At 43.5% G+C, this 72,089-nt stretch overlaps 2 protein-coding genes and 1 pseudogene across 2 annotated transcripts in view; 2 read left to right on the plus strand and 1 right to left on the minus strand.

Annotated features, from left to right (window-relative positions):
- Positions 1–15,426: 15,426 nt before the first annotated feature.
- LOC139445431 (IgGFc-binding protein-like) lies at positions 15,427–23,375 on the minus strand (annotated as a pseudogene).
- A 16,387-nt stretch (positions 23,376–39,762) lies between these two features.
- On the plus strand, positions 39,763–42,871 carry LOC139445435 (tolloid-like protein 2). Its single transcript, XM_071226581.1, has 3 exons — positions 39,763–39,876; positions 40,395–40,620; positions 42,429–42,871. The coding sequence occupies exons 1-3, from the start codon at positions 39,763–39,765 to the stop codon at positions 42,869–42,871; spliced, it is 783 nt and encodes a 260-aa protein (XP_071082682.1).
- A 21,848-nt stretch (positions 42,872–64,719) lies between these two features.
- Positions 64,720–72,089, plus strand: part of LOC139445440 (G-protein coupled receptor GRL101-like) — a 15,216-nt gene continuing 7,846 nt past the window's right edge. Inside the window, exons 1-7 of the mRNA XM_071226587.1 lie at positions 64,720–64,741; positions 65,414–65,566; positions 67,070–67,180; positions 67,451–67,567; positions 68,596–68,802; positions 70,764–71,097; positions 71,867–72,045. Of these exons, the coding sequence (XP_071082688.1) occupies positions 64,720–64,741; positions 65,414–65,566; positions 67,070–67,180; positions 67,451–67,567; positions 68,596–68,802; positions 70,764–71,097; positions 71,867–72,045 (1,123 nt within the window). The remainder of the gene's footprint in view (positions 64,742–65,413; positions 65,567–67,069; positions 67,181–67,450; positions 67,568–68,595; positions 68,803–70,763; positions 71,098–71,866; positions 72,046–72,089) is intronic.

The raw sequence follows: 72,089 nt of genomic DNA on the forward strand, positions 1-72,089 counted from the left end.
TGACTGCATGATCGTTTACGAATATCCTCGCTACGACCCATCCTAGTGAACAAAACGAAGAAATGCACATCCAAACAATGATAGTATCGACTCGCTCCATGTCTAGGCTAACAGTGATAGTCTACAGCAATCTATGATTTTACCTTAGTGTATATTTGACACATCTTTAATCACCTTTCAATGATCGGCCAATAAATCAATGATGACCAAAACATTCACAGGTTCATTCACAACTTTCGAAATGTCTCCCGTCACGTTTATCGTGTCGGCCATTTTGACGTCTTGTACTTGGTGTAAATATACAGAACTGCAAAAGAAACATCACCCCAAGTAACATTGCATTAAAAGTTGTCATGTAAATATCTGGGTAATTTTTGTCAAAGTTTCTAAACATTTAACATCACCTTATCCGGAAAAATGAAATTTGATGATAAAAAAACAAAGCAGATGATAATAAAAACGATCGCCAAAATGCATCTCGGCAACGTCCATGGTAACCCGATGCACGTGAGTTCCGTGCAAATTGAATTGCACATGCGTTCCCCCATTTTTTGCCCATAAAAATCCACCCAGATCGGATAACATTCATTCGTTATTGAATTGCTACCACATGCCAAGATTGACAAGAAATCAGCTACACCAAGCCCTTGGACGATTGCAAGCTGGACAAATCACACGTAGTGGAAGACCATGCGTCACCACCCGACGTCAGGATCGTCAGATTGTGCGACAGCATCTTCAAGATCGCTTTGTTACTGCTGCGGAAACTGCTCGACAAACCATGGGGACACACCAGCGACACATCAGTGCGGACACCGTGCGTCGACGATTGACGAGCAGACACCTCCTCTGTCACAGGCCACACCGAGGACCCATTCTGACACTACGTCATCGCCGGGACCGTCTTCAGTGGGCAACACAGCACCAGCAGTGGCGCCACCAGCAGTGGAGAAGAGTCCTCTTCTCAGACGAGAGCCGTTACTGTATCTCAACAGCAGATGGAAGAGAGAGAGAGACTGGCGACGCCGTGTGGAACGTTATTTTAATGCTTTTGTTGTTGAGAGAGACCATCATGGTGTGGGGTGGAATTGGTCTTGCACAGAGGGTCGGCCCTGTGGTCTTCCAGGGAGGCAATGGTGTAACAGCAGATCGGTACATTGATCAAGTCTTGAGACCACACGCCATACCTCATTTGGCGCCCACACTGCGAGAGCAACAAGAGACTTCCTCCAGTAGAATGGCAGCAGAACCATGCAGTGGCCTGCCTTTAGTCCCTATTTAAATCCCATTGAGCACCTGTGGGACGAGATTCAAAGACGGCTGAATGACGTCTGACCAAGGCCAACAACTGCAGCTGAACTGCGTCAGGCGTTCCTCAGAGTGTGGGCTAAAGTGCCTATGGCCTTCATCCATTCCCTGTATCGACGTTGCACGGCAGTCATCAATGCACAAGGCGGACACACGAGATACTGACTTGTGATGCCATTTTCTAAGAGACTAGTGTTGTGTTTCACTTTAAGACCATTTGACAAAGCAATATGTGTATGAATTCCCCTCCTATATAAATTCCTCGCAAATCGCTGGTATCCTTTATTTCTAGTTTAGGTTGGTAAATCAGGGAATTGGGTATTTGACCATTATTGGACAAATCAGAGCATCAGTATACCTGAGTGAGTGAACATGGTTTTACGCCGCTTTTAGCAATATTCCAGGAATATCGCGGCGGAGGACACCAGAAAATGGGCTCCACACATTGTACCCATGTCGGGAATTGAACCCGGGTTTTCGGCGTGACGAGCGAACGCTGTAACCACTATCTCTACCCGACCGCCCCTTCTACGGGTATATATGTGGCAGGCTCAATTATGTACATAACTTTTAATTAAGATTTATTAGTTAGTAGTAAGGTTATATGGCCTTGTTACCATTTTAACTGATTAGTTTATTACAATATTTACATGATAAGAAGATATTATTAGTTATAATATTAGTTATGTTTTAAACCTTAGTATTTTATACCTTAAACATTCATTCCATAGCTCTGTAACATTAAGTAAGCTTACTCTCAGTCTAACTTCCACTAATTGTCACCCTGCATGCTTTTGACTTACAGCACTCTTTGCCCCAGCGCGTCCCGGCCCAGTCTATTGTCTTGTTGATAGGCCAAGCTGGCCACAGCTACAACAATGTTTGTTGTTGAATTTTAGAAGTTCAGTTGCTATTTGTCACCTCAAGGAAAGACTCAGCAAGATTTATTGCTGCTTTGATTTCTATGTGAGGATTTGGATTTGTAGAAGGATTTATTCATATTTAAGGTTAGTTGGTTATTTATTTTATGATGTTGTATATATGGATGATTTCTAATTATTGTGATTAGAAATAATATATATTGTAGAATGCATTCTTAATTTGATTTATTAGAAACATAATGCATCTTGTATATATTTATAGTGCTTGATGAACTTACAGTTCAGTGAGTAATTATTATCTGTATAAAACAGTATTAAACACAAAACCTAAATATATATATAAACTAAGTAATATAAACCCCTCTGGACAGTAATGGAAAGTAAATGTATGTCTGTATGCTTGATGTATGTTTGAAATGAGTGGCTGTTGTACTATATATTTTATACACTATTTTACCATAGGATATCACTTGTATATAGTATTCTGCATTTGTATTTCTTCATTATGCAGATTTCTCAGTAGCAACGTTCACCGTGCCATTTATCGTCACGGTATTACCAGTTCAGGTATCACCTATCTGGTATGTAATATTCGTTATCACTCTATATCATATTAATATATTTAGTATCTGTGTATTGATGTATTGTACGGATACGTCTGATGTATTGTGTAATGTAAAGTAAATGCTATTCATTTTAATGGAAGTGATATATATATATATATATTTTTTAGGAATTTAAAGAGTAACTATAACGGATTGTATATATTTATTTCTATGTTACATTTGCTTATGTTGTACTTTTATTGTTTCAGACTGAAATTACGTGCGTACGTTCGCACCTATAATATAATAAACGTCATCAGCCTCACCCCCCAGAGCTGTTTGTGATTATTTGGCCAGTAGGACACCTACTCCACTATCGGCCAACACAAGCACGGTTACATTGGAGCCCCCAGTGAGGATCAAGATAGACGTTGCTACCACCGCCAAGTGCCATTTCGTGGACACCCAGGATCACTCCCCGGATTGTGCCAACATATGATGTGCCTGTGCATTGGTAGATACATGTATGTGTGACTATTGACTATGATATGTGACTATTGCTGTTTATACAGCTGATTACTTGTACTGTGTACAGACTCTATGAAGATTGTGCTGCAGCCTCACGTGACATATGAAATCAACAACTGTGTTTTCATCCCCTCAACATCTGTGATGTTACTCTGATTACTTGTATCTACTGCTTGTGTGCTGTCTAATAAATTTAACATGTAAACTTTAGTTTCAATAGGAGCGCTCCGACTAAGTACTTTCTTAGTTAGTTACTTAGTTAGTTACTTAGTTAGTTAGTTAGTTAGTTACTTACTTACTTACTTAGTTACTTACTTAGTTAGTTAGCTCCCATATTTATTATCACACTTAAGCTCTTTGTATTCTTCATAGTGTCGTTATATAAGTGAAATAATCTTGAACGCGACGCTGTACCCTATCACACCTGAATTCTTATTTTATTTAGATTTAGTATTAGTTATTTCATATTTCTCACATAACAGCCAGTATCTGTCTGTGTGTATGAATGAATGATGTGCTAAGACAACCTATAAGTAGTTTGTAAAACTAAACTATTTAACTACCTAAACTATCTATCTAAACTTTTTATAACTAAATAAACTGTTAGGTATGTTGTGTTAGATTACGTGTGGTTTACTTGTTTTAGTCCTGGTGCTTGCTGATAACAGGGTAATGTATGTTATAGTTCTGTAAATATTTGATATTGTAGGTTCTGTGTTCAGTGTTGTTTCTTTCTCTTAGGTTGTTGGTGCAATTGTCTTATTTTGTAGGGTAAGTTCATTGATCCTGTTAGCCCCATATCCGCCCCCAATTGCGCGCGTCAGCTTACAATTTGCACTGCCACTATTTGCACGAATAATATTTGTTACTAATCATTAGTTGCATCTTAGCATTATTCCTAAGGTTTATTTAGCATTATTTTAGAGTTATTCCATATCTAAGCGTTAGTCAGCTCAGGTAAATCTGTGTTTACTGTAAATAAGTACTGTAAAGGGTACATATTTTGCCGGTAAGCCACAAGGTATCCTGTTTGGTAAGTTGCTAACCTATTCCATAGCCTATTTTATTCATGGTTATCCATCATCTTTCACCGTAGCTTTAGTGGACACATGAATGTGTGCATTATACTTCTCTTGGGCTAGGTACGTCCAGCTCGTATATCATTTGTATACTGTATAGTATACTAATCAACAGTATAGTCTCATTTATTAAGCCTCCCATTCTACGGTTCTTCATGTGAGAATTTATTTTCCCTTGTTTTTATAACAAGGAACGATTTTGTCTTTGGCGCTTCAATTCCACATTACACCAGTGTATTCACTGGTAGCAATTATCTATTTACTCGGAAATTCTGCTTCTCATACTTCAGTATGGCAACACAAAATATGTCACCGGAGGAGATGGATCAGTTGGTTTCTTCTTTGAATAAGTTAGGTTTACAACCTAAAGCTGAAACACCTGAAGATTTACTGCAATGGATCACCGAGGTAGGTAGGCATAATCAAGAACAGGAGGAACCAACAGCAACTGCTACTATCTCTTCTCTACCCACTACCGTCACCTTAGCTAAGAGTCCACAGCTACCATACTTCTCAGGTGACAGGAAGGGAGATGCCAACTTTGATCAGTGGATGCACGAGTACACATGTATGTGTTCCCACTACTCCACGGACATTGTCCTGGAAGCAGTCAGGCGCTCACTTCGCGGCAAGGCGGCCAGAGTTGCTATGCACGTGGACAAGAATGCCCCACTGGATGCCCTCATCAACAAACTGGATAGTGTATTTGGCAATATACACACAGAGCATAACATCATGGCGCAGTTCTACACGGCCAAGCAAGGGGACAATGAAACTGTAGCTGAATGGTCCTGCCGTTTGGAGGATATTCTCAGCCAAGGAGTTATCCTTGGTAAGGTTCAACCCAGCGACACGGAACAGATTCTTCGGGATACCTTGTGGACTGGCCTCCGTGCCGATTTAAAGGATCTAACTAGCCATAAAGCAGACCAGGATGAGCCATATGAGAACTTCCTCAGGTACCTCCGCCAAGTTGAAGATGACCTGCTGCAGAGGAAATCAATCAAGAAGACCTGCACCATCAACAAGACCACTGTTACCCCAGACAACTCAGAACTCAAGGAGATCAAAGGCCTTTTGAAATCTATGTCTGCAGAGATAGCGACCCTCAAGGCACAAGTAGGTAGGACTGACAGGCCAGGATGCACCCCAAATCAGGAACTGCCATCTTCAGGTCAAGGTCAAGGTCACGGTCAACAATGGCAGATGCCCCCTAGGCAATGGACACAGCCTCCAAGGACAAGAGGTCGTCAACCCTTCGTACGTCACCCAACTGGCCGTGGGACACCAACCTGGTTCCAAGGACCACAGACCTTTGAAGACATCCCAAGATGTTACAGATGTGGACAGCCTGGACATATTCAGAGGGGATGCAGAGCAATCATAGACGGAGACCCTTTAAACTACCACAGGCCTATGGGAAGGGGCGGACCATGGGCCTAGGAAGCGTCACCAACCAGCAGATAACAGCCGATTTAGTAGGAGACCCAACAGAGAGTAATATAACCATCAATGGAGTCAAGTGTAAGGCGTTACTGGACACAGGAGCAACTATCTCATCTATATCAGAGACATTCTACAGGCAGAACTTCCCTGGTGTTCCACTTGAACCCTTGAAGCACATGCTACATGTAGAATGCGCCGATGGAGAACTCCTGCAGTACAGCGGACTAATTGTTGTAGACTTGGAGGGGACCGGAAGCGCATCGACTAAGATACACTCTATGCTGCTTGTTGTGCCTGATAGTGCTTACAACAAGAAAATACCAGTCACTCTAGGAACCAACATTCTTTCCATTTACCTGACTCAGTGCAAGGACCTTTATGGACCAAGGTTTCTACAGCAAGCCGACCTGCACACACCTTGGTACCTAGCTTTTCGCAGCATTTTGATAAAGGAGAGAGAACTTGCAAAGAACAATTACTCAGTTGGCAAAGTAAGAAGTGCTGAACAAGACCGCAAGATTATCCCAGCTAACAGTGAAATCCACATCGCCGGTTATGTTGACAGACCCCTACCCTATAAGCCAACTCATGCCATTGTCCAGCCAACCCAAGGATCATATATTCCTAACGACCTTGACATTGTACCAACCTTAGTCTCTTATGATGGAAGTGGACAGAAGATACTGGTTGATGTACGCGTCTCCAATCTTACAACCCGCTCAGTATCTATTCCAAGCCGTGCTCTTCTTTGTGAGTTGCAAGTTGTGAAGTTGGAAGGTATACCACAGACCTCTTCATCATCAAATACATCGAAAGATGCCACTGTCTTAGACCTCATGGACTTCAACGAATCAGCCGTGTCAGAAGAAGAACTTGCACAGGGGAAACAAGTCATCAAAGATTATTTGGATGTATTTTCCACTGGAGACACTGACTTGGGACACACGGACAGGGTACGTCATCGGATTGAACTTACAGATGACATGCCATTCAAACAGCGTTACAGAAGAGTACCACCAGCCATGTACGAGGAAGTCAAGGAACATCTGAACCAACTTCTACTTTGTGGAGTCATCAGACGCTCTCATTCTCCATGGTCTTCAAATGTCGTACTAGTCCGTAAGAAGTCAGGAAAACTTAGACTTTGCGTCGATTTTCGCCAGCTGAACCAACAGACCATTAAGGACAGCTATGCAATTCCCAGAATTGAAGAAATGTTTGAAGCCCTCGCAGGATCTAAGTTCTATAGCACCCTGGACATGAAGAGTGGCTACCACCAAGTAGAAATAGAGGAGACACACAAGGAACGAACTGCCTTCACCGTCGGACCCATGGGATTTTATGAATATAATCGTATGCCCTTCGGATTGTGCAACAGTCCAGCGACCTACCAAAGACTCATGAACGAGTGTTTTGACGGCTTGCATTTAAAGATATGTCTAATATACTTGGATGATATAATTATCTTCTCATCAACAATCGAAGAACATCTTGATAGATTGAGACAAGTTCTACAGCGCATCCGAGAGACAGGATTGAAGCTTTCACCAGAGAAATGCTCTTTCTTCAAGAAGAAAATCAAGTTTCTAGGCCATGTTGTTTCTGGAGAAGGCATATCAGCTGATCCTGAAAAGGTGGAAAAGATTCTGAATTGGCCGAGACCTACCAATGGATCAGAAGTTAGACAATTCCTTGGATTCGCAGGATACTATCGGAAATTCGTGAAGGATTTTGCCAAGATTGCCAAGCCATTATCCTCACTGATGCCACATGGGAAATCCAAGAAGTCCAAGAATTCACTTGATCAACCATGGCAATGGAAAGAAGAACAAGAACAAGCCTTCGAACAACTCAAGACATTACTGGCTTCACCACCTATCCTTGCATACCCGGATTACAGCCAGCCATTCGAGTTGCATACAGATGCTAGTGGACGAGGACTAGGCGCAGTGTTGTATCAAGAACAAGATGGAGCAAAGCGGGTTATCAGCTATGCTAGCAGAGGACTTACCAAGTCAGAAACCAACTACTCAGCCCATCGACTGGAGTTCCTCGCACTGAAGTGGGCGGTCAGCGAGAAGTTCCACGACTATCTCTTTGGAGCAAGGTTTACAGTGCTGACTGATAACAACCCCCTTACCTACATCCTCACTAGTGCCAAGTTGGATGCCACAGGTCACCGATGGTTAGCAACTCTCTCTGCTTATGACTTTGACATCCACTACAGACCTGGAATGAAGAACACTGATGCAGATACGTTATCTCGACTGCCAGACTTAGAACACAAAGAAGACATCTCCATGGATTCTGTAAAGGCCATCTGTGGTGTTGTTCACGCCCAACCCTTTGTAGAATCTCTATGTCTCTCCGCAAGTTCAGTGGATAAGGATCTTCACACGACAGCACATGACCTACGTGGAATGACTGACAGGGATTGGCGTATGGCACAAGCTACAGATACAACGTTACCTTCTTGGATACAGGCAGTACGTAACCAGAAGAAGCCAAGGAGACAAGACTTTCCTCATACCCTAGCCAATACCTCCTTGTATCGGAGCTTCCACTCGCTTGTACTTCAACGTGGGATATTGTATCGCCAGATCAAAGTGGACGGAATTACAAAAGATCAACTTGTGTTACCATCTAACTTCATCAATGATGTGTTACAAGGCCTCCACAATGATATTGGACACCCTGGACGTGATCGAACCCTTTCATTAGTTCGTGACAGATTTTACTGGCCAGGCATGCAAGCGGATACAATGGACTGGATTAAGAACTGCGACAGATGTCTCAGGAGGAAAACGCCGACTAATATCCGGGCACCTCTAGTTTCCATCACCACATCACAGCCATTGGAGTTAGTCTGCATGGATTTTCTCACCCTAGAAACTTCGAAGGGAGGATATCAACATGTGCTCGTGATCACAGATCATTTCACGAGGTATGCATTAGCAGTGCCAACCAAGAATACTACAGCCAGGACCACTGCAGAAGCATTCTACAAGAACTTTGTTCTCCACTATGGAATGCCCATGCGAATTCACAGCGACCAAGGAGCCAACTTTATGAGTCGAATGATAAAGGAACTGTGCAGCATCTTGGGCATATCCCAGTCAAGAACTACACCATACCATCCAATGTGTAATGGGATGACAGAACGCTTCAACAGGACTCTGCTCAACATGCTTGGAACACTAAAGCCGGACCAGAAGTACGACTGGAAAGGATTCGTCGGTCCACTTGTTCATGCATACAATGCAACAAGACACGAATCAACGGGCTACTCCCCATTTTACCTGATGTTTGGTAGAGAAGCACGACTACCCATCGACCTTGCCTTTGGGATTGAGATTAACAAGGACAAGCAGACACTGACGTCATATGTCAAAGCCCTGAAGACAAGGTTGGAACAGAGCTACAAGATCGCCACATCTGCATCAAGGGAAGCCCAGAAGAAACAGAAGACAGGGTATGATGTCAAAGCCAGAGGTGCAACAGTCCAGTCTGGAGATCGTGTCCTGGTGAAGATTCTAGCCTTTGAGGGAAAGCACAAGCTCTCTGACAAGTGGGAAGAGGATCCGTACGTAGTTCTTTCTCAGCCAAACCTGGGCATACCAGTGTTTGTTGTGAAGAAAGAAAACGGAGAAGGAAGGAACAGAACTTTACATCGTAACCTCCTCTTACCCATAGGATCTTTACCAGAGAGAATTGAAGAAGTGCCAACAGCTCCGACTCCAGGACCAGAGAACCCTAAAGAACCAGAAACAGAGACAGAAACATCAGTGTCGGATCAAGATGAGCATGGGTCCATCTCAAGCCTGCTTGTTGAACTTCCAACGGAGCCTGATGATACCACTGTCATCAACGCAGAATCCTTGGAACGAGATTCTACCTCACAGTTGGAGGGTGACGATCTGACAACTGGAGAGGTAGGCAGCCATTCTTCTGGTGGCGACGGCCACATGCCACGGGAGTCAGAGAACCCTGGTACAGGAGAAACGGATGCAAGAGAAGAAGAAGCAGCAGATGCTAATGTCAGTGAAGAACAGGACACAGACCCAAGGTGATGCCTACTTCTTGCCTGCTCCTGTCCCATCAGATGACCGACCAAGGCCAAGACCCAAGCCACCACCAAGGAAATCACTCCGGCAGAGACGGCCACCGGAGTGGCAGCGCTCAGGAGATTATGTGATGAGTCAGACAACATCAGAGGACAGGGATGATCGAACTCAACTAATCGAACAGCTTGCGGCTGCTGGCATTTTTGAGCAAATTGGTGGTGCGATGTCACAGCTCATTGTCACCTTACTTAATAACACCAGCAAATGACGAGGACGTCATTTGGGTGCAGGGAGAAGTATGTGGCAGGCTCAATTATGTACATAACTTTTAATTAAGATTTATTAGTTAGTAGTAAGGTTATATGGCCTTGTTACCATTTTAACTGATTAGTTTATTACAATATTTACATGATAAGAAGATATTATTAGTTATAATATTAGTTATGTTTTAAACCTTAGTATTTTATACCTTAAACATTCATTCCATAGCTCTGTAACATTAAGTAAGCTTACTCTCAGTCTAACTTCCACTAATTGTCACCCTGCATGCTTTTGACTTACAGCACTCTTTGCCCCAGCTTTGTCTATTGTCTTGTTGATAGGCCAAGCTGGCCACAGCTACAACAATGTTTGTTGTTGAATTTTAGAAGTTCAGTTGCTATTTGTCACCTCAAGGAAAGACTCAGCAAGATTTATTGCTGCTTTGATTTCTATGTGAGGATTTGGATTTGTAGAAGGATTTATTCATATTTAAGGTTAGTTGGTTATTTATTTTATGATGTTGTATATATGGATGATTTCTAATTATTGTGATTAGAAATAATATATATTGTAGAATGCATTCTTAATTTGATTTATTAGAAACATAATGCATCTTGTATATATTTATAGTGCTTGATGAACTTACAGTTCAGTGAGTAATTATTATCTGTATAAAACAGTATTAAACACAAAACCTAAATATATATATAAACTAAGTAATATAAACCCCTCTGGACAGTAATGGAAAGTAAATGTATGTCTGTATGCTTGATGTATGTTTGAAATGAGTGGCTGTTGTACTATATATTTTATACACTATTTTACCATAGGATATCACTTGTATATAGTATTCTGCATTTGTATTTCTTCATTATGCAGATTTCTCAGTAGCAACGTTCACCGTGCCATTTATCGTCACGGTATTACCAGTTCAGGTATCACCTATCTGGTATGTAATATTCGTTATCACTCTATATCATATTAATATATTTAGTATCTGTGTATTGATGTATTGTACGGATACGTCTGATGTATTGTGTAATGTAAAGTAAATGCTATTCATTTTAATGGAAGTGATATATATATATATATATTTTTTAGGAATTTAAAGAGTAACTATAACGGATTGTATATATTTATTTCTATGTTACATTTGCTTATGTTGTACTTTTATTGTTTCAGACTGAAATTACGTGCGTACGTTCGCACCTATAATATAATAAACGTCATCAGCCTCACCCCCCAGAGCTGTTTGTGATTATTTGGCCAGTAGGACACCTACTCCACTATCGGCCAACACAAGCACGGTTACATATACCTGAGCATAAGTTACACTTCTTCCCTTGTTTTGATTTTGCCAATCCGAGCAGACATTTGGATTCATATGCATAAAGGAACAGATCAGGAAGAAGGGGAGCGCAATTGATGCCCAAGGTGATGCCTACTTCTTGCCTTCTTGCAAATCTCCAAATTTCTCATAGATGTTATCAAAGAGGAAATACAAGAACATAGAATTCAATCTTTGTCTTTGTACTTTTTCAGTTATTTGCTTACATTTTGACTTCTTGCCTAAATGTCTTACCCCCAAATTTTACATATATGTTAACCACGAGGAAGACCAATATTTCACATACAGAGAATCTCAACCGAGTGTCTTTTAAAATATATCAACACCAGTCGATAAAAGTGGGAAAACTCCGAGGCTTGCCAAGGATTATTTCCACTTTTATCAACGAAAAGCCATTGAAATACAAACATTCAGGAAAATTCTTTGAGTTTTTGAGAATCCGCATGACATTCATTTCACTTGTCTTAAATAATTTCTTTGAATATAAAGAAAGTCCTTTCGTGATTGTATTAAGGATAATGGTTATGACAGGGATTTAGAGGTACATTTGCTGGACCCAGCAATATCTCTCTATGTTTGGATTTATTTAGAGCTTTGGAATCCCATACAAAAGAGAAATGCATATGTCTTTAGGTTTTAGGTTAAAGTCAAATGCCGATAGAACTGATGCGTGGTTTAATGTGTTTGTAAATGTTATACAGTAAAGGCGGAACAATGCATAGGTACGATGTTGCGGTTAAAGAGTACGTACCTTCTGTAATCAAGCCTAATGTCCTTTCTCTGTCTGTGTTACGTCATGTGACTTTGTGTACCTATTAATAATCAATGTCAATTGTTTCTTATCTCCAAGGTCATGTAATGATAGCCAGCAGTTCTCAGAAATCGTGCTTCTCAGATAAACTCTCGCTCGAAGGAGGAAGTGTGACATAAATATATACATTAAGTGTAATGTGTTTGTGTAATGAATTATCAATGTATTGAAAGAGTCCATTGATAAATAGAGGTTATCACGCGAGTGTGTTTGGGGATGGTAAATATCCTGTATTAGGAATAAACATCGTTCTTAGCGAGCCTTGGTGAGAAAACATATTGTTTATTCCTACCACAGGATATTTACCATCCCCAAACAAACATGCGTGATAACCTCTTCATCATATAATGTCATTCTTCAATTCTGTGCTTGAAAATCGCTTTCCTTCTCTCACAATCATTACCGAAACATTGCAAGTTTTCTTGGAATGTGCGCATTAATATACATTACGTCACAGGGTAAGTGATGTGTTAGTCGGTCAGTGACAGTAGCCAATATAGTTCCAACTGAAACATGTTTCTTATACAGTGGCGAAACAACATACACGCAAAACAGCAATTGCCTATACAAATTGTTTTACTTGCCCTTCGCGGCAATTCATCGGTCCGACCGCTAGAGTAACTGCCCTTTGTCACTTTGTAAACAGTGAAAGTAGTCCCTACTTGACCTTTCATATTTGTATCTCTATCCGCATATGACCCCAATGGATATCGTATTTATCCGTTGGCTTTATCCTGCCGAGAAACCTACCCATTATATGATAAAATTACATACACGCTGAATCAACATTGTAGTTGGCAGATGTTCGTGTGACAAAATAGTGAAGATTAAACTTTACGCATATGTGGGATTTCCATGTTTTCATGTTTCAGAAAGGTCGAACCCAAATACCGTACTTTTGTGCCAGAGAACAATATTTTCCACATTCTCCAATACAGGCATAACATTATTTGAAGCGCTAGTAGAGTATTAAGTGAATGACAGTAATAGGTTATTTGAGGTTACCGGTAGAATTTGGTTCAGTGACTATGTAACGTCGTCGATATAATTAGGTTGATGGCTTATGTTGGGTTGCGGAATATAGCGACTAAAATCCATCATTTACCTGTTTTCAGAGGCCTTTGGAAGGATCTGCAGTTGAAATGAAAGAGACTAGTTGAGGACATAGTTGAGCTTTTGTTAATTATTTGACTGATAATGCTTCTACGAAGAGGTACGTTTTCAACATTCTTCGGAATGATTCTCAGCTCTCAGCACATTCGAGTTGGATACAATTTCACACAAGAATATTGCCAATAACGCTAATATGAACACATACATACAATGTATATAGTGGTTACATAGATGCATTGCTATCAATACAGACAATGGTGAGGCGTACAAGATTATTGCATTTATATAGCGACGTGTGTGCGTGCGTGCGTGCGTGCGTGCGTGCGTGCGTGTTATGTTTTTGAGTATCCTTTACAACAACATGATTCAGTCAACTACAGATTCCGATTTGTAACGTTGTATCTTCATTGACTGTATTACCGCCTTACCGTATCACCATTGTCTGTATTAGAGGTAGAATGTCCGCCCGGAGAGCGGAAGGCCCGGTGTTCGATCCCCGTCCGCGTCACACCAAAAGACGTTAAAAGATGATACTTGTTGTTACCCTGTCTGGCTCTCGGCATGAAGGGACTAAAACAAGGACTGGTCGGCTCGGAGTCAGTATACTGTGTCTGAGTGGGGTATTATCTTAAACTGCGGCATGGTATCTCAGCGAGCTAGCACTATAAATCGGCATCAGTCCGGACTAGTACAAGCAGCCACACACACATACACGTGCATGCACGTCGCTATATGAGTGCAATAATCTTGGACGCGACGTTAAACCCCATTTCACCTCACCTCACCTCACAAGTAAACTTCAGCCGGACAAGCAGTTATTCTTATTCTCTATCCATGTATTCTATTCACTCTGTGTATATATATATGTCACGTTACACTGGATTCATACCGATAGCCGACAAAAGAGAATGATGGTCAATTAAAATTCGATTCACAAACATAGCAGTAATCGTTAATTTACCATTGATCGCTTTCATCGCTTTCAGTAGACATGATTAACATTCTCCTTTATTTTTAGTATTTAATTATAAGAGCGAGTAAAAAATTGGAAGGATGGATTAAACCCAATCATTATAAAGCTTTTGTTTGGTTTGGTTTGTTGTTTTACGCCGCACTCAGCAATATTCCAGCTATATGACGGCGGTCTGTAAATAATCGAGTCTGGACCAGACAAGCCAGTGATTGACAACATGAGCATCGATCCACGCAATTGTGACCGATGACATGTATCAACCAAGTCATCGAGCCTGACCACCCGATCCCGTTAGTCGCCTTTTACGGCAACCATGGGTTACTGAAGACCTATTCTACCCCGGATCTTCACGGGCCCATTATAAAGCAGAAGGAATTATAAGCATTATTTATTAATGAATCCATGTAGGCATGATGTAATACAAACTTTTCAGTTGTTTGTTTGTTATTTAAAGCTGCACTCAGCAATATTCCACATACATGACGTCGATGTGTGAGTCTGGACCATACAATCCAGTAATTGACATCATGAGCATCAATCTACGCAATTTGGATACGATGACATGCGTCATCCAAGTCAGCGAGTCCGACCGCCCAATTCCCCAAAATAGCCTCTCAGGACAATAGTGGGTTGCTTAATATTAACCCGGATCTTAGTATTTAACAGAGAGCGAAATAGCTGAATAGAAGATTAGCCCATTTATTAAAAAGAATGTATTGTTCTCGTAAGTTATTATACAACGGACAAATTATTACAACATTACATTAATTTCCAATTCCGTTGTTATAATATACTGCAGCATTGTCTTCAGAGGCCCAGTAAACCCTACCGAATCCTTCTGACCATTCTGGGCCGTTTCGACGGCGCCAGGTCGATGACGTCATTGACTTCAGAAGCCCAGTAACCCTAACGAATTCTTATGTCCATTCTGGGCCGTTTCGACGGCGCCAGGTCGATGACGTCATTGACTTCAGAAGCCCTGAAAACCATAACGAATCCTTTTGTCAATTCTGGGCCGTTTCGATGGCGCCATGTTGATGACGTCATTGACTTCAGAAGCCCAGTAACCCTACCGAATCCGTCTGTCCATTCTGGGCCGTTTCGATGGCGCCAGGTTGATGACGTCATGGCATAGTACTGGCAGGTCTATGGCTATCAGGATACAAACAGCAGAGATGAGAATCACAACACCGAAGGTCCCCAGAGCTCGTGCTGACACGCGCGGATCAGGGGCACTGATGTGCTTTCTCTTGTAGGTCGACAGATTCTTCTGGTTGAGAAGCAGATTAAGTCGGATGTGATCAATCATGTCCTGTAGTTGATCTTGAGTGAATTTTTTTATGAGTGATTTCATACTGACAGAGTCCTCGCTGTGAAAATATGAATGTTGAACACTTTGTCTTTCTTCAACTATTGCTATTTCTGAAGCTGTTTTTTTGTCAGACGCAGGTGGGGTAACTAAAAGCCAGAGGTCTTGACTTGAAGACAACAAAGAAGTAGGGGTCGTATACGTCATAGTTTCAGATGAAAAAGATGGTTGTATGGTCGAAAGCCCGTGGTCCATGGTTGGGGTTGCTGGAAACATGATACTTGAGGTAAGTTCCTGTAAGTAATAGGAAGTGCACAGCCTGCTTGTTACTTCATCGACCTGAGGCGCCAGATATGTCCAGTCCTGAAAAACAAGATATAATACCAGTAAACCGCTTCCCAAAGTACACTTTTAACACAAGTACAAACACACACGCATTCATGCATTCATCAAAGACTCTCAGGTCTCTCAATGGTCTCTTTGATACCAGCTGGTACTAAATTCAGAATGCCCTGATATACAATCGACATTCTAATATAGAAGAAGGTCGGATTGTTGGCCAAATCGTCTAAAGCGCGGCAGAGTTTCGTCGCTTAAGCGTGGACATGATCATTCGCGAATTACATCCAAACTCAAACACTTACATTATTCATGTTATCCACATCCACACCCGCTGGATAGCAATATGCGGCTAAACCATTCCCAGCACCTGACAGATAGACAGCGTATGTGTCAGACCCTTCCAGGCAGTGGGTTCCTTCAGATACTTCTCTCACGCCAACAGAAATGTTGGTTCCTGGAACAGAGGACCATTGGAACTCGACCTGTATGGGGTTTGCGTCCAATGTTATCGATTGTACTTGATCTGTGTGAGTGACGATAGTGACCCAGTGTTTATTGAAGTTTAAAGGTGTAATGAACGAGTATCGACGAAGCCACTGTTCCTCGGGGACAAGAACTGCCATGCATGTCGGAGTCCCGCTGCTGCTGCTGCTGCTACTGCTGAATTTCATCACCATCGCAGGTTTGTCTGACACGATTCCCACAAGCGTGCCAATGTTTACATCAAGCCATGCCCCAGATACTTCTATATTATAACTTCTGTTTCCAACAAGTATGTTTGTATCAGACATACTGGAGATGATCCTATAGGTATCAACTGGACCCCAGTGACTGTCGAAATTCGGTGCAGACACAAAATTCCTCCCCCATGACGTCATTGGCAGAATCACTTCAACCAGATGCCTTCTCTCCCCAATAAATCTATTCCCACTGACCACGCCAACAGATTTATCTGCTTGAATGAGGGTTCCAGTAAGATCTGTATCAGCTTCGAGAAGAAGGCTTTCAAATCGGTTCAACGTGACATTTACGTATTGTGGAGCAGTAACATGTACGTCATCCACGACCAATAAACATCCAGGTGGTAAAGTGATGAACACACTGGTTATGGCATCAGATGCAGTGATGGCCACTTGACTACGACCCTCGCCGTGAGTGATGACATAGTACACCTTGCGCCAAGCGTTATTGTCCAGGACAAGGTAACCGTCTGTTGGTCCAAGTGACGAGCTGACAGCCATGACAGTAACCAAACCTTCTGTTGTAACAGAGAGGCTTTTAGTCGAACGTGTATGTCTAAACAGTGGACTTTCTTGAGTTACATTCCATCCGTAACCACGTCGTCTGATGACGTTAAATGGCGTTGATGTATTTCCTGCAGGATGGTGTATGGTGCCAGCCGCTTCTTTTCTACTGACGACTGAGATGAGAAGTTCGCCAGGAAATGGTCCCTCTTCCCCGGGCAGTATCGGTACGGTGAACGAGTCTCCTACGTGTGAGGCTACAAGACAAAAGGTTACAGCACTAGTTACTATTCTAACGTTTCGCACAGGCTTCAGGGCGACAGGTCAGAGTATGAAAAAACTGCTTCATCGGTTGACGTACACATACCAAGGTAACCACAGTTTTTTAACCCCTTTTTCACGTGTCAGGAGTTATCTTAATTGTAATAGTTATTGGGTTACTTTTCAAATATACACAACTTTTGCAATATAGTCTTCATAACAGGAAAATATACTGAACCAAATTAAAAACTTCACAATCCTAAAATTTTAACATTTTGACCAGTTATCATTGTAGGCCCTTAATGTGTATTTAAACCGTAATGGCCACGTATTGTATTCAGATAACACCCGTTTTTTGTGCAGGTGAATCGATCAAAATCATGTGCACAGCACTATAGTGGCAAAGTGTTTTTTTCACGTGCAACTGGTCACGTGGCCATAATACCGCACGTGTTTTCAGCCATACTTGTTAGCAGTTATTAAAAAAAAGAAAACACAAGAAAACAAAAGTCTTTACGGCCATTTGTCATGCCACGCCTTTCAAATGTGCAACGTGAACGTGCCATCGGCATGTTGCAGACGAGGACGTCCGTAGCAAGGACGATGGGTTGTAGTCGACGGACTGTTTATAATTTACAGACGCGTCTACAGCAAACGGGTACCGCCGCTGATCGCCCTCGGCCAGGTCGACCACGTGTGACGTCACATGCAGAGGATCGTCAGATTGTCTTACGTCACCTCCGTAACCGATTTTTTATGGCTACATCAACCAGAAATGAACTGTTTAGGGGTAGACTGAGTGCGCAAACTGTTCGAAACCGTCTGAGAATTGCTCACCTTCAAGCACGAAGGCCATACTGCGGGCCGATTCTGACTCAATTACACAGACGTCAACGTCAATTGTGGGCACAGCGACACTTACGATGGACTCAGGGGAATTGGAATCAAGTCGTCTTCAGTGATGAATCCCGATTTAATCTTCGATTTGCTGATGGTAGGGCGAGGGTGTGGAGGCGCCGTCATGAACGTTACTCCAAGTGTTGTGTACAGGAAGTTGACAGATTTCGAGGCGGAAGTGTCATGGTGTGGGGTGCTTTCTGTGGCAATGCACGTTCCAGGCTTCTTGTCATCCGTGGCAACCTCAACGCTGCTGCTTACCGCGACCAGGTACTGGCACCAGAACTTCTCCCTTTTATGGCAGCACATGGACCCGGTTTGATCTTCCAACACGGCAATGCCAGACCCCACACAGCACTTTTGACAAGGAATATCCTTCAGAATGCGGGAGTGAAAGTCATGGACTGGCCGTCAAGGTCTCCCGACCTCAGTCCCATCGAACACGTCTGGGATGCTCTTGGCAGAAGTCTGCGCACTCTCCAGAACCAACCACAGAATTTGCAAGATCTTGGCACCATTTTGCAGCAACAATGGCGTCGTCTTCCCAGTCATGTGTTCACAAGCATCACAAGGACGCACATGGTGGCCATACACGCTACTGAACTTGTGTGATTCTCGTGCTTGGGACTTATGATTTAAACTCTTGATGTTATTACCGAATACCGTAGGTGCTTGGAACAAATTATGGTTACCACCGTTAAATGAAATCCTTCTTTGGACATTAATGATTAAAAATTACCTTCTCTGAAACATTTGTCCGTTGTATATCATATATGGGATGACTTTTAAAAATGTGAAGTTTTTAATTTGACTCACATAATAATCTCACATCTAAAATGATTGTTTTTTTCTTTGTTTTGATGTTTGTGTTACTGTTTTTTCGTTTAGATGTTCAGGTAAGGTATCACGCAATCCTACAATTTACAAGTAATGTGACACAATAATTTAATTTTACAAGCTTTGTTTGTTTGTTTGTTGTTTAACGCCGCACACAGCAATATTCCAGCTTTATGACGGCGGTCTGTAAGTAATCGAGCCTGGATCAGACAATCCAGTGATGGACAACATGAACATCGATCCACGCAATTGAGATTGATGACATGCTTCAACTATGTCAACGGGCCTGACCACCCGATCCTGTTAGTCGCCTCTTACGAAAAGCATATTCGCCTTTTACGGCAAGCATGGGTTGCTGTAGGCCTATTCTACCCCAGATCTTCACGGGCCTCATTTTACAAGCCTGAGCAAATATAATCGTGTAATTCGTCATAAACAACAGCAGGAATGAACTCAATTTAATCAAACATTTATTCAAAATTATTTTTTAGTATATATTAAGTATTCATATCTTGTTTTTTCTGAATATCTTAGGGGCCGACGATTTTAATTCTGGTGTGGCGTGTGTGCTGTTCTATAAGTCCAAAATACAATATTGATACACGTCAGTCTCTAGACTCCTTTATAACCGAATCTCTAATTTTCGTTAACAGATAAACACACTGGTGTCTGTGTCAACGATGATCAGAGAGAGAGCTCTTTGGGGGTCATGTTTTTGTATTAGTTTTTTACCTTCACCCACATACCGAAGAGTGGAGCCAAATACTTTGAAGGCAACCCCCACTAATGCAACAACTCGAACATCGATAACACATAGTAGGTCCCTAAAAACACCATAACGTATCTAAAACTCATGCAACTGTTCTCACCTGTCAGTACGGAAGCTGTGGAGTATGCCACAAGAATTGTCCAAAACTGTACGTGACCGACGCCCTTCATTTCTGCTGCCTCCACTGGTCACAAGCCAACACATGATTGGGATATTTATTCAGTTCTGGTTAATAAATAATTAATTCCGATCTTGTTAGCATCCGGACGTGTTTGAAGAGATGCCAAATAGGTGTGCATTATAGTCCGTGGTAGGAATCTCTCGTGATCCGTCCAAGCAGCTCTGATGTTTTTGTTTTGCTACGTTTGAAGGGCTCAGTAGTCCATCCCTCCCATCCCTTACATGTTATTGAAAATACAGCGCAAAGCTGCTCCACGACTGTCATAGTTTGAAGAATATTTTTCCAGTACATTGTTCCTATAACTCAACGTCAATCGTCCAGGAATACGATGTATTAGGACAAGGATACGGATTTGATTGATGTCGAAATCAAAGGCTTGGTAACAAACGGCAATATACCAAGTCAATTAATAGAATCATAAATTGTTGTTAAATTATTGAGTAGGATAACATAAGTTTTATGTTTTGAAAATATAACTGTTTTTCAACTCACGATGTTATTGAGATCGTGTCAAACGCACCAGCTTATCTCCAGTGATCCTTCAACTAATACTGGAAAATGATGTTAACGTTAACTGTGGTAGCAGCATTGGTAGATATTGTTGTGAAAACAACAGTTAATTTCAATATGCATTACAAATATTTCCACTGTGCTTCCATTCGTATTCAAATAAATGTTTCTATTTCTTGACATTAGCTTTCCAGGGGACCACGTTCTTGCCTTCTTTTCTGGTTGTTCCACGAGACACGAACCTAGCACCAGTGGACTCCAGGAGCCAAGAGTCGTAACTCTGGGCACTAATGCCTTGTCTGTGTGTTAAGTTTTAGTTGGCATGTTGGTATAAAATAAATCAGCCAAAGGTTAATACATGAGTACGCGTCTAATAACTGCTGAGCAAAATAATATTGTTTGTTGTTTAACGCCACACTCAGCAATATTCCAGATGTATGAAGGCGGTCTCTAAATAATCGAGTCTGGACAGTGATTGACATCATAAGCATCTATCCACGCAATTGGGATACGATGACATGCATCAACCAAATTAGCGAGCCTGACAACCCGATCCCGTTAGTCGCCTCTTACGACAAGCATAATCAACTTTTACGGCAAGCATGGGTTGCTGAGGACCTTTTCTAACCCGGATTTTCACGGGTCCCGTTTGGTTGTGTGTATATCACGACGGCTGTATTCTGTAGGGCAGTAGAAAGTATGTATTTAGTGTTCGAAATGGAAATTTGATATTCATGTGTTTATATGTACAATGCCTATTTTAGTATCATTGCCAAAACATGCTCTGCAACAGTGTCGTGAATTAGATTTTGGTATAGAATTTCATTTTGATTTAAGATTATATTCATAATATTTTCTTCGCATAATTTCCTATTTTTCTTATCTCAGTTCTCAAACACCTGTATTTTTCACATTGCTTGCTGAAGAGGATTCAGTGAATAAGTTTTACGCCGCATTTACCAATATTCAACCGTTTTCGGCGGGAAGAGCAAATGCTTCAACCACCAGACTAGAATATTAAATTATAAATAAAATATATTTGTGGATATGCCGTCGTAGGTTCAGAAAAGGGTGGGGTTCTGGATTGGTTTAGAGGGGTATGTGGGGGAGTGTGTGTGTGTGCGTGCGCGCGTGCGTGCGTGCGTGCGTGCGTACGTGCGTGCGTGCGTGCGTGCGTGCATGTGTGTGTGTGTCTGTCTGTCTGTCCAGCCACACCCTTTTTTCAGACTCCTTCCATGTTAACTGCTCCCAATGTGCACACCCCTTTTTCAAAATCCTAGATCCTCCTCTGAATATAGATCTGCGTTTCAGACGGACATTGTATATACGTTTGCAGAACGAGAATAAAACAATATTACATTGGATTATGGTAAAATATATTTACAGGACACAATGTTGATCATGAAGATGATGTATCAATTGCAGGTCGAATCCATTGCGTTAAAGGGTGTTATTAATATGTCTGTTATACATGACGTATTCACGAACTCATAGCCCACTTCTGGTCTCGTTGCCATGGTATCTGTAGTTGTAACTCAGTGTGTATTGGCAGATACACCTCATAATTTCATTTATAACTTGTTACGATTAAGTACGCAATTGTTTTATTTTCTCGCAATTCCATACGTGATGCAAAACCAGGTGAAGTTGGGAGAAAGCTAACTAACTAGGCTAAAAATGCAGATAAAGTTTAACAGTAACGTGATACAGCTCACTGGTGGATACAGAGGATGGGAAGGTGGATGCGCACACCCATTTGTGAGATAACTTACATGCCCCCCCTCCCCAACAAACACACACACACACACACACACACACACACACACACACACAACAAAACAAAACAATAATAATAATAATCCCGAATTCGCCCCAGCCGCGGTATATTTGTATAATTACTATATACGATTAGGTTTTGTCACCCGAGCAGGTTAGTTTAGGGAAACAACGTTGTCGGTGTGCGGATAAAGAATATGATCAACCTACTAATGCAGTGGAGGAAAACACTCTGAATATCAAAAGATGAAGTCGTCATTTCCATCTCTGACCTTACTAATCCGCGTTTCACGTGACTGATTATCCTTGTTCGTGTGAGGCTGATGTTTCCCTTTCCCCGTTATTTACTGTGTCGTCGGTGGCTACGGTGCTGACGTACTAACTGATGCCAGTCCAGGACACATCGTGTAGGTTATTGTATTGCGAAGGTATGTGCTGTCAGTTTGTTGCCTTAAATTTTGATAATAGGGATTCAAACAGTAGATTTTATAGAGCCCCGTATAGAGTTGCGTCGACCGCCTCTGGGTCTAATGGTAATGCGTCTGCCGGAGAACGCAGGTCGGGGGTTCGGTTCCCGGCCGCGTCATAGCAAAAGACCTTCAAAGATGATACTTGTTGTTACCCTGCCTGAAGGGGCTAAAACAATGACTGGTCGGCTCGGAGTTAGTATATTGTGTGGGTTGAGTATTCATGTTTAACTGCAACATTGTATCACAGGGGGCTAGCACTATAAAATCGGTGCGGTCAAGTACGGACTAGTACAAGCACTCACACACGCTGTAAAGTGCAATAATCTTGAACGCAACGTTAAACTCCATTTCACCTCACCCGAGTTGCGTCCCATGGGCCTGGCAGAATCCGAGTATCGATACCCGTGTCCGACCTGTATCATTTTGGGCTTTTATAACTCATATATTTTTCATTATAATCCCCACATTGATACACTCTTGCCAACAATGTTAGGGGGATTTTATCCCAGTTTTATAGAAGTCTTTCTCTTGGCTGTCCAAAAAGTTCTTCAAAGCTACGATGTCGGGTGTGGGGTATGGGGTGTGCTGTGTGGGTTGTAGTTTGTGCGGTGTTGGGTGTTGTGTGTGCGGTGTCGGGTGTGTGGTTTTGGATTTGTTGTCCATGGTGTTTGGTATTGGGTGTAGGGTGTGGGGTGTTGGATGTACGGTGTTGGGTGTGAGGTGTGGCGTGAGGGGTGTGTTGTGTGGGGTGCGGGTGTGGTGTGTAGGAGTGTGGGGTGTACGGTGTGTGGTTTCAATTGTAGGGTGTTCTGTGTGCAGTGTGTGGCTTCGTGTGTTGGGTGTGCGGTGTTGGGTGTGCTGTGAGGGATTTAGGGTGTGCATTGTGGGGTGCGGATGTGCAGTGAGTGGTGTTGGGTGTGAGGTGTGGGGTATGTGGTGTGCTGTGCGGGGTGTACAGTGTGGGGTTTGTGGTGTGGGGTGGGGGTTCTGCAGTGTTGGGTGTACGTTTTTTGGTGTGGCGTGAGGGGTGTGTGGTGGGCTGTGTATGCGGTGTTGGGTGTGAGTTGTTGGGTGCTGGGTGTGCGGTGTGGGGTGTGCTGTGGGGGGTGGGGGGTGCGGGTGTGGTGTTAAGGGTTGTGGGGTGTGCAGTGTGGGTTGTTGGATGTGAGTGCATAGTGCTTTGTTGGGTGTTCGGTGTGAGATTTCGGGTGTTGAGTGTGTATGAGGTGTGCGGTTTGGGGAGTGGGTTGTCCTTTGTTTAGTGTGGTGTGTACTGTGTGGGGTGTGCGGTGTGGGGTGTCAGTTGGTGGGTGTTGGGTGTGCTGTGAGGGGTGTGGGGTGTGCATTGTGGGATATGTGGTGTGCTGTGAGGGGTGTGCAGTGTGGGGGTTGTGCAGTGTTGGATGTGCGGTGTTGGGTGTTTGGTTTGCGACGTTGATTGTAGGGTGTTGGGTGGTGGGAGTGTGTTGTGCAGTATTGGGTGTGGGGTGTGCGGTGTCGGGTGTTGGGTGTGCTGTATGGGGTGTACATTATGGGGTGTGGGGTGTGCAGTGTTGGGTGTGGAGTGTGGTGTTGGGTATGGGTTTGGGGTGTTGAGTGTGCGGTGTTGGGTGTTAGTGTGCTGTGTGGGGTGTGCACTTTGGGATGTAGGGTGTACGGTGTACGGTGTGGGATGTGGGGTGTAGGGTATGCAGTATTGGGTATTTGATATTGAATGTGGGTTGTGGGGTGTGTTGTATTGGGTATGGCGTGTGGGGTGTGGGATGTACGGTGTTGAGTGTGGGGAGTGCGTTGTGCTCTGTTGGGTGTGCGGTGTGGCGTGTTGGGTATTCGGTGTTGGGTGTGGGGAGTTGGTTGTGCTTTGTTGGGTGTGGGGTGTTGGGTGTGCTGTGAAGAGTACCGCGTGTTTGATGAGGAGTGTTGGGTATGCGGTGAGGGGCGTTGGGTGTCTGTGAGCGATGTAGAGTATTGGTTGTGCGTAGAGGGGTGTTAGATGTCTGTGAGGGATGTAGGGTGTGCTGTGTTGGTTGTTGTTTGTGGGGTGTGGGATGTTTTGTTAAATTCAGGTTTTCGAACACCTTCCAGTATCATCAGCAAGGATGCTGATAAAAGCACTGTTCTATGTACTGCTGAGCTTGTCCCTCCTGGGAGTTGGACAGACAGACTTCATCCCGAACACGGAACTTTCACGTAAGTCAACACTTTATGGCAATTAAAATTTTACATTTACTGATATAAATTCAAAGGTATATTCCCTTAGCAAATACATATAACGCTGGTATTTCTGGATGACTCATTAGCTGAGAGATTGTATGGAATACCCATATCACAAAGATATCACAATATGACAGAGACACTTAATTCTTTTAACTCACTCATTGTACAGACGGGAACCAAGTCAAGACATACGTATGCTTTAGGTTTCGTTAGTGGAATCATGTATAATTCAGTCATCAGAAAACTAACCGTAATGGGATTCATAAACAATAGGTCAACATTATATTGCACTATTAGCCAGAACTTTTTAATCAGATCTTGAGGTGACAGTCATTTTAACAACTTAAGTAGACTATTGTTAAAGACATAGTCAGTCATCACATTTGAGTTTTTTTTCTGTATGAATTTTCTGAATATTCTGCAGCCTGCTATGGTCACACCTGCAAGAATGGCGGCCATCTTGACCCCTCAACCTGTCTGTGCATCTGTCCGGGAGGATTCATGGGGTCAGATTGTGGACAAGGTAGATATCCGTCTCCAACTTCAAATTAATCATCAGATTCTCTGCTCCAAGTTAGCCATGATGTCTGAACTCATTTGTCAACAAAGTCCCACACCTTCCTCGCACCCACCTTAGTACAGTGTCCTTCATCTAAACACTGGAATAACTCCAATCTTCTTTTTTTATCATTATTCATAATTTACTACCATACTTTATAATGTGTTTGATGTGTCTTCGTGTATTTTTATTACCCCGCCCTTTGAAATATCAGGCAATACAATGGGGTTTAAATTACTTGAACCAATTTTCTTCTACTGAAAAGTTTCAAAAGTCTTCCCCTTTCCGGTATCATTCAATGATTTCATGCAACGTTTTCTTCTTTCCTCTGCCTGCGTGAGTATTTATTGTTTTTTTTTTGTTTATTGTTTAACGCCGCACTCAGAAATATTCCAGCTATATGACGGCGGTATGTAAATAATCAAGTCTGGACCAGACAATCCAGTGATTGACATCATGGGTATCGATCTACACAACCGGGTACGATGACATGCATCAACCAAGTCAGCTAGTCGCCCCTTTCACGGGATGCTTAAGACCAATTCGAACCTGGATGTTCATGGGGTATTAACCCAGTAGAGAATATTGCAATAGTTGCATGTGTAGTACAGTGACAATTCCACTGCAGGAACCAAGGAGACTTCGTGGCCCAGAGGACGCTATGGTCTTCTCTCACCATTCTACGGGTGTCCAGAACCACCCGAGTATGGCTGGCAGCCCGGGTACATCAACCTGACCTACTCTCCCACCCAGTGGAAGACGGACTACCAGGTGTGGCCTGAACACCTCCATATGCTTGGGCCATACAACTGGTTTCAGTTACAGCTCAACTTCTGCATGAGGCAAGACGCGCCGAAGGTCGAGGGCACTGTCCATGGAAACAGCTCAGACTTTGAACCAGCATCCAATCAGACCGGCATCAGCTCTTGGCCTCCTGGTACCTACTGTATATTTCAAGGTCATGGCGAATGTCCCCAAGGTGATCTGCTTTAAGTTCTATTTATGTGTTGTATGTAGCATATCAGGTGTATTTGCTTATGAAATGACCTTAGTGTCGATATCCTAAGACTCATGCCCTAACTTACGACAGTTACAGCGCTTAAGGGACCATTCAGTAATCAGGAGTGGGGCTGAGATTTTGAATCGAATTTGGTATTTCATTCAGCTACAACTTCAAAACCATGTATTTTTAACTAAAACTTTGAGCCTAAATTCTTTTGAAGAAAACCACCTTGCAACAATGTCATTTTGGTGGCACAAAATGGCACACTCTGAAGCATCATTTTTTTTCAAGAATTTTGGGGGACAATTTATTTTTTTCGAATATCAAATGGTCGGTCCCTAAGTGGCTTTGACCTTCATCATTAAGAGCAAGTCCTTCTTAAACCAGACCACTGCAATCCTACTATCCGGACAAGGTGAATACCTTTGAGCCATGAAATACCCAAAGTTACCATTTATATACCACAACGTGCTGGCCTTATCCACATTCAGTGTGCAATAGTGTTGACGTTTCACAGGGTTCGTCAGGTCAGATGTTACCATCTCGCCATACCGACTGGATGACTCTGAAGGTCATTTACCAAATGTGACGATCAGCAACCTGACCTTAGAAGTTACGATCGGTACCTGCTGTCGGTCAGATGAGAACGTCACCAAAGAGATAGATCTACCATTTACATTTCCTTTCTACCTTCTCAAGGTGAGTCACGTGGTGCAATTGTTTCTTGACTGTGATTGGAGCATGATACCAGATGAGAATACAACATTAAAACAGTGGCAGAAATTTGAATGGGGAAAATCCGGAGAGTTGTGCTGCCTTTTAATTACTCCTTGTGAACGGATTAGTTTCTCAAATCATAACGTAGGCGTAATGAAACTATAAAATCAAATTACAATATATATTCGTTATGATCGAAGGCGAGCGTTTACTAACTAGTGGTGATTCATGAAACTGTTGGACTCGGTCGGAATGGGCTCTGCTTTTGGCCGAGATTACTTGGGATTATTGGAATGGCGTTGTCACTGTTATTTGAATGCCATGTCTCGGGGTTACTACATGGGTCGGGATAATGGGAGCACGGGTGGCAACTGGCAGTGCTCTTCGAAGTGCCATGATCTTTGCCCGTGGGTTCGGATACTAGATTCGCCCTGATAATCTGACTCACTAACTAGCTGATTTATCTACTTGTGTCACTGGGTTTGTCAGCTCGATGGTTTCAGCAAAGTGATATCACTCACTTACTGACTGACTGATTCACTCACTCACTCACACGCTCATACGCCCACCTACCCACTCACTCACTCACTCACCCAACCACCCACCAACTCACTCACTCGCGCACTCAACCACCCACCAACTCACTCACTCGCGCACTCACTCACCCACCCACCAACCCACCAACTCTCATTCACCCATCCATCCACCCAACACACCCACCCACTCACTCACTCACACACTCACTCACCCACCCACCAACTCACTCATTCACTCACCCAACCAACCACCAACTCACTCACTCGCGCACTCACTCACACGCTCATACGCCCACCCACCAACTCACTCACCCATCCAACCACCCAACACACCCAACCACCCAACACACCCACCCACTCACTCACTCACTCACCCACCCACAAACCCACCAACTCACTCATTCACTCACCCAACCACCCACCAACTCACTCACTCGCGCACTCACTCACACGCTCATACGCCCACCTACCCACTCACTCACTCACTCACCCAACCACCCACCAACTCACTCACTCGCGCACTCAACCACCCACCAACTCACTCACTCGCGCACTCACTCACCCACCCACCAACCCACCAACTCTCATTCACCCATCCAACCACCCAACACACCCACCCACTCACTCACTCACACACTCACTCACCCACCCACCAACCCACCAACTCACTCATTCACTCACCCAACCAACCACCAACTCACTCACTTGCGCACTCACTCACACGCTCATACGCCCACCCACTCACTCACTCACTCACCCACCCACAAACCCACTAACTCACTCATTCACTCACCCAACCAACCACCAACTCACTCACTCACTGTTTCAGCCCCGGTATGACCAGGTTTGCCAGCGAGTCCAGGGAACGGAGCTAGTAGAGGAGGTATTTACCGTCACGCGGAACCGAAGCATGAAGTGGGTGTTGGAGAATGTCCCCGAGTCCCAGGGAGACCCGGATACGTTTGCTCTCAACCTCTGCTTCTATACGCCGTATGGTAAGCTGAGTTTCCATTGCTAGAAAGATACAACATACATGGTATTAATCAGTGTTCGATCTTGTATATTCAGTAAGATACAATTAGTGAGAATGCCGCCGGACAGTTCAAAGCTGGTGTTACTCTTCCTTAAGACTTGATTCCGTTGACGTTAAGTGTTCACAAGACATTACACTGAATATTATATCTCCGCAGTGAATATTACAGGTTTCAAAGTTATGAATTAGGCAATGAAACAAATAGCTATGTTAAATCTTTGAAATAAGGTCTTCGTTGCCGATCTTCCATTGCCTATGCTCATAAGGTGTAGTCACCTCATGCACTAAAACCATACAATATGTATGTCTTTGTAGGGTGAGGTGGGTGCGGTTATTAGGGAGGGGCGGGGAGCGGTTAGGCGGTGAGGGGCAGTGAGGTTGGATCATGGGGCGGGACCTACCGATCTGTTGACCATATGGATCCCAATGACAAATTCGATTCCCCATATGGCTACAATGCGTGAAGCCCATTTTGGGTGTCTCCCACCCTGATATTGCTGGAATATTGTTAAAAGCGGCGTAAACCCATACTCACTCACTCAGTCACTAAATACAGAGCGGTTACTGTTGCAGCATCAATGATTTGTCTTTCAGACCGACAGGAGTGTGTGTTCGCCGAGGATGGAGGAGCTTCGTACCGAGGTCGCCGGTCAGAGTGGGCGCCGGGGTCGCCGTGCGCCACGTGGGCCGAGGTCGGATGGCCGCATAATGACCGGAAGTACCTGATCTCGGACCTGGAGGACAACTACTGCCGGAAGGGCATGGCCAACTGGGAAGAGCCATCCTGCTATAACAACAACCGCCTCCTCTATTGCTTCATTGATAAGTGTGGTCAGTACTCCATTAATCTGTATATTTACCATCAGGCACAATTCATATATACCCTGTACTTGCCGCCATGCACTATTCATATTTACCCATAACTCGCCGCCATGCTCTATTCATAAATACCCTATACTCGCTATCATGCACTATTCATAAATACCCTTAACTCGCCGCCATACACTATTCATAAATACCCTGTACTCGCTATCATGCACTATTCATATCTACCCATAACTCGCCGCCATGCACTATTCATATTTACCCTTAACACGCTATCATGCACTATTCATAAATACCCTTAATTCGCCGTCTTGCACTATTCATAAATACCCTTAACTCGCTATCATGCACTATTCATAAATACCCTTAATTCGCCGCCATGCATTATTCATAAATACCCTTAACTCGCCGTCATACACTATTCATAAAAAACCCATAACTCGCCGTCATACACTATTCATAAATATCCATAACTCGATAAAAATGCGTTATTCATTTTTACCCTGTGTTCGCGGCCATGTACATGTACTATTCACATTTACCGTTCATTCGCCGTCGTGCACTATTCACATATACCCTTTTCTCGCCGTCACGTACTATTCATATATACACTGTACAACAAGGCACGGTTTGAGAGACACTTCTCATCATAATTATGTTGTATTAACAATGCGTCACAATTACTATGAACTAATGGGGATGAATATGTACTTATCGCCTGTATTGATGCAATGGTAAATATGTGGACTGCCCCATTCTCTGTGACTAGACGTGAGCGCTGACCCGCCGGACGTGGCTGCACACAGACTGGTGAGGGCCGACCATGACGAGCACTTGTACCCAGCCTTTCAAGCCGTGGATCAGGACCTCGGTAATCAACAGATCTACATAGAATAATTCACAATCATCCATTATATTATTAACATTTTTTTTATTTTACTTTAACTTACTAATTTAAATTTCTGAAATCCGAACCCGTTGGGATTCGGGTTAGATTTGTTTGTTTGTTTGTTGTTTAACGCCGCCCTCAGCAATATTCCAGCTATATAACGGCGGTCTGTAAATAATCGAGTCTAGACCAGACAACCCAGTGATTGATATCATGAGCATCTATCGCCGCAATTGGGATACGATGCCATGCATCAACCAAGACAGCGAACCTGACCACCCGATACCGTTAGTCGCGACTTAAGCATCGTCGATATCTTACGGCAAGCATGGGTTGCTGAAGACCTATTATACCCCGGATCTTCAAGGGTCGATTCCGGGAGCCCAGTAACCTATGTTGGTCCCCAGAATTCGACTCAAAGGATCAGGTGGTCAGACTCGATGACTTCATTGATGGAATGTCGTCGTACCCCGACCCCGACAATATCGATCACTGACTCTGAAAGATGTTGTTATATAATGAGTGAGTGGGTGAGTTTGGGTTTACGCCACTTTTAGCATTATGGCGCCAGAAATGGGCTTCACACATTGTACCATGTCGGGAATCCAACCCGGATCCTCGGCGTGACGAGCGAACGTTTTAACCACAAGGCTACCCGTCCTCCCCTGTTGTTTTATAAGCCACATGGTACATGAATATATACACATGAGCATTAATGAAGCACTTGCCACTTTTTGGATATGTGCTACATTAGTAAATGACTGGTGTGATTCATTGTTGGAAACACGGCCAAAGTGTAGTAAACTGACAAACAACGCCTGGTGTAATGAAGCTGACACCAGCATTCAGCGCCGATTTATTGGCGTTATGCAAAGTCTGAAAACGTGCATCATCGTCAACCTAGGAATCACCACTGACCCTGCAATCATTATCTGGAGTATCCATCCTTCTCAACGATTACGTTCACGAGGAGTCTCCTTATGCTGCTGATCAGGCGATTTTCAGCATTGGGAACCTCTGCCATTCCTGGTGCAGTACTGGGTCAGTTCATGCAGGTTTGGGGCTGGAGAGTCTCCAGGGCCCACTTGCACAAACGATCTTAGCGCTTAGATGATGGTAACTCCCATACTTTTACAAAGGCTTACACTAGTCTTAGCGCTAAGATCGCGTTGTGCAAGTGGGCCCAGCTCTTCTTGGAGGCCAAGGTAATTGGTGTTCAGATCAGGTTTTGACATTATTTTGTGGAATTGGATTTTATTCAGGTGGTGCTCATTAATGATCATGTTTATAGTATCTAGTTACTCCCAATGTATGGATGCCTATAAGTAACGCTTGGATTGACCAGTGCGGGTTCTAAATCAATATATTCATGTCGTCACATTGAAACATCAAACGATAAGTAATTACAAAAGTGGACAGCATATATTACGGTTTCAAGTCAATGCCACTTTTATGATCAGCAGTAGTCTCACATGTGTGCAGAACGCTGCCTTACAGATACACAGTAACATAGTACATTTCGTATTGTAATAGCCTGGATTCGAGGCACTTCTCATTAATGTTGGAATGGCTAGAAAATAAATGGAGGAGCAATGCCTTCTTTTATGCTAACACTGTCGATAGTATCCGTTAAAAATATGTCGAGCAATGCTTCTTTGTAAGTTTATGTATGTAAATCTATGGTATAAATGTCGACAAACAAATTGTGTATACTACGTTATTGATTGATTGATTGATTGATTGATTGAGTGATCGGGTGGTCGATCGGCTGGTCCATTGTTGTTTTATTCTTTCAGTTACTTTCTACGCCAACCAACAGATTTTAGAGCCATGGTTGCAGATTGACCTTGAGCGTTACTTTGAAGTGCATGCTGTGATCATACACAGATTCCACGGTAGGACATGGCGACATCAACCCTGAATGTGTAACAGTGGTAATACTACTGACATACTTTCTGACCCCTGAACAACGAATCACCCAATCAATTCACTGGTACCGAACCAATATCATTGTAATAAGATGTTTTACTCCAAACGATACCCCTCAGCGTGAAGATCTGTGGGCACCCCCAAAGCAGGTCTACATTTGTCAAAATACTTATACTGTAAAACTATTATAAAATAGTGACAGCTAAACAAAATCTCAGCAAAATTGAGACATATTCAGAAATGAAAGTATACCATGTAAACCATTTGTATTTGTGTACTTTCAAGGACAAGATACATTTGCAGTCAGCGCATCACACCGCACCGCACCGAACCGCACCGCACCGCACCGCACCACACCACACCACACCACACCACACCACACCGCACCATTCCACACCCATACACCACTCCACACCACACCACACCACACCACACCACACCACACACATACACCGCACCGCACCGCGCCGCACCGCACCGCACCATTCCACACACATACACCACACGCACCGCACCGCACCGCACCGCACCCACACCACACCACACCACTCCGCACCGCACCGCACCGCACCGCACCGCACCGCACCGCACCGCACACATACACCACACCATACCACACCACACACATACACCACACCACACAACCACACACACCGCACCGCACCGCACCGCACCGCACCGAACCGAACCGCACCGCACCGCACCGCACCGCACCGCACACATACACCACACCACACCACACCACACCACACCACACCACACCACACCGCACCGCACCGCACCGCACCGCACACAGACACCACACCACACCACACCACACCACACCACACCACTCCACACCACACCATACCACGCCACACACATACACCACACCACACCATACCACACCACACACATACACCACACCACACCATACCACACCACACACATACACCACACCACACCACCTCACACACCACACCACACTGCACCGCACCGCACCGCACCGCACACATACACCACACCACACCATACCACACCACGCACATACACCACACCACACACACCACACCGCACCGCACCGCACCGCACCGCACCGCACCGCACCGCACCGCACCGCACCACAGCACAGCCCACCACACATATACACCACACTTCAACACAACACACACATACACCACACCACACCACCACACACCACACACACCACACCACACACATAACACACCACACCACACCACACCAAATTATGAAATGGACCCCTTAATGAATGTTGCGAGTCTATGAAAAGAATGTATACCCTTTAGTACAGAAACCTGTTTCTGTCACTTTTAGACGCGGAGCCCTACCACACGAAGCGCGTGACGGTCAGTGTGGCCAGACGACAGTGGGATTTCCTCACGCACGGGGCGAATGTCTGCGAGGGCCCCCTCAACCCGGGCCGTGTACCCACCTTTCGCTTCCAGTGTGTCCGGCCAATAACTGGTCAGTACGTGACCATCCAGAACAACATGGGCTCTCACCCAGCCATAGCACACGACCGCAACAAGCTGTTTGAACTAGCGGAGGTTGAAGTCAGAGCTTGGGGTAAATATTATTCCAGAACCAAATACAATCTCAGCTAGCCACAGCTACCCTCAGTTACCTACAGTGCCGACTGGAAAGGGTTGTTGGCGATTACAATCACTAAATTGAATATGTGTGATATACTAATACTTAGTGTCAGAAAATATATCATTTTGGTCGCTTAATTATTTAGATACAAGCTGCTACTTTCAAATTGAAAAGGAGCCATAGTGATGGGACTTTCAGACACTGAACCCGTGGCAAATCTAGACTTGCTTCATATAAAGACGAAAATGATATTGTTCAGTGACAATGAGACAGGCTATTTGTGTCATTGACATTCGATTGGTCATAAGTTGTTGTTTTTCAATTTGTCTTGTCCAGTCTTGATTTCGTACAAGCCGCTTGGCGTGAGTGGGTTTTACGCCGATAATTACACTATTCCAGCATTATCGCGGCTCTGCAGAAATTGTACCCGTTTGGGTAACCGAACCCGGAACGGGCGAATGCTTTAACCAGGCCCAAAACATTAATACATCTGCTTCAGTTACTGCTGGGTATTTGGGCAGTGAGGTAGCCTAGTGGTTAACGCGTTAGCTCGTCACGCCGAAGACCCGGGTTCGATTCCCCACATGGGTACAATGTGTGAAGCCCATTTCTGGTGTCCCCCGCCGTCATCTTGCTGAAATATGGCAAAAAGCTTCGAAAACCATGCTCACTTACTACTTTTGGGTATATATATATATATTAGTATTCCAAGAAATCCTGAAATATTTGGAATTCGCCATTTAATGAAATTTCCATTGACAGTGTTATTTTAACTGCGTTAGAGTTTAATGTGTATATTGTCAATTTTTGGAACATCCAACTGTATTTGGGCTTATAATCCTGAAGTCATCCCTGAAGATGCGGGTTAGAATAGGTCTTCAGCATCCCATGCCTGCCGTGAAAGGCGACTGCTTGTCATTATAGGCAACTAACGGGATCGGGTGGTCAGGCTCGCTGATTTGGTTGATGCATGTCATCGTATCCCAGTTGTGTGGATCGATTCTCATGACAGGAATCACTGGATTGTCTGGTCCAGACTCGATTATTTACACACTTTCGTCATATCGCTGTAATATCTCTGAGTGCGGCGTTAAACAACAAACAAATATATTCCTGAAGTTGGTTTTAAGTTCGCGCTTCGTGTTATGGGATACAGATTAGATACTAAGTTTCTCGTAGAACCCCACTCCCTCTCGCGTGACAAGTCACTGATACAATAATCGGTTCTGTTTTATTGGACAGTGGTCAAGTGCGGTCTCCCTCTGGGACTGACCTCGGGTCTGATCCGTGACTTCCAGGTGACCTCGTCCTCGGTGTCCGGGAGTGAGATCTACCCCTACCACGTCCGCCTCAACCGCAACCACGGCTGGTGTGCAGATTCTACCGGGGACCGTGACCCTTACATACAGGTAGGGGGTGAGTGAGTATTGTTTTACGCCGCTTTTAGCAATATTCCAGCAATATCACGGCGGGGGAGATAAACATTGGCTTCACACATTGTAGTGAGGTTTCGGTGAAACCCACGATCACGGGTATGGTACTTGCAAACCTAGAAACATAATCGTGGCGCCTTAGACGACTGGGCCACCCGTGCCCCCTCACACATTGTAACCATGTGGGGAATCGAACCAGGATCTTCGGCGTGACGAGCGAACACTTTAAACGTTAGGCTACCCAACAGCCCCTACAGGTTGTGAGTGTGTGAGTGAGTGAGTGAGCGATTGTTTTCCTGGGTGTGTGACTTGGTGAGTGGTTGGGTTGGTGATGAGTAAGTGAGTGAGTGGGTGGGTGTTTGGGTGTGCGAGTGAGTGGGTGGGTGGGATGGTGGTCGAATGGGTGGGTGGTTGTGTGGTTGACTTTGTGCGTGAGTCAGTGAGTGAATGAGTGGGTGGGTGGGTGGGTGTTTAGGTGGGTAAATTGGTGGTTGTTTGGGTGATTGAGTGAACAAGTGAATTTATGAGTGTGTGAGTGAGTGAGTGAGAGGACTGGTTTATGGGTGACTTAGTGAGTTGGGTGATTGGGTGAGTGAGTGAGTGAGTGAGTGAGTGAGTGAGTGAGAGGACTGGTTTATGGGTGACTTAGTGAGTTGGGTGATTGGGTGAGTGAGTGAGAACCCAACCAACGAACCCTGTCATACCCCGTCAGCACCATAGTGGATAATAACTCTGTTCATGATGAACCAACATGAATGTTTAACACATACATATCCAGCAGAATAACCATGTGGTTAAATGTCAACAAGGGCGGGGGGGGGGGGGGCGTTGTAGCAAGCTTTCTTCCCCTTGACTTGCTCGTTAAGAACCTTATCCATCGGTTTCTCGGCGAACAAGATGATGGTGTTATTCAGGTTGACCTCCTGACCCCTATGGAGGTCCAGGGGTTAGACGTCCAGGGCTGGATGGATGGCGTCGTGCGTACACTCGCCAGCAGCTTCACCGTCCTTTACGGCATGGACATCAGCAACCTCACCCCCTACAGGGACGGACTGGACCAAGTGAAGGTACTTAGTTAGGATGTGAAGCTAGTCCAGCCCTTAAGTTCAACTAGTTCTGCGGGAGAAGGCGACCGGCATTTATTGTTGGAGAATATTCGTCAGTGCATAATTTGTTTGTTTGTTTGTTTCTTGTTTAACGTCGCACTCAGCAATATTCAAGCTGTATGACGGCGGTATGTTAATAATCGAGTCTGGACCAGACACTCCAGTGATGGACATCATTAGCATCGATCCACGAAATTGGGATACGATGACATGCATCAACCAAGTCAGTGAGCCTGACCACCCGATCCCGTTCGTCTCTTTTTTACGACAAGCATAGTCACCTTTTGCTGCAAGCATGGGTTACTGAAGACCTATTCTACCCCGGATCTTCACGGGTCTGTCAGTGCATCAAGACCTATTTTATCTGCCTAAGGGCCAAATAAAAACATTTTTTCGCAATACTATTTTGATTCATCAGAGCGCATATTTTATGGTCTCTGGTTTCAGCACATCGATCTTACAGGTCCACCAGTCATCTGTGATTGTAACAATTGAGACAAAATTTCCCTGTTTTTTTCCTGAATCTTTTCGAAAAGTAGTCCAAGGCGCCCCTGAACAGCAGACAGAATTTGCGATTCTGTGACGCTGTGTCTGTTGCAGGTGTTTGTAATAGACCGGTATCTGGGTGCGGAGTTCCCTCAACGCTTCCTGTTTGTTCAGTCCATCTTCACGCGATATGTCAGGCTGCACGTGCACGGCGTGCCTTGTATCAAGATGGAGGTCATCGGCTGCCCCAGACACGGTGAGTTATAAACGGATTTGGCCCTGACGGTTTGTCATCCAAAGTTAATTGAATTCAAGTCGCAGAAATGTCAAGGAATATCTGTTTCTGTAGTTATATTGTTTCTTTGTACTATTTTTCTCGAGGGGAATTATTCCCATTGAAAAGTGTTTACAAGGAAAATGTTTTCACGATACTTACACAATATTTGGGTGAAGCTAATTCAATGTGAAACTGATCATCGTTGACCCACACTTGTGTGTTTATCTGTTAACGAAAATTAGAGATATGGATACAAAAGAGTCTAGTGAGTGAGTGAGTTTGGTTTTACGCCGCTTTTAGCAATATTCAATCAATATCACGGCGGGGGACACCAGAAATGGGCTCCACACATTATACCCATGTCAGGATTCGAACCCGGGTCCTCGGCGTGACGAGCGAACGCTTTAACCACTAGGCTACCCGACCGCCACCAAAAGAGTCTAGACACTGACGTGGGTCAATATTGTACTTTGGACTAACAGAACAGCATTCGACCCTTGAAGATCCGGGGTAGAATAGGTCTTCAGCAACCCATGCATGTCGTAAAAGGCGACTATGCTTGTCGTAAAAGGCGACTATTGGGATCGGGTGGTCAGGCTCGCTGACTTGGTTGATGCATGTCATTGATCCCAATTTCGTGGATTGACTCATGATGTCAATCACTGGATTGTCTGGTCCAGACTCGATTATTAACGGGCCGTCATTGCTGAGTGCGGCGTTAAACAACAAACAAACAAACAAAAGAACAGTATTCTATTGTGATATAACTAAAATAGTTCAAAACGGCGTTAAGCCAAAACACTCTTACCAAAAATGTGGCTCTATCTGCGTTACCAACATGTTGGAGTATACGAGGCCATGAACGCCGACTGTGAGGACGTTCTGGTTGTGGAGGACGTCCTGGAGACCAGGGAGGTTCTCTTGGTGGTCACTGGAAAATTTATTCCAGTCATTAGAAGTCAGAGGTCATTTCCTGAAACTGAAATTCGTTTCAAAGCGTGAGTGAGCGATGTACCTAAATCACTCACTCACTCATTTACTTAATCCTTTTCCAGTTACCTTTGACCTGTCCTGTAGTGACGACTCGACCCGTCTCGGCCTGCAACTGATGGGGAGACACGAACTTTTCGCGAACATCGTGGGTGATGAGTACAAGGTCGAGAACACCCTCACGTTGGGGAGATGCGAGGGTATCTGTCTCTCCCGAGGTTCAGGATGCAGGTCGTTCATGTACCGCAGCGACTGGCGGAGGTGTAACCTCATCCCGGGGGCGTCTCGATACACCTACAGCTACCACAGGTCCTGGAACAGAGTCGACAAGGCCAGTCGCATATATGGACAGCCTATGTGTGTTGACGGTCAGTGAACATGGGGATCACGAGGACTGTACTGAGTGAGTGAGTGAGTGTGGTTTTACGCCGCTTTTAGCAATAGTACAGCAATATCCCGGCGGGGTACACCGGAAAATGGGCCACACACATTGTACACATCTGGGGAATCGAACCCGGATCTTCGGCGTGACGAATTGACGCTTTAACCACAAGGCTATTCCACCGCCCCACAGGTAGTGAGTGGTTGGGTGGGTGAGTGGTTGGGTTGATGATGGGAGAGTGAGTGTGTGTGTGGGTACACCATCGCACCAACGATAACTGTAAACTATGACATATAACGGGTTGTCGTGTCCTGTTATGGTTCTTTGAAAATCCTTTGGATTTCGTGGCCCTTACTTAAAATGATCGACACATATATTTGTATTGGTATATGGTGATATGTGACCCTGTTCACGGCTTACAGGTAATAAAGTCAGGCCCAGTTAAGCACGCTGGATGAGATAAAGGGATTCTGTTTCAAAATAGGCCTCTGTTCCCCAGAAGTGAATGGGTACCGTGTAAGATGTGATCGTTATTGGAATGTATACATGCGTGTATAAGACACTACCATAACCCACAAACACGGAACTACAGACGCACAACCCCCACACAACACACACACAGCCCCTCTATACCAACCACTGCCCACGAACATAACACTCACGCACAGAGAGAGAGAGAGAGAGATTGTCTCTCTGCATTGTCCATTGAGCTACCAATACAGTGTTCGAACCCAGCTTCAGACATCAGTAATGGATGTTGCAGATATTCGCGATATTGATGCCTGTGATAAAGAGGTAGACACCCCCAGGGAAGTATCTTCCCCCCACTTCCCTATGTACTATGGGGAAGGGCTGCACTGTGTGTGGAAGATCCGCTTCCCAGAGGGCACCTTCATTAGACTGGACTTCCTGGATGTTGCGCTGCCACAGATGGAGACGGCTCGCATGGTGAGTGCTTCTAAATGTAAGAGTACTCAAAGTCATTAAAATCAAAGCTTTACTTCGATACGATGCCTCTCTCTGAGAAAAAGATCCGACAACCTCTCCATAAGAATATACTGGGGTTTTTATTTGGTACTGCTGGGATTGTCCAAGATATTGGCGATACTGGCATTCGTCTTGCATGATGGTCCGCACCGATCTTAGCACGTCGCGATACAAGAATTTCTACATTTTTTTGTTAGTTGTTCAACGTCGCACTCACCAATATTGCAGATCGGGTGGTCAGGCTCGCTGACTTGGTTGATGCATGTCATCGTATCCCAACTGCGTTGATCGATGATCATGATGTCAATCACTGGATTCCCTGGTCCAAACTCGATTGTTTTCAGACCGCCGTCATATAACTGGAATATTGCTGAGTTCAGAGTTAAACAACAAGCATATAATACATTAATTACATTTCTTATATACGGATCTGTGGTCTCCATACACTACTGAATTTATTACATGCAATGTGGTTACAGATCGGCTTCTACAAGGCACTGAGTGCACACTGTGAGGACAGTATCACCGTCAAAGATGTGTCAACATCTAAACAACTCGTGATGGTAACGGGGTCCAACTTCAGAGACTACCGTGGGTCAAAGGTCATTGCCCTTGGCAACAAAGTTGACATTGTGCTTAGATCCTGCATGAGGCTGTCCCAGGCACCTTTCCGATCAGGGTTTCTCATCAATGTATCTCTCACAGGTACATGTAGGGCTGAGGATGTGTAGTTTATTGTTTAGGGCCTTTCTCATCTTCCCGAGGCAAGTTCGTTAACTCATTACAAAAGTCGAACTAGGCTGGAATTCCGGTGTTACATTTTGCCTGGACTAACGAGACTATGCATAGTCCAATCAAAATCACGTTACGAACTAGACTCCCGGCTCGTAAACAACGTGCAGATTTCGGTCGACTGAAGGATTTGTAAAGTATGTTCTTGTTTTTATTAAGGTGTTCTATTGATTTGATGCACTTCGCGAGGTAAGGCCCGTCTTATGACAACAGATTCTGCAATTGATTGTCGATCAAATCGCCTAGACTGAGCAACGCCATTTTGTTTAAAGCAATTGCAAATAATATGAGAGGTGGAATCTGATTGGTCAATAGGAGGGACATGGAAGGGACATAACTCGTAATAGCCACCGGTAGTGCTACGATCGAGCCTGGATCGAGCCCGTTAACACCCTTTGCTTCGGGAAGATTGGTCTTTGTATGTCCCAAGTTCTATTCCATATATGGTACACCATGAAAAGAGCAAATACAAAATGCCCCACTCAGGTACAAACTTAAATATTTGATCCCCGTTCTATACAATCTAGGATCCGCCTCTGACATCATCGATTGATGCTTTAATGCTTCATCAGTGTGTCGGCTTGGTGCATACGATCAGCAATGACCACTAGAACAGTAAGGAGAATGAAAACAGAACTCGGGACGCAATCAAATATATATCTCCACCGTTGAGAATGATCTTTCTTTTAACAGGCATACATGAACATTCATTCACCATCATCCTGTTCTTATCGTCAACATGTATCCTAATTAACATATATATTTGTTCCTGGAATCCCCAAACCCAAAAAGACTCAATTGTTTACAAAACATGCAGCTTGGCCGTTTCAGTATGGGATCAACGGTGCATCATCTTAATGATTTCAAGAACGTTTTGATTTAAAATGAGTGGCAAAAAACACCAAACATCTAAGTCGATTTCATGTTTGATTTTCAATTGGAAATATCTTAAGTTAGAGATTGTATATAAAAAAGTTAACTCTGCTGCCGCTTAGTCAATCAATTCGGTTTATTTCGTGAGGGTAGGCAATCGGCCCATAGTTACATTTGTATTACAACGGACGTGACGTACACAGCTGTTATTGTTCTGACAATAATGTACTACGCTTTGTCAATATTCCAAGAACACTGCTACATGGTTTTATTTTAGAAATATAATTTGATTTAAAACTTTTTTAAATCAAAAAGAAAACAATGCATAATTACACAACTGCTGATGGGTAGCTTAGATATCTTATCTTTTAAAATCATTATATTTTAACATTCCAAACATGGTAAGGGTCATGTTGCTTCTTACCCAAGTCTTCATTGAACTGATTTATTTTTACATAAAGTTAACTAGACAAGGTCATCTTGACCGATTAACCATCTATAGCTATTCCAAGATTTCAATATCTACAACATGTCAGAGGGGCACGGGTGGCCCAGTCGTCTAAGGCGCCGCAATTCGCTGTGCAGACTTGCGTCCCTTCCGCTCGCCAGAAACCTATGATTGTGGGTACGAATCCAGGTTCTCCCCGATTATGTTTCTAGGTTTGTCAGCACCACACCCGTGCTCGTGGGTTTCACCGAAATGGTAAACGTCTGTGACGTGCATCACTTCGGGCTTTCCTCCCACATTAAGCCGACACGCCGCGAAATAACTGGAATACTGTTAAAAGCGGCGTTAAACCCAAGTGACTCACATACAACATGTCAAGTCATGCATTTGACCATTGCAGACTGTGGCAGTTGCGGCTATAGCGGCAATGGCTTCTGCTCGAAGGATGACTCCTGCACCGCCGGCTGTGGCTACCTCAGCTCCCCCTTCTTCCCCAACACATACAGCGTCTTCTCCACTTGCCATTGGGGGATCCGCGGAGCCTGGAGCCAATACATTCGCATCTCCTTCCTCCAACTCGACGTCATCGGTGGCAACGACAACTGTGTCAACGACTACTTGGCTCTCTATGATTACGACTATGAGCTTGTAAAAAATCTGATTGGTCGCTTCTGTAAGACCAAGCGGCCAATCAGTGATGTCCTGTCAAGCTGGCATATGCTTGATGTAGAATTTTATTCCAACTCCGATGAAGAGGGGCGCGGTTTTGAGCTGAAGTATCAATTCCTGACTGTTGAAGTCCCCGTCGTAAACTATGACGTCATCTATGGTGTTCCCTCGTAAATTTGTCCATCTTTGTCATTGTTTTGAAGTTTTGCTTTCTGCATGTGAATATATTTATTTATCTTTTTTCTGCTTTTTTGCTTAACGTTAAACTTGTTATAATAAAAAACGATTCCTTTGTCTCACATGGTTTAAAACAGATGATGGATGTACATTTATGTCTATTGTACTATACAATGGCTATTGTTGCTGTAGAATTGTGTCTATTGTACCATATACTGGCTGTTGTTACCATAGAATTGTGTCTATTGTACCATACACTGGCTGATATTACTGTAGAATTGTGTCTAGTGTACCATATACTGGCTGTTGTTACCATAGAATTGTATCTATTGTACCATACACTGTCTGTTGTTGCCATAGAATTGTGACTATTGTACCATACACTGTCTGTTGTTGCCATAGAATTGTGTCTATTTTACCATGCACCGGTCGCTGCTGTTGTGTCGCTGCTGTTGTGTCGCTGAAATACGGACATTGACAGTGCTACCGTCAGAGTGACCAGTGCAGATCAATCATCAACAGTACAACAACAAAGGTAGGATATGGTTATGCTGTTCTATTGTCGCAGTGTTTATAAACGTTTAATGGTTGGATTTGATTATGGGTTTTGCTAAAACCGATGCCTTCCGACAAGTAACGGACACTGCCTCAATGTTAAGACAGACTTTATTTATACTTGCAAAACTGACCAACCTGCCCCGAATCTTAAGGAAACTGAAAAGGAATCCCTTGTAAATCGTTCTTTCTTATGAATTATATGTTCATTTGGAAACAGAATTAGGAATATGAATTTTATTTTATTTACATTATTTATTTTAAGTAAAAAGGCCAGCCACAGTTTCTAATGACGCGACTTATCGTGCCATAGTCAGCGATGTAACTAGGTGTAAAGCTCATTTTTCACATCAGCGTATTTTCGCTTTTAAAATCTCAGGCTACAAAGGCCAATAATAACACCTCTTTTATGAATGTTTAGTGTCACATTGGGTTATAGAAACAAAGCATCCCTTCCTGGGATGCTGCAACAACAGTCATGCATAACGCATCAATTCATTAGCCTTATTCCCATATATTCACGATGGAGCAAATAGCGAAAATGAACTGAATATCTTGTAACTTTCTAATCAACGAAAATTGCCTTTAAAAATAGTTGGTTTTGCAATAACAGTAACGATATTGTGATCATGTGCTCTGTTTTTATACGTCTCAATCGCCTAGTTACTTCTGTTTCCTTTTTTATAATGGCATCAATTTACCTTTTATTATTGGCCCCATCAGAAAATAAATACCCTGAGTGTAAGCATCATATGTCATAACTTCTCTTGTCCCTGTGTTATTGTTGCCGTCCGTTGTTGGAGCGTTATTTTAGCAAGGCGCATGCATTAGTTATCATAACAAATATATAAGATTAACACTGATAAGATTACTGGGAGTCCAAACAGTGTTTGATGGTGGATTTGTTTCTCACAAATATTCCGTCTTCTCTATTGTCACATCAGACACGTGTCAGTAAGGTTAGGTTGTGCTCTCAGCTGCTGCGACTGATGTGATCCCACAGCTGCGTTCAGCGGATAATTCAAATCTGTATCCTTGATATGTTCCAATAGTGTTCGCGATGTCCTGCAACATGGCGCTCCGTGTGATCCTGCTTCTTGTGATGGCCTTCCTTGCTCAGAGTGACCGTGTTTCTGGTAAGGGGATGTAAATTTGTTTCAACTGATAACCGTAAGCACATGGACTGTTTCAAATGCGAGATGCTTCCCAAGCATGGATTTATTAGGACTGATAATTAGCGATTTTTATGTAGTCCCGGGAGTACAGGTGGACAAACCGTCTAAGTTGCTGCAATTGGCTGTGCAGAGTTATGCCCTTCAGGCGTGTTTAGGTCATTTGTTGTTTTGGTTTGTTGTTTTTTTCTTGAAATTTAAATTTATTTCTTTTTATTTTTTAAAATGCTTTATTGAATTTCAAAATACTAAATTGAAATTTCAAGATGCTATGTTGAAATTTTAAGTTATGATCTTATGATTTCAACTTATTATTTTGAATTTACAAGATCATTATCTTGAAATTTCAACTTAGTATCTTAAAATGTCAACATATCATCTTGAAATTTTAACTTAGTATCTTGAAATTCCAAGAAAAGAAACAAACACAAATGGCTTCCATAAATTTCAACTAATATATCTTGAAATTTCAATTAAGCACCTTGAAATTTCAACAGAGCATCTTGGGATTTCAAGGAAAGAGCAGGCCCTAAAAGACTTCCGTTCTGTTTGCCCTAACTAGATTTCTAGTTTGTAACGTGGGTTTCACCAAATCCATAAATGTTTAAAACATACGTCAATTCGGGCTTTCCTGAAATAAGCTGACACTCCGTGATGTAACTGAAATCCTGTAACAATTCAAAGCGGCGTTAAATCAAACATTGAACATATGGCGGGTATTTGGCTTATCTTGTGCCATAACATGTTTTATCTAATCGCGTGACTTACTTAACTGATATTTTTCACGTTTGGCGCAGCTTTTGATTTGAAAATTGAACTTTTTCAGGTCATCAGGAAACGCATTATTGAACTGTTACAAGCGCTGAGATGGAATGGGGTTTAATATTATTTCACATGTACACGTGTGTGTGTGTATGTGCGTGTGTGCGTGTGTGTGTTTTTTCCCCTTAATGCCGAACACCAGGCAGCGAACAACAACGGCCATCTTTTAACGTCTTTCAGTGTCCAGCCACAGACATTCCGCTATCCGCTTAAACGTTCTGTCATATACACCACGGATGGGCTTAATTGTAACTCAGTCACTCACTCTTCTTCCAGAAAGAAAAGTGTCCTCGTGGCCGAGAGGGAACTACGGTCTACTGTCTACCGTCTATGGCTGTCCTGAAACATCTGAGTATGGATGGCAGACAGGTTACATCAATTTGACCTCTACAGGGTCAAGGACAGCCTACCACGATTGGTCAGATAGCCTACATCTGCTTGGACCATATCATCTGCATACAATCCAACTGAACTTTTGCATGAGAGCCAATGACTTTGACACTGAAGATGACAAATTTCTGAATGTCACAGAAAACAGAACTGCTTCATCAAATATTTGGCCACAAGGTCATTACTGTATCGTTCAAGGTCACGCTGGCTGCCCATCAGGTAAAGGTGTACCCGTGTTGTATATTTAGTGTTATCTCTTTTGACATGATAAGCGATTAGTTAGTGTACCAGTTCCCTCAATGCATTCCAAACCGTGAAGATCCGGAGTAGAATAGGTCTTCAGCAACCAATTCTTGCCGTAAAAGGCGACTATGAATGTCGTAAGAGGCGACTAAAGGGATCGGGTGGTCAGGCTCGGCTGACTTGGTTGATGCATGTCATCGTATCCCAATTGCGGAGATCGATGCTCATGATATCAATCATTGGATGGTCTGGTCCAGACTCGATTATTTACAGACATGTAGCTGGAATATTGCTGAGTGCGGTGTTAAAAAACAGACAAAACCTCAATGCATCGCCGATTTACGCTTTCTGCCGTTGCATATTAGACATCTCCGCTTCTGTCTGATTTTAACATTATGCATATGTTCTAATAGTCAGCAGGACTTTGAGTTACCAAAGTTTTAATTTATTCCCTAAACGTCACTAACTGTCAACAAAGAAGAAGTAGGCAGTTGGCTGTATTGACACCCATGGTGACCACAGGGCAGAATAGGTCCTCGGCTCATCATGCTTGTAAGAGCCGACTAAGGGTGATGGGGTGGTTGCGTTGTGTGACGTTGCTTGTTGCCTGCGTAACAGCGCAAGACGTTGCTCATGCTGTCGCCCATTAGGCTTCTAAACCCGCTGTATGCCGAGCTATCTGAAAAGTGAACGTTGTGGGGAAATTGCGCTCTCGCGACACTGAGTCTGCCTAAAATTACACGGTGATGTAGCATATTAAATTTCCCATCTGATGGTGTTCTATTAACTGTAGAACAGGTAGGAAAAAGAGACAGTGTGATCTGTAAAAAACAGCAATTGCGCCACTTTTTACCGTATACGGATAAAAGTAATTTTCTTCTTAACAGCTGCCTGATAACAAATATCTGAACGACATAATGCTATATCGAATGGGTGTGTATGCGTATGTGTAACGTTATACATTCGATACAAAAAATAGCTTGCTGTAAAGGAAGGAGTTAATCCAAACTCGATTAGATAGGTAAAAGCTGTGATATTTATGACGTCGGGAAAAGAACAAAATCACCCAAACTCAACGTTTAAGTATTTTCTTTGGTAAACTTGGCGTCTATAACTTAAATATATACTCCCTTTGAACAATCACCTTATATCAGAAATATGTCGATTATATGTTCATTATATGACTAAGTTGTGTTTTCAGAATTCAACACATCCTTCTTGACATTAAGAGACTATGCGATTATCAATGATGACATTGAAGGTCAACTACCAAATATGACCTTTAATGGAAATGAGGTCATGGTCACCTTGTGTTGCCGGTCCGATGAAGATGCAAATTCAACCATGGCCCTGCCTTCCATCTTTCCATTTTACCTGCTCAAGGTAAGCAACGTGTGTTTAGCACTGGAATGAGAAACTTCCTTAAATGTGAGAGTTGAACAATTTAATTGCTGATACTGTCGACAGGCTCGTCGCTGGGGTTTCAAAGATGTAGATTCGAAAGTTTGACCATCAAATAACGATTGCTGGAGGGAGCGAAGCAACAGCGTACTTTATTGCTGTCAGGGAGCTTTCGCACGTAAATATATTCCCATGTCTCTGGTTATTGCTCGGAAGGGATTCCGGGTTAGAACTGCTCCCAAGCAATGCTGGTCGTGAAACTCGACCAAATAGATAAGTGACTTGGTTGATAGCGTGGCATCGTACCCCGACGACGTGGATCGATGCTTGCAAGGACGTAGTTAACTTTTTTTGTCAGAGGGTGCAAATATTTGTACAAGTATCATTTGTCCCCAACTTGTACTTTCATGATTCAAATTGTTTTTTATTTAAAAAATCCAGAAATCCAGGGGCAACTGCCGATGTCATATAGCTGGAATATTGCTGAGTGCGGCGTTAAACAACAAACCAACCAACCAACTATATTTAACATTTGAAACCCCTCGCTACACGTTCGGTTTCAAATTCAATTTAGCGCGGTTAAATCTACAGGAGCGGAGGTCGGTGTTTCGACCAAATGACGTTAAAAAAAATACTTGTTCTTACCCTGCCTGGCGGTCGGCATTAAGGGAATAAAACAAGGAATGTGAGATTGATGTTAGCATAATGTGTATCTATGTTAAACTGCATGATATCTATAGCATGATAACACTATAAAACGACTGGTACAATCAGCCACACACACACACACACACACAAACACGCACACACGCAAACACACACACGCACACGTGCATATGTAGCTATGCGCGCAATAATCTTGATCGCGACGTTTAACCCAATCACACCTTACCTTCTGAAATAAATTCAGGCATGGTAACATGGTAGTGTAGTAGTGTTCTACTTGTCCCAGCCCCAGTCCGAGGTTCCCTGTCAGCCAGTGAGTGGCACTGAGGTCTTTGAGGAAACATTTGCCTTCATCCCCTCTACAAATATGTCCCAGGATGAACTGGAACCACACGAGAACGACACTTTGACTCTCAGCCTTTGCTTCTACAAGCCTTATGGTATGTTGATATACATCTAGAATCTGTCTTTATTCATTTTAATAGAAAAGGAGGAATCTTTTTTCGAAAAGGAAGCATCATGAAGGTTCTTTCATGTTTGTAGTATTATGTTCCAAGCAGTGCAATCAAACATGTTATAAACACCAATGCATGAGACCATTTTATGAGCCCAACAATATGACACCAATGTATAAGATCAATGGTATTACATAAATCTTTGCACCACTGTATGAGACCAATGGTATGACACCTATGTATGACACCATTGTATATTTCCAATGGTATGACACCAATGGTATGACACCATTGTTTGATACCAATGGTATAAGACCAATGTATGACACCATTGTTTGACACCAATGGTATGACACCAATGTATGAGACCAATAGTATGACACAATGTATGACACCATTGTTTGACACAAAAGGTATGACACAATGTATGACACCAATGGTATGACACCAATGTATGACACCAATAGTGTGACACCAATAGTGATACACCAACGTATGACACCTATGAATGACAGCAGTGGTATGACACCAATAACTGAGACCAGCGGTATGACACCAATGTATGACACCAATGTGTAACACAAATAGCATGACACAAAATTTAATGTATAACACCAATAGTTTGACACCAATGTATGACACCATTGTATGACACCAATAGTGTGACACCTATGTATGACACCAATGTTTTACACCAGTGGTATGACACCAATGTATAAGATCAATGGTATTACATCAATGTTTGAGACCACTGTATGAGACCAATGGTATGACACCTATGTATGACACCATTGTTTGACACCATTGTTTGATACCAATGGTATAAGACCAATGTATGACACCATTGTTTGACACCAATGGTATGACACCAATGTATGAGACCAATGGTATGACACAATGTATGACACCATTGTTTGATACAAGTGGTATGACACAATGTATGACACCACTGTTTGATACCAGTGGTATGACACCAATGTATGAGACCAATGGTATGACACAATGTATGACACCATTGTTTGATACAAGTGGTATGACACAATGTATGACACCATTGTTTGATACCAGTGGTATGACACCAATGTATGACACCATTGTTTGATACCAATGGTATGACACTAATGTATGACACCATTGTTTGATACCAATGGTATGACACTAATGTATGACACCAATGTATGACATCATTGTTTGATACGAATGGTATGACACTAATGTATGACATCATTGTTTGATTCCAATGGTATGACACTAATGTATGACACCAATGAATGAGACCACTGGTATGACGCCAATAGCACGACACCAATTGTATGACACCAATGTACGAGACTAAGTTGTGAGGTCAAAAGTATGAGATCAATAGTATGAGACCAGTAGTATGTGATCAATAGTGTTACACCAATGTATGAGACTTCATAATGAACGTGTCAATTAAAAACGCATGCCATACATCCTCCAATTTGTATCTGCATATGATAGAAAACAGTTTCTGTTTAAAACAACAGTTGTCTGCACAGTCAGAATAACGTAACCAATCTTGACAATTTTACTCGGAGACTAAAATGTGTTTTCAGAGCGGAGAGAATGTGCCTTCTTTGAGGACCTAGGGTCTTCTTATAGAGGTCGTCACAGTGTCCACAACTTGGGCTACGAGTGTGAGTACTGGGCCGACAACGGCTGGCCCTCCACCGACACCGACTACATCATGGGGGACTTGGAGGAGAACTACTGCCGGAAGGCGGCCTGGAACTGGCGCTTCCTGGTCTGTAAACACAAGACTACCATGGCGTTCTGTGTCTCCGTGCCCCTTTGTGGTACGTTTCATCTTGTATCATCGTGTATCATCGTGTATCATCTTGTATCATCTTGTATCATCTTGTATCATCGTGTATCATCTTGTATCATCTTGTTTCATCTTGTATCATCTTGTATCATCGTGTATCATCTTGTATCATCGTGTATCATCTTGTATCATCTTGTGTCATCGTGTATCATCTTGTATAATTTGTGTAAAAATATATTGCCAATGCAAGAAAATAACCAGCCTGGATATTCTGCCGAAACAGATTCCATTTGGCGTAAAGGTCAAATAGCTGTGGAAATTATATGAATGGGCCCCTGAAAATCAGTGATGACACCAGGTGTTCGCGAAAAGGGTAGGCAAGTCCTGTCCCACCGATAGCAAACCGCCATCCATATAAATTGCATGAAAAAATAAGTATTTAGTGCCTGACTCCGCTCAGTAGTTGTCCTGCCATGCGACGTCAGCCTGTAAGCAAATGTAATGCTGGGCGTTAGGGACCGACGAATTAATATTCAGAAAAGGTGGGAGGGGGGGGTGGGGTTCTTTCGAAAAAAAGAATATACACATGTATTCTACACAAAAACTGGAGAAGAAAATTCAATTGACCTCAGGTTTTACCAAACAGAAAATTGTTCAATGGACTTTTTCTTTAACCTGAAAATATGTGTTGTGAATTTTTAGATTGTTCGGCTCATCTTTTCCGCAGAGAAAATTCGTATTTTGAAGCAGTGATGAAATAACATCCTGTCTATAAATCTAGGCCTCCCAGAACATTAAATGGTGTGTCCCTTCTATGCAACGCTGACTTGCTGTAGTCATCATTGGTTATTGGTGAGATGTGGTTCCCGCTACTGTGTATCTATCTATGAAGACCTAATACATTGGTAGCACAATGCCTTGGAGGGTTGTCCACCAGAGAACATCAACCGAATGGGCTGTGTGTATAATGACACCCCACAGGATACAAGCGTACCCTGGCAAGACTGTAACTGGGGAGTCAAATATACCGTAACGGTTTATTTCAGATGTTTCCGAAGATTTACCCAATGTGGCTTTCAAGAAGGCTGCAAGGTCTTCCAAGGCCACACTGGGAAATTCCACAGAAAATGCGTTGGATGGCAAGATTAGTAAGTTGGACAGCTTGTATTTAGTAGAATTTGAAATGAAATTGTAAATGATTTAGTTTTTTATCTTGAACTCGACAAAACTAAATAAGTATATTGGATTGATAATTGTATCATCTATTTATACATATGAATTCAAATGATTTGATAATAAGAGAAGAAACAAAGGTACACACTTTGCTTTGATAACATTTTTCCAAATGTTATTTTTATACAAGGCCCAAACAAAGTTTTGCGCGGGATATAGAAACGGCTCCTTCACATTTTGTTTCCGAACTCATAAACCGTTCAATATTTCTTCATGAAACTTTGTCTATACATCAGGCATGAACTGAACTGGGACCTTTTGTAAATCTTTTTTGCGTTTTCGAAGCAACAAGTTGAAGTGAAGTGAGTATAGTGATCATTTCCGGAACATACCTGTGTATGCAAACTAGGTAAAGTGGTGCATTTTGCTATTCGTTTGTTTTAAAACAAAAGATTTTGAGTTGTTTTAGGCAATAACAAGTTGGAGTTCAAATGAAGGTTTCATTTTGAGGAGCGACTCATTAACCATTCATTCACTTCCGGTTTGAAAAAGGTTCCCTAGCAACCTGTACTTGTTTTGAGAGACGACTAAATGGATCGGGTGGGCTGGCTTGGTGACTTGGTTGATTGTGTGGCATGGTACCCTGACGTTGTGAGGCGTTGCTGATGGTGAACAGGAATTTAGATTATGATTAAGAGTTTTGAGAATATTGAATTTAACATTGATTTCAAATGAAAAGCTCTGTCTATAGATATGTTTTGTGTGTTTGTTTGTTGTTTAACGCAGCACTCAGCAATATTCCAGTTATATGACGGCGGTCTGTAAATAATCGAGTCTGGACCAGACAATACAGTGATTGACATCATGAGCATCGCTCCACTCTATTGGGATACGATGACATGCATCAACCAAGTCAGCGGGCCTGACCACCCGATCCCGTTAGTCACCTCTTACGACAAGCATAGTCGCTTGTCACGGCATAAAGGAATTGCTGAAGACCTATTCTAACCCGGGTTACGGGTTCTATAGATAAGTACCATTTCTAATTTACTTCTTTGGAAGGTATTGAAAGCATTTCAAGCAGAGAAGGAATCGTTCTGTTTATCATCAATCATAGTGTATTCACAAGCTTTAGCATTAACCTTTTTGGTATAAGAAGACATAATTTGTATGCCTTTATGCACATTTATATATACATCGATGACTTTGTCTTCTCGTTCTTTTAGGAATGGACTGTGATTGGTACCTGATTCTAGTCAAAGCTTGTCTGGCAGACCCAGAAGGTGAGAGAGCAGTGTGACAGGCCCCTGACGTATTCTCCTGCTTGTCCCGCCAACACCTATAAGTGAGTGAGTGAGTATGGTTTTACGCCGTTTTTAGCAATATTCCAGCAATATCACGGCGGGGGTCACAAGAAATGGGCTTCACACATTGTACCCATGTCGGGAATCGAACCCGGGTCTTCGGCGTGACGAGCGAACGCTTTAACCACTAGGCTACCCGACCGCCCCGCCAACCCCTATAAACAGTATATACATTCACATGACGTTTCTTTGTAGGCCCTGCATCCTTTGCCACAGAACCAGGTTTGGTGGAGCCGTGGTTTCAGGTCGACCTGCAGAGACACTTCATGGTGCGGGCAGTCGTCATAGTCAGAGCTGAAGGTTGGTAAACCCTGTAATATGACTGTGACTTCTCGCATCTGACTTAAACATTGTGAGTGAGTGAGTTGGGTTTAACGGCGCTTTTAACAGTATTCCAGTTATATCACGGCGTGTCAGCTTAATGTGGGAGGAAAGCCCGAAGTGATGCAGGTCTCAGACGTTTACCACTTCGGTGAAACCCACGAGCACGGGTATGGTGCTGACAAACCTAGAAACATAATTGTGGCGAACCGGGATTCGAACCCACAATCATAGGTTTCTGGCGTGCCCAAGGTACGCAACTCTGCACAGCGGATCGCGGCGCCTTAGACGACTGGGCCACCCGTGCCCCCCTTCAACATTGTGACTGGCTTCATCAGTGGTAAGACAGAGGGGGTGTAGAAAGGATTCCATCGTTTTGACTACTTGTCTACAAAACGCTAGTTCAAAAGAAACAGAGAAATAAGTGTGTTTTTTTACATTTGTATTTTGTATACTAATAATAATATTTGTATATTTTAAACGATAATGAATAGAATTTTATTAAAGATGGGCATCGTTTCTGGAATATAAACCTTTTAAAGTTATACATGATTAAACATCAACTAATTTAAGGTACCGTAGTCGACGTAATAAGCGCCCAGGGCGTTCTCAAACTTAGAAATAGGGGGCTCTTATTAGAATATTATTTTGGTGAAAAATAAATTTCGTGATTTATGCTGACAGCCTGAAATGTTTATGTACGACAGATATATTTTTCAAGAATTTAATTGCCCATAATTAAAGGTGCATAAAACGAGTGCGTATTATACGCGAATAAATAAGTCTTGTGTACATAGATGAATCGGAAGGGTGCTAATTGGGATTGTTCACTGGCCTATATATAGAGAATATCGCCGTGGGCGCTTATTAGAGCGGGGCGTTTATTAAGTCGAATACGGTAAACATTTGAAGCCTGAAGTCTTTCTAATGTTAGAAAAAGATAGCTAGTCCTGTGGTTAAAGCGTCCGCTTGTCACACCGAAGGCCCAGGTTCGATTCCCCACATGGGTACAATATGTGAAGCCAATTTCTTATATTGTTTCAATATCACGTACAGTGGCGTAAAAACATAATGACTCACTCACTTTCTAATGTTTCATTTATTTGTTTTGGTTATTTGTATTTGTTTTGTGTATTTTGTTTCAGAGGAGAAGCCCTACAACGCCCGTCATATGATGACCTTTGTCAGTGTCCGGCAGTGGGACTTCTTCACGTCCGGCTCTCCGGTCTGCGAGGGCCCTACAAACCTGGGCCGCAATAACGTGTACCGATTTGAGTGTGTCCGGCCACTCCCTGGTCGGTACGTGACCATACAAAACAACGTCGCCTCTCACCCCGGACGTGACTACCCACCAGGGTTCATTTTTGAACTGTCTGAAGTCAAAATAAGGGCTAAAGGTAATTGCTAAATTATTTACTCAAGAGGTGAGGTGAGGTGAAATTGGGTTTGACGTCACGTCCAAGATCATTGCACTTATATAGCGACGTGCATACACGTGTGTGTGTGTGTGTGTGTGTGGCTGCTTGTACTAGTCCGGACTGATGCCGATTTATAGTACTAGCTCACTGAGATACTGATGCCGATTTATAGTACTAGCTCACTGAGATACCATGCCCCACTCAGACACAGTATACTGACTCCGAGCCGACCAGTCCTTGTTTTTGCCCCGTAATGCCGAGAGCCAGACAGGGTACCATCTCTTAACGTCTTTTAGTATGACGCGGCCGGAGATCGAACCTCGGACCTACCGCTCTCCGGGCGGACGCTCTACCACTAGACTACGGAGGCGGTCTATTTACTCAAGACATTCTCCCTTGAGTATTTTAAACAGATTCCCCTGTACCCACTACAATTCGAGTAAGATGATGAACGAAGGCTCCAGATATTGTTTGGAAACCATTAAGTATGTACTCACGTTATCATTCATATTGTGCATTCAGTATAATTTTACTCTTTTGCGTCTAGTAAATTTGAGTATTTTAAAACATCTTTTTTTAATTTTGGGTTAAAATGCGGATTTAGATTACTTGTAATTAGCATCTTCCAAAGAATGTCAAATATGGCATACACGCGTGAAGATCCGGGTTAGAATAGGTATTTAGCAACTCATGCTTGCCGTTAAAGGCGACTTGGCTTGTCGTAAGAAGCGACTAACGGATCGGGTGGTCAGGCTCACTGACATGGTTGATGAATGTCATCGTATCCAAATTGCGTATGATCTTAATTTCTGTATTGTCTGGTTCAGACTTGATTATTTACAGAACGCCGTCATGTAGCTGGAACATTGCTGAGTGCGGCGTTAAACAACAAACAAACAAACAAATCATGTGGCAAAACCTCACAATAGTGATTTTCATGTTATTTACAGCAAGCGACACTTGAACAAGCGGTTTGAACATTATTACAGGCAGTAGAGTTAATGCACACGTAATGCCTGCATACGATCAGTTAATACCAATCTCATTAAAATCAGACTTCAGTTCTAGCTACTGCTAAAGAAAGATCTGAGGACTCCATTAGAGGCCACGTCAGAACGACCTTTCATCCGACCAATCAGAGCATCGCTTACCAGATTATGAAAGTGACAGTCGGAATGTGATTTCTAATCAGGCAACCTCGAAAACATTAACTCCGAACGATAGTTACGGGTTTAACGACTGAATCCATACAATATGGACCATTTATTAGCCATTCCAGAATGTTCTTTTGTTCAGGTTTCAAATTTGTTAAGGAGAATTTGTCAAAATATGTTTCGAAGCGTAGTCGCCAATTTGAAATTAGTACCGTAAAGCACGAGAAAGCTGCCTTCTGATTGGTCATTCCATTGGTCGGTCAAAGTTCGCGCAAAGTTGGTCTGACGTGAGCCGTAATGGGATGTCCTCAGATCTTTGTTTAGCTGTAGCGAGAACTAAGATCTGATTTTAATGAGACTTAGTTAATACACATGTGTAAAGACCGCCATCATATGGCTGGAATATTGCTGAGTGCGGCGTAAAACAACAAACCAACAAACCAACATATGTAAAGAAATACAGGTACACTATCCGATAACGCTGTTCACAGATGACGGGCTGGAATATTATCAACTTGCGTGGACAACATTCACTTACAACCATGTCTTAGATTAGCCCAAACTATTGATCTTTGTAAGCTCAATACCTGTAATAATAGCCTTATGTTAGAGCCATATTTTTTTCAAACCAGATACATTAGATATGTGAACAAATGGGTATGATATATTTCAGCTTTGACGTGTGGCTTGCCGATGGGGATGCTGTCGGGAGTGATTCAAGATGCGCAAATTGCATCTTCATCAACAGCATCTGACTCACTGCCACCACGTCATGCCCGACTTAACCTACCTGCAGGGTGGTGCGCCTCGGACGCTGACCCTAACCCATATATACAGGTAGATGGATTGTTCTCACACACACACACACACACACACACACACACACACACACACACACACACACACACACACACACACACACACCACCCTCAACACTCACACGCACACCACCAGCCTCCTGTTATTGTCGGTGACAAGATACTCATCTTAATCACGTCAGCCCGACCCCAACCCCCACCCCGTGGCAATTCAGTATTAGAACAGGTCCCCAGCAACCTATGCAGGAGATGGTGAAATGGATCAGGTGGTCAGGCTCAGTGACTTGGTTGATAATGTATCCTCGTGCACCCTCGGCGTGGATCGTTTCTCACAATATCAATCACTGGATTGTCTGACCCAGACTCGATTATATAAGGTCGCCGTCATATAGCTGGAATATTGATGAGTGCAACGTGAACAAACAAACAAACAAACGAACAAACAAACGAACAAACCTTTAAGGGCTGGTGTTATCGATGCTGTAATTCAATCCGATAAACCTGGATAAATAGGCAAGTTAGCAGTTTAGCTATCTAAAAGGCTTAAACAGCCTGTAAATCATGGCACTACATCATGAATGGAGCGGTTCTTTGTATTCCTACGCGTTTTTGAAATGGTTTATCAAACATGTCATAAATTCTAAAGCTAAAGATTATTTTAAGAATAACATTAAATGAATTGGTACACATTTTAAGGAACCCACAACAATCTGTTCAGGATGCCCAATGGAAATATATCTAGGAAAATCTTACGATCAAATATTTTTCACAACTATCCCCAGTCCCTGCACGCCCCTTCCAACTTTTTGATTGATTCTAGAAAATGGTGAGTAAATAAGAAAACACACACCTTAATGGCTACCAACTTCTTTTTTCCATTTAGCGACGTTTCTATGTATATATTTTCACAGTTATCAAGCTGGTGGATAATCTGCGACAAAAGGTCGCTAAATGTAACATACGCGAAGTCGTTATCTATCAAGTTGTTTGTTTTCTCAAACCCCATCTGTTGGATAATGACCTGTTGATATGCTGCAGGTGGACCTGCTGACCAGCGTCACGGTGCAGGGCGTGGTCGTACAGGGCTGGACAGCGGGCGGGGCTGACCACAAGATGCCCAACTCCTTCACAGTGCTGCACGGCCTGGCGCCAGACACGCTGACTCCGTATCTAGATGGTCGGGGGCAGGTTAGGGTACGTATCTGCCTGTATACATTCACGGAATACAGACGATCAGTATGATAGTTTAATACTCTGAATGAAATGGGGGCGGTGGGGTAGCCTGAGGTTAAGGCGTTCGCTCGCCACGCCGAATGGGTACAATGTGTGAAGCACATTTCCGATGTCCCCCGCCGTGATATTGCTCGAATATTGCTAAAAGAGGCGTAAAACCATACGCATCCACTCGCTCACTGAATGCAATGACCCAACAAGAAGTGAACGTTGATAAATTCAACGTTCCCTTTATGTCGAGCAATATTCCTGCAGCTCTAGCCCTTGGTGTCTACAAACTTTTCAAAGAGCGTCATACAAGTCGTGCTCAGAAGTTTTGGGATCAAGGTATATTCAAAGCATGAGTAAGCTTTCAAAACGGTTTATATTAGAAAGGTGGAGGACATTTCCAAACTTGACGCATCAGTGACAAAAATGATGTCCGATGCAATTCCTTATTTTGACTTACACTATATGTTCCCGTGTATTTCCGGTTGAACAATTGATTTGCCTTTGCATGTGTTTGTGACGGGTGCCACAGGTGAGTCAGGATACGCTCACCTTTTCGCGAACACCTGGTCTCATCACTATTCGATAATGATCCATAAACACATGCTCATGATGAAGACAGAATCGTAAAATCGACTCCATTTTTGACAGATATTTCTTATGAATATGGTAAGGGTTTTGTCGCTTTTATTTAATGCCACCGTCGGCTATACACAACTTTTATGATAATTATACATTATAGATTTGTATACCGCATCTTGTCCAGATACTCCCTACTCAAAATTACGAGGCTTTAATGCAAGTCGAACCACCGTGATGTAACTAAAATAGATGTTTAAAACGACGTAAAACCGAACTCACTCATTCTGACTTTTTCAGACTTTCCACGTTGATTCGTCTTTAGCACCAGACTTCCCACAGAGATTCCTGTTTGTCGAATCCATCTTTACACGAATTATCCGGATGCATCTTTATGGTCAAGCATGCGTCAAGCTGGAGCTTATTGGATGTCCGGAACAAGGTTCGATCTGATAGAAACAGTGACAACAACGACTATATATAGACGCAGCACTGATGTATTCCTGAAACACTTCATTTAATAAAACATCAGATTCTGTAAATATGTTCAGACTGTCTATCATTTAATTGTTCAGCCGCGATAACATTTGTTTCAACTGAAATGTTGTTTGATGTCTTGAAACTAAAACAACAAATAATCTTAATCCCCGCGGGGATTCCGGGTTAGAACAGATCCCAAGCAACCCATGCTTGTCGTACGAGGCAACTTAATGGATCGGTGGCCAGACTCGGTCACTTATAATTGGTTGACTCTGTGTAACCGTACCCCCGACGGCGTGGGGTGCTCATAATATCAATCACTGGTTTGTCTGGTAGAGATTAATCACAGGCCGCCGCCATATAGCTGGGATATTGCCAAGTGTGGGCTGAACAGCAATCGGCTAAGGCAAACTTTTTCTGTGAAATCCTCTGATAACAAAACAAAATGTGTTTGTTTTTGTTTTGTCGTAGATATCCAGTCTAAGGAAGGATGTCACACTGAGGTGAGAGATTCAGGGGAGATAACTTCTCCGAGCTTCCCCTTCTACTACGGCGAGGGTACGCACTGTGTGTGGGACGTGGTGTTCCCCGCCCAGAGTCAAATCAAGCTGGAAATACTTAATCTGACACTCCCAGGGAAAGAAGGACGATCCATGCAGGTACCTCACAAAAGAACTCATCTTACGTTTCTATTTAGCTTTCTGCTTATCTATGTATTATGTAAAGTGAATGAGTTTTACGAAGTTTATAAGCAAAGACACTTGTAAAAGCTATGTATGTGCGTCGTGCGTGTCTGTGTACGTGCGTGTGTATGATATCCTTAATTTCATTATAAAGCGACTTTTTGTCGACACAATGTACCAAAATACATTTTTGAAAATTGCGAGGAGCCTCACAACATACGACTGGCGTTCAATAAGTTTTGCAACTTGGGCATTTGTGTTTACACAAACAATGTCAACTTGTGGCAGGTGTGACACAAGTCATAACATCAGGTTGACACGTGTCATAACAAGTTCCAGACACAACAATAAGTTAGATGTGATGGCTTCATTCACCTAAGGGTGGTCACAATCATGGGTTCTCTCAAACATGAACAACGCGCTGTGATAAAGTTCCTTACATAAAGTTCCGGTTCACAAGTCGAGAATTGCACAGGCCGCCATATGTGAATGTGGATTCGAACAGTTAAATCACCCACCCTACAGCCCAGACTACCCCCAGTGACTATTTCCTGTTCCGGCAAAGGAAATCTGCCCTACGTGGAAGACGCTTCCAGGATGACGAGGACAGAAAGGCTGCCACAGAGGCATGGTTAGAGGGCCAATCTGCGGATTTTCATAAAAGTGGTATTTAGGCTTGAAGGACAAATGGAATAAGTGTATTGAGGTGAATGGAGATTATATTGAAAAATAAAAGTGCAAAAGATATTCTGCGACTTGGTCTTATATTGAAGTTGCAAAACTTATTGAACGCCCCTCGTAGCTTAAAACTGTATGTCGGTAAGCATCAATCGACGGGAAGGTCTTGTGAACCACGATGTCTTGCTCTAGAACTACCTGGTCCATCGCCGACACCCACTAGGGGGATGCGTGTGGCCGCGTCGTCAAACGTTCCCCAATTCGCTGTTCAGAGTTGCGTTCCTTAGGCGAGCCAGAGACGTATGGTCGTGGAGTCAAATCACAGATTCGTCCTGATCATATTTCTAGGTCAGCCAGCATCATACCCGCACTCTTGGGTTTCACCAAATTGGTAAACATCTGAGACTTCATGTTTTCCTCCCACATCAAGCTGACACGCCGTGATATAACTGAAATACTGTTCAAAGCGGCGTTGAACCACTCGCTCACACTTACAAGAATGCGTCTCTATCCATATGCGTGGACCAACAGGTTGGAGTATACGAGGCCATGAACGCCGACTGTGAGGACGCTCTCACTGTGGAGGACGTCCTGGAGACCAGGGAGGTTCTCTTCGTGGTCACTGGGAAAAACTATTCCAGGCATCAGAGGTCAGAGATCATATCCTCAAGTAACAAGGTCAAGGTGACATTGATGTCGTGTATGAGAATGTCGCGTGTATCGAGTCTGGCTGGGTTCAGGATCAAATTGTCTGTGTATGGTAAGAATTACAATAGGCTGGAGTTCATATATTTCACAGGTTGCCAGTACATTTCATATAACTATTCAGATGTTTTTCTTTGGTTGATTAGAATATGTAAAATATCACCTAAATGTTAAAAATTAATAACTCTATCTCGTATAAGGAAAGGAATTTATGGATGTCAAGGTATTATGGGGAACACAACGTTTCGGAGTATATGCTTACTCCTTCATCAGGTGATGACATCCATAAATTCTATTCCTTATGTGTATCACTTCTTAATACCATTCAAAGACTTGAATCTCATATAACTCAGATAAACCATGCGTTGCAGAGAATCTCAGTTTGAAAACATGATTTGTACTGCTGTATGAAGTAAGCTGGTGACGAATTTGGAAAGGTCTCTGAAAATGCATCTTTCGTCTCCAGAGTGTAAGCCTGGTTTTCGAGCCTTTAACGGTCATTGCTATCTGTTCAAACAAGAACAAACTGGTTTGACCTGGTTCGAGGCCGAAGATAGATGTGTCGGACATGGCAGCCATCTTGTCAGCATCAACAGCGCTAGCGAGATGCAGTACATCCACACGGTGATAGTCATATCAGACATGGTCCGTCAGAAGGAGGCTTACATAGGTAGGTGTCAGACAAGGTTGGTCAAAAGGAGGCTTACATAGGTAGGTGTCAGACAAGGTCCGTCAGAAGGAGGCCTACATAAGTAGGTGTCAGACAAGGTCCGTCAGAAGGAGGCCTACATAGGTAGGTGTCAGACAAGGTCCGTCAGAAGGAGGCCTATAAGGTAGGTGTCAGACAAGGTCCGTCAGAAGGAGGCCTACATAGGTAGGTGTCAGACAAGGTCCGTCAGAAGGAGGCTTACATAGGTAGGTGTCAGAAAAGGTCCGTCAGAAGGAGGCCTACATAGGTAGGTGTCAGACAAGGTTCGTCAGAAGGAGGCCTACATAGGTGGGTGTCAGACAAGGTCCGTCAGAAGGAGGCCTACATAGGTAGGTGTCAGACAAGGTCCGTCGGAAGGAGGCTTACATAGGTAGGTGTCAGACAAGGTCCGTCAGAAGGAGGCCTATGAGGTAGGTGTCAGACACGGTCCGTCAGAAGGAGGCCTACATAGGTAGGTGTCAGACAAGGTCCGTCAGAAGGAGGCTTACATAGGTAGGTGTCAGAAAAAGTCCGTCAGAATGAGGCTTACATAGGTAGGTGTCAGACAAGGTTCGTCAGAAGGAGGCCTATGAGGTAGGTGTCAGACACGGTCCGTCAGAAGGAGGCCTACATAGGTAGGTGTCAGACAAGGTCCGTCAGAAGGAGGCTTACATAGGTAGGTGTCAGACAAGGTCCGTCAGAAGGAGGCTTACATAAGTAGGTGTCAGACAAGGTCCGTCAGAAGGAGGCTTACATAGGTAAGTGTCAGACATGGTCCGTCAGAAGGAGGCCTACATAGGTAGGTGTCAGACAAGGTCTGTCAGAAGGAGGCCTACATAGGTAGGTGTCAGACAAGGTCCGTCAGAAGGAGGCTTACATAGGTAGGTGTCAGACAAGGTTCGTCAGAAGGAGGCTTACATAGGTAGGTGTCAGACAAGGTCCGTCAGAAGGAGGCCTACATAGGTAGGTGTCAGACAAGGTCCGTCAGAAGGAGGCCTACATAGGTAGGTGTCAGACATGGTCCGTCAGAAGGAGGCTTACATAGGTAGGTGTCAGACAAGGTCCGTCAGAAGGAGGCCTACATAGGTAGGTGTCAGACAAGGTCCGTCAGAAGGAGGCTTACATAGGTAGGTGTCAGACAAGGTCCGTCAGAAGGAGGCCTATATACATGTAGGTAGGTGTCAGACAATGTTCGTTAGAAGGAGGCTTACATAGGTAGGTGTCAGACAAGGTCCGTCAGAAGGAGGCTTACATAGGTAGGTGTCCGACATGGTCCGTCAGAAGGAGGCTTACATAGGTAGGTGTCAGACAAGGTCCGTCAGAAGAAAGCCTACATAGGTAGGTGTCAGACAAGGTCCGTTAGAAGGAGGCCTACATAGGTAGGTGTCAGACATGGTCCGTCAGAAGGAGGCTTACATAGGTAGGTGTCAGACAAGGTCCGTCAGAAGGAGGCCTACATAGGTAGGTGTCAGACAAGGTCCGTCAGAAGGAGGCTTACATAGGTAGGTGTCCGACATGGTCCGTCAGAAGGAGGCTAACGAATACTTTTTGGACTATATCCAAAGACATGTTAACGTGTTTTGGACTTACATCAGGTGCTTGATGAGAAGGGAATTATCAGCCCTGTAACGTCGAAAAGTGTTTATCCATAAATAATTAATGTCTCTAAGTTCTTCCAAATTCGTAATGCCTATCAAAGACTTGATACAAGGAGACCATTCATAACGTAATCTTTATATATTTTTGAGAGCGTGTACTTGAACATCTTTTGAATCCCCAAGAGTCCTCAATTCAGGAATCCATTTTGTTCAGATACCGTTGCCATCTTACAAGAGATATCATAATCGCCAAACATCTGCATGTACGTTACATCATAGAGGTGTTGGAAGACATAGTGTATTTGCCGATATACAGAAACCATTAAAGATATTCCTTGATCATGCGTCTTCACAGGTTTGAGGAAGAGGAGTGCCAGAGAGTTTGAGTGGACAAGCGGTGAAGCTCTCACGTACACAGACTGGTAAGAGGCAGCCTTATAAAGAATTAAAGACTGAGTGGGTTTTAACGTCCTTTAGCATATTATATCCGTTATGTCACGGCGTGTCATCACAATATAACCGTCATTTCACGGTGTGTCAGCACAATATAACCGTTATTTCACGGCTTGTCATCACAGTATATCCGTTATGTCACGGCGTGTCAGCACAATATAACCGTTATTTCACGGTGTGTCAGCACAGTATATACATTATTTTACGGCGTGTCAGCACAGTATATACATTATTTCACGGCGTGTCAGCACAGTATATCCGTTATTTCACGGCGTGTCATCACAGTATATCCGTTATGTCACGGCGTGTCAGCACAATATAACCGTTATTTCACGGCGTGTCAGCACAGTATATACATTATTTCACGGCGTGTCAGCACAGTATATACATTATTTCACGGCGTGTCAGCACAGTATATCCGTTATTTCACGGCGTGTCAGCACAGTATATCCGTTATTTCACGGCATGTCAGCACAGTATATCCGTTATTTCACGGCATGTCCGCTAACTTACTATGGGAGATAAGTCCCAAGTGTTTCAGGTCTCAGACGTATTCAACTTTGGAGAAATGAGCATGGTGCTCACAGACCAAGGATAATAATCAGGGTGGATCTTGGATTCGTATCAACGATCTAGGATTCTGGCACGCCAAAGGGACGCAACTTCTGCATAAGTATTATCGGCGCCCTAGCGGGCAAGCTCCCCCTTGCCAAAGATCCTTACATCCAGCCATCAATCATTGACTTCGCTTAGTTTCGACCTGACTTTGAGTTGCTTGGTGGTAGGTAAAGCTCCCAGGGTGACATTACGCTGTGCCTACAGGTTCTTTGACCCCGAGTCCCAGGTGGCACAGCCGGACGGTGGGGACCGGGAGCTGTGTGTGATGTTGAGGATGTCGGACGTGAGGAGGACGGCAATCTGGCATGACGTGGTGTGCGCCTTCGACAGGGTCCAGCAGTATGTGTGTGAGATGCCGCAGATCCAGGTGGACCCAGGTACCCGTGATAATCGATTACAGTAAAATGTATTTCTTCTCCGATACCTGTTTTTAGCCCTGGTATTGTCAAAGTCAAGTCAGTCTGTTACGACCGCCTCCGTGGTCTAGTGATAGAGCGCCCGCCCGGACCCCGGCCGCGTCGTACCACAAGGCGTAAAGAGGTGTTACTTTTTGTTACCCTGTCTGGCGCTCGGCATTAAGAGGCTAAAACAAGGACTGGTCGGCTCGGAGTCAGTATACTGTGTCTGAGTGGGGTATTCATGTTAAACTGCGGCATGGTATCTCAGTGAGCGAGCACTATAAATCGGCATCAGTCCGGACTACAGCAGCCACACACGCACGCACGCACGCACGCACGCACGCACGCACGCACGCAGACGCACGCACACACGCACACGCAGACACACACACACACACACACACACACGTTGCTTTACAATCGCAATAATCGTAGACGCCGCGTTAAACCCTATTTCACCTCACCTCACCTATTAACATATTGATTTACTATGTAGTTTTTAACAGTTTATACAGATACTTCAGCTTACCCGAACCTTCAAATAACCGTTGATACTGCAATTGTCCCATCTTATCTGAAGCCACTAAATATAATTATTCCATATTTCAATGTCTTAAAATAAGTTTTTTAAAGGCGATTCAGTCAACATTCAAAATGATTGTTATCATAATGATTATGATGATATTATAAAATTCTTCAGTTCCAGATGGAGCCGTGCGTAACGTGAGCTTCAATGCGACTGCGCAGAAAACTGGGTACTACTTCCGGTGTAACAACAGCGAGTACATCTCCCGGACACTGTGGTGTGACGGACGCACGGACTGTACAGATGGCAGCGATGAACGTAGCTGCGGTAATACGTAATATGTACTTTGTAGTCATACATGTGTGTCAGAAAACCCTGTTAATCCACAGTACCCAATGTGAGACGGAGGGGGTGAGAAAGGGGGGAGAGAGACAGTGAGAGAGGGGGGAAGAGAGAGAGAGATGGAGGAAGAGACAGTGAGAGAGGGAGGAAGAGAGAGATATGGAGGTAGAGACAGTGAGAGAGGGAGGAAGAGAGAGATGGAGGAAGAGAGAGGGAGGAAGAAAGAGATGAAGGAAGAGGGGCGAGAGACAGTGAGAGAGAGATGGAGGGAGGAAGAGAGACGGAGGAAGAGAGAGATGGAGGAAGAGGGGAGAGAGAGATGGAGGGAGGAAGAGAGAGATGGAGGAAGAGAGAGACGGGAGGAAGAGGGGAGAGAGAGATGGAGGGAGGAAGAGAGACAGAGGAAGAGAGAGATGGAGGAAGAGGGGAGAGAGACAGTGAGAGAGAGATGGAGGGAGGAAGAGAGACAGAGGAAGAGAGAGATGGAGGAAGAGAGAGATGGAGGAAGAGAGAGATGGAGGAAGAGAGAGATGGAGGAAGAGGGGAGAGAGAGATGGAGGGAGAGGGGAGAGAGAGATGGAGGGAGAGGGGAGAGAGAGATGGAGGAAGAGAGAGATGGAGGAAGAGAGAGATGGAGGAAGAGGGGAGAGAGAGATGGAGGGAGAGGGGAGAGAGAGATGGAGGGAGAGGGGAGAGAGAGATGGAGGGAGAGGGGAGAGAGAGATGGAGGGAGAGGGGAGAGAGAGATGGAGGGAGGAAGAGAGACGGAGGAAGAGAGAGTAAGGGAGGAGGAGAGAGTAGTGGTGGAAGGGAGAGAGACAGAGGAAGAGATATGGAGAGAGATAGATGGAGGAAGAGAGAGTGGTGGAGGAAGAGAAATGGAGGAAGAGGGAGCGGGGAAGGAATTGAGGGAGGAAGAGAGAGGGGAGAAAGAGAGATGGAGAGAGAGAGAGAGATTGACTGGTCCAGACTCAATTATCTACAGACCGCCGTCATATAGCTGGAACACTGCCGAGTGCGGCGTTAAAAAACAAACATACAAACATTGTTTGTCTGTTCCAGACCTAGTGCCTCGCACTTCGCTATGATATAGGTGTAATATCATAAACCTAGGTATAGAACCATATTTGCTTACTCACACGTAACACAGTTCTCAAATGTAGTAATATAAAATGTCAACGCCAGAGAATAACTAGTCTCGATTCTCCGACGAAACAGATTCCATCGGCGTGACCGGCAAATTAGAGGTGAACATTACATGAATAGATCACTGAAATTTAGTGATGACACCAGGAGTTTGTGAAAAGGCATGACTTGCCCTGCCCTACCAGTAGCACCCACTAAACTCACAATTTGCTTAAAAAAATGTGTTTGTTGCCTGATATCGCAAAGCAGTACTGCTGCCATGTTTATACTGCAACAGGCTTCAATCTTGGACATTATCTACATTGTGTGTTTTACATGTATTCATCTCTGATTCCGTTTCAGACGTGTCCTGCCCATCGCGTTTTAGATGTGACAATGGCCGCTGTTTGGCCTTCACCTTGCTGTGTGACTACAGGGACGACTGCGGGGACCAATCAGATGAGAGACAATGTGGTACACAGCATAAAGCTATATTTATTTATTTATTTATTTATCTATCTATCTATCTATCTATCTATCTACCTACCTATCTATCTATCTATCTATCTATCTATCTATCTATCTATCTATCTATCTATCTATCTATCTATCTATCTATCTATCTATCTATCTATCTATCTATCTATCTATCTATCTATCTATCTATCTATCTATCTATCTATCTATTAAGAAAAATATGATGCTGTGTTGTGATGATGTTTTTTACATCCTTGGATGTTCTAGCGTCCATGGCCTGCCGTGCTGACGAGTGGATGTGCGCCAGTGGTCAGTGCATCCCCCGGTCAGACCGCTGTGACCTCAACACACAGTGTCAAGATGGTTCAGATGAGGACATGTGTGGTAACTATGGTGATGATCTTCCAAGCAGACAAAACCCTTTCCATAATCTTAAAGAAAAGAATTCTGATAAAAGCAAAGTCCATTGTACGATTTCGACTACGTCATAAGTCTGTGTTCATGAAACCCCGTCAAATACCAGGTGTTCCCGAAAAGCGGAGCGTATCCTGTGTCACCATGACAACCATCTCAAACATAGGTACAGACAAGAGTTCAATTGTACTTATACATGTACAAGTCAAATAAGGAACGGCATGTGCCATCGGTATGGTCATTGCTGCCTAAAATTTCGAAATGTCCTTATCATTGGAAGACATGCTAGATTGTACCTCATAGCCCTGGACCTGCTGGAATACGCGACCTAGTTAATGTACATACAGAAACTCATACGTACAGTAAACTACGGTTATAACGAACTCAAGGGGACCACTAATTTTGGTTCGTTATAACCGTAGTTCGTTAAAAGCATATATACAGCATAACGACAGCAAATAGTCGGGACAAAAAAGTAGGTTCGTTATATCCGTCAGTTCGTTATAAGCGTGTTCGTTATAAACGTAGTTTACTGTATATCGGGTGTAGAATAGGGAATTGTAAAGGGTACCTTTATAATTTTTGTAAGGAGGGATGTTGTGTTCACATTTTGAATATACCTACGCTTTCATTGGGATATCAGTTTAAAATATACACGTTAATGTCCATAAACGAAGATATTGTAGTACGTTTATCATGATATTATGTATTTTTGTACGTAATTCGGGTGGATGTACACAGACCCATGAAGATCCGGGGTAACATACGTCTTCAGCAACCCATGCTTGTCGTAAAAGGCAACTAACGGTATCGGGTGGTGAAGCTCGCTGACTTGGTTGATGCATGTCAGTGTATCCCATTTGCGTGGATCAATCACGGGCTTGTCTGGTCCAGACTCAATTATATTCAGACAGCCGTCATATAACTGGAAGATTTCTGATTGCAGCGTTAAACAACAAACAAACAGCATTGTGATCGTCAATACACCCGTGTTGCAGATGTCTGCCCCGAGCCAGCGTTTCAGTGTTACGACCGTCTCTGCATCCACGAGGCCAATGTCTGTGACGGCCACATAGACTGTGGCGGGGTGTACAACGAGGACGAGGGGACGTCGTGTAGGATCCGGGCACATCCGTCCTGTGGGGCGTGGCACGCCCTTGGGGCACGGGATAACGGTGCCTACACCCTCACGGATGGGGATGGAGGTGTGTGTGAGTGTCGCGGGCGATGAGGTAGCCTATTGGTTAAAGCGTTCGCTTGTCACGCCAAAGACCATTCCCCACATGGGTACAATGTGTGAAGCCCACTGTGATAAAACCTCACTCACTCACTCACTCACTCACTCACTCACCCACTCACCCACCCACTCACCCACTCACCCACTCACCCACCCACTCACTGATATCATAACAAATAATATCGATAATAGAATTAGGTTCAGTATCCCGGAATATTTGCATTTAGTATTCCCTTTTAAGCAGGTATTATGTGTGTGAGTCTGTGGGTATTGTATGGTCAATATGGCTGCTGACTATGGATAATACATGATAAGGTGGACCCTGAACAAATTTCAGTTGATAGTAGTTCATCGTATTCTCGCTGTAAATTTACATATATGTATACACCAGGACATTTAATTGAGCACCTCCTGTTTTTGTCCAAAGTGTCGATACCGTTTGTTGGCAGAAGTTCTGTCATCCATGTGGGGGTTACCCCCGCTACTGATTTGTAGGACTTCTCTGTGTGAGATTACAACGAACATTTTCGGACAGCAATGGTCATATTTACCCGATCATACAACGTTCAAGATCCATGATTATTTTGTTTCCGATTTTGACTCAGTTACAATACTGTCGAAACTGTGGTACTGATTAAAACATGGCACATTCTCATCATTATCTGTGTTTTCGTTAGTCAGGCCTCATCTTCCAGATGGCATTTATTTTTCAAACATTTTTTCAGACTCGACGCGAGTGGATTTTTTTAAATCATTTCCACGTATACACATGTTCTGATACTTGTACTATGGTTAGCCTCTAAGAGAGTGAGTTTGATTTTACGCCGCTTTTAGCAATATTCCAGCAATATCACGGCGGGGAACACCAGAAATGGGTTTCACACATCGTACCCATGTCGGGAATAGAACCCGGGTTTTCGGCGTGACGAGCGAACGCTTTAACCACTAGCCTACCCGGCCGCCCGATACTCTAAGAAGCATGGTAAATCTAAGCATTCTGTTATCACAAGGCTGCACTATTGTTAACTGAAGCCGCACTTTCCGTGTATGTTCATTCAGGCTGAGTTATAGTTTGTGTCATTTGTGACCAACTCGTGTTATTCCGTGATAAGCCGAATAGCCCCTCTCATGGCCATTTTTGCGACCGGGTTCCGTCTTAGCGCAAACAGGCATACCTAAAACAATTATCAACTCGTTGCGTAATGGTTCACACATTTTCCTCATATATCATATATTTTTCAGATGCAATTTAAAGCACATCGGGACGTGTGGAATTATACAGTATGATTGAACACATTTAACTGTGTCTTTAGTATATTTTTAGATGCAAGACATTTGTAAAATCAAAATTATTTCTGAGGGATTCTTTGACGAAGAACTAGAAATCATCCGTGCATTCTGATTGGTTTGTCGTATTTTCGCACATAACATTCATCCATTCGTCACCACTCGCCCCTTTCCGTAACCTGCAAAAGAAGCTTGTCCCGGAATAACACGAGTTGGTCACGAATGAACATTCATCGATGGGGGGACGAGTTTTCTTGCAGGTTACGGAAAGGGGCGAGTGGTGACGAATGAGTTTGTGTATGAACATGGCGGTGACAGTTGTGGGGAAAAGACGCTCGTCTGCCACGGCAGGAAACGGGAATACTCCAAAGAAAACGCCCATTCTCATATTCTTGGACTGATTTTATAGCATCATAGGGGACGGCGGATAGCTTAGTGGTTAAAGTGTTGGTTAGTTACGGGGGTTCGATTCCACATACGGGTACAACATGTGAAGCCCGATGTAATAAAGCTTGAATATTCCTAGAAGCGACATAAAATCAAACGCACTCACCAACACATTTAGGAATAATCAACACAGTTAGGAATAACTTAAAATACGATCCAGTGATCTGTTTGTCCTCACGTGACTTGTTTCTGCAGGCACATTTCCCGTGGAGTGTATATTCGACCACAGCAGAGACAGGGTTGCTACTGTCATCCATCACGACCAAGAGGACGTGGTTGTCATGGATACAATTTCAGCCGCACGGCATCACATCAACTACAACATTGCCATGGACAGCGTCATGTACGTGCTACAGGGGTCGCAGTCCTGTAGTCAACGGGTGGACGTAGACTGCCAATATGTTTACAGAGCCATGTCTAACAGTATCTCCTGGCTCGACGTCAAGGGAGGCCGCCATCTTTTCCACAACTCTTCCAAACCCAACTGCAGCTGTGAGCTGGAGTATGCTTGTGACATGGGACAAGAGAGGTGAGTGTTTTCTGCAAGGAGGGCTATTTGTTATAACCACGACCTAAAAGGACAGGAGGTATATAGTTATACCAAGGAATTCCGTCTGTCCTTCCAAGGACATTTTGTGTGCGACCTATAACTTGAAAACTACTATAGATTGTTTTCAAATTTCGGGGAACACGTTTTATACCTATTGGAGGGGCGAAGTGCGAAGTTGATTTCAATATTTGTATTTTCTGAAAAGATTACAGCTTTTTTTTTCATTTTTTACTTTGAATGCTTTTACTTAAACATGAGTGTGACCTTTAGCTACCGCATGGTTCAGAGTCGATTATAACTACTCTCTCATATAGCTGGAGTATTCCTGAGTGCGGTGGGGCGGTCGGGCAGCCTAGTGGTTAAGCGTTCGCTCGTCACGCCGAAGACCCGGGTTCGATTCCCGACATGGGTACAATGTGTGAAGCCCATTTCTGGTGTCCCCCGCAGTGATATTGCTGGAATATTGCTAAAAGCGGCGTAAAACCATACTCACTCACTCACTCCTAAGAGCGGCGTTAAACATCGAAAAAAAAATCCAACACAGGATATTGAATTTTATATATATTGGATATTAAATAACGCGGTTTTATCCCTTTAATACTAATAGTGGGGAGGGGTGGGCTTTGTTCTGTTTCTCCTTTGTGTTTTTCTTGTTTTTGTTTTTTGTAAGGATGGGGTTGTCGTTTTTGGTTGGAGAATGTTAAACAAAGAATGAATTATATGACGTTGACATGATGACTCTCCACAGGTGCTTTTGTGACGTCATAGTGCAACAAGCATGGAACATGCTACCAGACACGACACGGCTTCACGACCACGGCGACATCGTCGACAAACAGTTCCTACCCATCAGCGGCATCAACATCAGCGTGGTGAACGAGTACGGCAGCATCCGCTTCACAGTGGGCCCGCTTGTGTGTGTGGAGGGTAGGTACTGTGCTGTGCTTATGTTTGTTTGTTTGTTTGTTTGT

The sequence above is a fragment of the Haliotis cracherodii genome, unplaced genomic scaffold, assembly GCF_022045235.1.
Source record: "Haliotis cracherodii isolate W230 unplaced genomic scaffold, xgHalCrac1.p SCAF_6, whole genome shotgun sequence".
In the NCBI taxonomy this organism is placed as follows: Eukaryota; Metazoa; Mollusca; class Gastropoda; order Lepetellida; family Haliotidae; genus Haliotis; species Haliotis cracherodii.

Coding starts and splice junctions, on each gene's coding strand:
- LOC139445435 (XM_071226581.1), top strand. CDS start 39,763: ATGTACTATGGGGAAGGGCTGCACTGTGTGTGGAAGATCCGCTTCCCA. Junction 39,877..40,394: donor AGATGGAGACGGCTCGCATG/GTGAGTGCTTCT, acceptor ATGTGGTTACAG/ATCGGCTTCTACAAGGCACT. Junction 40,621..42,428: donor CATCAATGTATCTCTCACAG/GTACATGTAGGG, acceptor TGACCATTGCAG/ACTGTGGCAGTTGCGGCTAT.